General features: G+C 50.5%; 2 protein-coding genes across 4 annotated transcripts in view; both read left to right on the plus strand.

Moving 5' to 3' along the window:
* The first annotated feature begins 1,574 nt into the window (after positions 1-1,574).
* Positions 1,575-31,609, plus strand: NFYC (nuclear transcription factor Y subunit gamma). 3 transcript variants are annotated; one of them, XM_058819975.1, is made up of 10 exons: positions 1,575-1,792; positions 12,504-12,613; positions 15,950-16,021; positions 17,643-17,756; positions 18,729-18,824; positions 23,698-23,871; positions 25,257-25,415; positions 29,375-29,482; positions 30,153-30,212; positions 30,789-31,609. In XM_058819975.1, the coding sequence occupies exons 2-10, from the start codon at positions 12,512-12,514 to the stop codon at positions 30,906-30,908; spliced, it is 1,005 nt and encodes a 334-aa protein (XP_058675958.1). In that variant the 5' UTR covers positions 1,575-1,792; positions 12,504-12,511; the 3' UTR covers positions 30,909-31,609. The 3 variants fall into 3 exon arrangements, with proteins under 3 accessions (XP_058675958.1, XP_058675961.1, XP_058675959.1); XM_058819976.1 differs by lacking the exon at positions 1,575-1,792 and adding an exon at positions 6,972-7,089; XM_058819978.1 differs by lacking the exon at positions 29,375-29,482.
* A 6,395-nt stretch (positions 31,610-38,004) lies between these two features.
* Positions 38,005-62,411, plus strand: part of KCNQ4 (potassium voltage-gated channel subfamily Q member 4) — a 24,445-nt gene continuing 38 nt past the window's right edge. Inside the window, exons 1-15 of the mRNA XM_058819624.1 lie at positions 38,005-38,549; positions 50,444-50,534; positions 51,155-51,281; positions 52,183-52,358; positions 53,568-53,693; positions 53,763-53,900; positions 54,011-54,106; positions 54,943-55,031; positions 56,015-56,170; positions 57,804-57,848; positions 59,203-59,432; positions 60,481-60,583; positions 60,676-60,807; positions 61,187-61,325; positions 62,161-62,411. The exon at positions 62,161-62,411 is cut by the window's right edge and continues 38 nt beyond it. Of these exons, the coding sequence (XP_058675607.1) occupies positions 38,005-38,549; positions 50,444-50,534; positions 51,155-51,281; positions 52,183-52,358; positions 53,568-53,693; positions 53,763-53,900; positions 54,011-54,106; positions 54,943-55,031; positions 56,015-56,170; positions 57,804-57,848; positions 59,203-59,432; positions 60,481-60,583; positions 60,676-60,807; positions 61,187-61,325; positions 62,161-62,379 (2,412 nt within the window). The 3' untranslated portion in view covers positions 62,380-62,411. The remainder of the gene's footprint in view (positions 38,550-50,443; positions 50,535-51,154; positions 51,282-52,182; positions 52,359-53,567; positions 53,694-53,762; positions 53,901-54,010; positions 54,107-54,942; positions 55,032-56,014; positions 56,171-57,803; positions 57,849-59,202; positions 59,433-60,480; positions 60,584-60,675; positions 60,808-61,186; positions 61,326-62,160) is intronic.

Consider the following 62,411-nt stretch of genomic DNA (forward strand, 5'->3'; position numbering starts at 1 on the left):
TTCCTCCCTGAAATTGTGAGGATCCACAGGATGAAACTGCCCCAGGGAAAGGGATCCTGGAGGATCTTTGGGATGGGATCCCTGCAGGAAAGGAGAAGGCAATTCCCAAATGAGGGGCTGGGAATGAGGCAGCAGCTCCAGCCCTCTGTGGCTTTGAGGAAAAGTTTAAAGGAAAATATAAATCCCCTCATTTTCCTCATGAAAATATAAATCCCCTCACTAATTTTCCTCATTATTCCCATTGGATCTCATTCCAGAACTAAAGAATTTCAGGGGAACATCAAGGCAGCCTTTTCTTCCCCTCCCTTTGGTGCTGCTTTTGGGTTTTTTTCCTGATTATCAGATTCCTCGAGTCTCCACTTAGATAGAAAAAGCATCTCTAATTCCTTTATCTATTTAAGTCGATTTCAGGAATATTTTTCTCCCACAGTGTGAACAATCAGAACTCTGTGGTCTCCCAGATATGTAAAATAGTTCTTTTTTTTCTTTTGTGGGCAGATATACTTAAGCTACATAATGGGACGCTGAGAGTGAGTCAACTCAGGAACACTGGATATATTTAAATTCCATTTCAAACTAACTCCTATTAAAAAAAAATTCCCAGAAAATGCCAAATCCTGGTGTCAAAAAAAGTTCATTGCAACTGACACACAGAAAGCATTTATATGCAACATCTTTAACAAGTTTATTTACCACGCAATTTATTACGAGGATACTTGACAGAGAAGCAAACAAGCTTGGAAAACATCACAGTATTTATTTTTATTTTTTTAATAAAGCAGGAAAAACACTGCAAAACTAAATACGAGGCCTAAAGGTGGACAGATGGGGGTTTAGGACAGGACAGATCTATGACAGAACAGGAGTCTGGCTGCCTCTCAAGGCACTGCCGCTCCTGAGATGCCTCCACGTTTGTCCTGGTCCCTCACGGTTTGTCCTGGTCTCTCATGGTTTGTCCCTGTCCCTCACCGTCCATCAAGTTTGTCCCTGTCCTTCAGTTTGTCCCCGTCCCTCCCGGTCCCTCAGGTTTGTCCCGGTCCCTCTCGGTTTGTCCCGGTCCCTGCCGGTTTGTCCCCGTCCCTCATGGTCCCTCAGGTCTGTCCCCGTCCCTCACGGTCCCTCAGGTTCATCCCCGTCCCTCACGATCCCTCAGGTTCGTCCCTGTCTCTGCCTCTTTGTCTCGGTCCCTCAGGTTTGTCCCCGTCCCTCACAGTTTGCCCCTGTTTCTGTCCCTGTCCCTCCCGGTTTGCCCCGGTCCCTCACGGTCCCTCAGGTTTGTCCCCGTCCCTCACAGTTTGTCCCTGTTTCTGTCCCTGTCCCTCCCGGTTTGCCCCGGTCCCTCACGGTCCCTCAGGCTTGTCCCCGTCCGTCCCTATCCCTCAGGTTTGTCCCCGTCCCTCATAGTTTGTCCCTGTTTCTGTCCCCGTCCCTCCCGGTGTGCCCGAGTCCCTCACGATCCCTCAGGTTCGTCCCCGTCCCTCACGGTCCCCCCGCCCACTCCCGCCCAAAACCGCAAATCTCGCGAGATCTCCGCCGGGTCACGCGCCCGCGCGCGCCGCCGCGGCCCAGCCCGGGGAGGGGAAGGGACGGGAGAGGGGGGGAACGACAAAAAAAGGGCGGAGCCTCCGCCCCGCCGCCTCACGGCCCCGCCGCCATCTTGTTTCTCGGCCGCTCGGCGCTCACTCCGCTCCGGCCGCCCCCCTTTTCCCCCCCCCCCGCCTCCCGCCGGCCGCGCCGGAGGCAGCGCGGGCAGCGGGCGGAGCAGGCGGAGGTCGCGGCGCCGGCCGCCCCGGTGAGTACGCGGGGAGCGCGGCGGGGGGGAGGCGGCGGCGGCGGCCCGTGAGGGGGCGCGGGGCGGGGGCGGCCCGAGGGGTCCTTGCGGCCCCCCCTCAGCAACGGCCGCGTTGCGATTGGCTGGGCCGCGGCGCGCGCGCTGATTGGCCCGCGAGGGGGAGGCGGGCGCGGGGAGGTGGGCGCTGATTGGCTGGCTGGGTGCGGACCGGGGAGAGGACAGCGAGCGGACCGTTGTCCCGCGCGGGCGCTGGGTGGGGGGGGCGGCGGGGCCGGGGCAGGCCCGGGCGGGCTCGGGAATGGCGGAGCCCGGAACCCCCGGCCTGAGAGCCGAGATTCGGGGTGGCAGCGCCCAGGACCCCCCGGTTTGAGAGCCGAGATGCGGGGCTGGCAGCGCCCGGGAACCCCCAGGCCTGAGAGCCGAGATTCGGGGCTGGCAGCGCCCGGGAACCCCCAGGCCTGAGAGCCGAGATTCGGGGCTGGCAGCGCCCAGGACCCCCCGGTTTGAGAGCCGAGATTCGGGGCTGGCAGCGCCCAGGACCCCCCGGTTTGAGAGCCGAGATTCGGGGCTGGCAGCGCCCGGGAACCCCCAGGCCTGAGAGCCGAGATTCGGGGCTGGCAGCGCCCGGCACCCCTCGGTTTGAGATCCGAGATTCGGGGCTAGCAGTGTCCGGGATTCCCGGCCCGAGAGCCGAGATTCAGGGCTGGCAGTGCCCGGAACACCCCGGGTTGAGAGCCGGGATTCGGGGCTGGCGGTGCCCGGGATGTCCGGGCCGTGAGCTGAAATTCGGGGCTGGCAGCGCCCGGAACCCGCGGCTCGAGAGCCGAGACTCGGGGCTGGCAGTGCCCGGGAACCCCGGCCTGACAACCGGGATTCAGGGCTGGCAGTGTCCGGGGAACGCGCTGCCCCACGGCCGGCGGGCAGAACAGAGCGCGGAGGCCTCTCGGTGTTTTCCCGGTGGGATTTACCGGGCCTCCACACGGGATGTGCTCCCTAGAAGGGTCCAAACCAAGGTGGATAAAGCCTTGAGCCTTTGGCTTTAAAGCTGATGAGCTTTAGGGTCTCTTTCACCCAAAGCGTTCCTGGTTCTGTGATTCCAAGGCAGGTTGCGATCCTGAGAAGTCAGCGGGTAAAGAGGAGCTCGGATGTTCAGGTTTAATTTGAATTTAAGAAGGAATTCTTGGCTGTGAGGGTGGTGAGGGGCTGGAATGGATTTCCCAGAGCAGCTGTGGCTGCCCCTGCATCCCTGGAAGTGTCCAAGGCCAGGTTGGAGCACCCTGGGACAATGGAAGATGTCCCTGCTATGGCAGGAGTGGCACTCGGTGATTTTTCTGAGTGATTTTTTAGTGAGTGGAACATTTTCCATGGATTTGGGAATAAATCTTCCCTGTCTCCATTGCTGAGCATGCACAATTCAAAGCTCATGAGCTCCTCCCTTTTTCCTCCAGTCCTACAAACCAAACCATCAAACTTCCTTGCCAACATCAGAGCCTTTCCTTAGGATTTTCCTAAAATGAGATTTTGGTTTTGGACTGGGCTGTTCCTGCTGGGTGTGTTTGTCCTCGTGCTGTGTGACAGCCTCAGCTCGCTTGGGCGTTGTGGTGACAACAGTGTCACAGCAGGGACAGGATCCCAGGAATTCCTGGAAGTGCCTCAGTGACAGCTCCAGGGGGTTGAACATTCCTTTCTCCCCTTTTTTTTCCCAGAAGTTTTTTCTGTAATTCATGGAATAGTTGCAGTTGGGAGGGACCTTCCACTGTCCCAGGTTGTGCCAGCCTGGCCTTGGGCACTGCCAGGGGTCCAGGGGCACCCCAATTTCTCTGGGAATTCCATCCCAGCCCCTCCCAAGAAAAAATTCATTCCCAAATTTAATCCAGACCCTGTGTGATTTCACAGCAGCAGCTGCAATGATTGAAATAAACCCTTTAGGCTTCCCAAATTAATTTAGTGTTTTTTTTTTTTTTTTTTCTCAAATAAACCCTTTAATGTAGGACCTCCCAAAATTAATTTGGGGAGTTTATCCCCCAAAAAATAAACCTGTTATTGTAGGGCTCCCAAAATTAATTTGGGGGTTTTACCCTGCACAAATAGACCTTTTAGTGTAGGGCCTCCCAAAATTTATTTGGGGTTTTTATCCCCCACAAATAAATCTGTTACTGTATGATTCCCACAATTAATTTGGGGTTTTTACCCTGCACAAATAGACCCTTTAGTGTAGGGACTCCCAAAATTAATTTGGGGTTTTTATCCCCCTACAAATAAACCCATTATTGCATAATTTATTTGGGGTTTTTATCCCCCCACAAATAAATCCATTACTGTAGGGTTCCCAAAATTAATTTGGGGTTTTTATCTTCCTCATAAATAAACCCTTTACTGTATGACTTCCCAAAATTTATTTGGGGTTTTATCCCCCACAAATAAACCCATTACTGCAGAACTTCCTATAAATAACTCCTTTACTGTAGAACTTCCCAAAATTAATTTGGGTTTTTTTTTCCCCCCACAAATAAACCTTTTATTGTAGAACTTCCCAAAATGAATTTGGGGTTTTTAATCCTCCTACAAATAAACCCATTAGTGCAGAACTTCCCAAAATGAATTTGGGGTTTTTATCCTCCTACAAATAAACCCATTAGTGCAGAACTTCCCAAAATGAATTTGGGTTTTTATCCTCCTACAAATAAACCCATTAGTGCAGAACTTCCCATCATTAATTTGGGGTTTTTCCCCCTCACAAATAAACCTGTTACTGTAGGGCTCCCAAAATTTATTTGGGATTTTTATCCCCCACAAATAAACCTGTTACTGTAGGGCTCCCAAAATTTATTTGGGGTTTTTATCCCTCTACAAATAAACCTGTTAATGCAGAACTTCCCATAATTAATTTGGAGATTTTCCCCCTCACAAATAAACCTGTTACTGTAGGGCTCCCAAAATTCATTTGGGGTTTTCCCCCATCACAAATAAACTCGTTACTGCAGAACTTCCCATAATTAATTTGGAGTTTTTCCCCCTCACAAATAAACCTGTTACTGTAGGGCTCCCAAAATTTATTTGGGGTTTTTATCCCTCTACAAATAAACCTGTTAATGCAGAACTTCCCATAATTAATTTGGAGTTTTTCCCCCTCACAAATAAACCTGTTACTGTAGGTCTTCCCAAAATTTATTTGGGGTTTTTATCCTCCTACAAATAAACCCATTAGTGCAGAACTTCCCATAATTAATTTGGAGTTTTTCCCCCTCACAAATAAACCTGTTACTGTAGGGCTCCCAAAATTCATTTGGGGTTTTCCCCCATCACAAATAAACTCGTTACTGCAGAACTTCCCATAATTAATTTGGAGTTTTTCCCCCTCACAAATAAACCTGTTACTGTAGGTTTTCCCAAAATTTATTTGGGGTTTTTATCCCCCACAAATAAACCTGTTACTGTAGGGCTCCCAAAATTTATTTGGGGTTTTTATCCCTCTACAAATAAACCTGTTAATGCAGAACTTCCCATAATTAATTTGGAGTTTTTCCCCCTCACAAATAAACCTGTTACTGTAGGTCTTCCCAAAATTTATTTGGGGTTTTTATCCTCCTACAAATAAACCCATTAGTGCAGAACTTCCCATAATTAATTTGGAGTTTTTCCCCCTCACAAATAAACCTGTTACTGTAGGGCTCCCAAAATTCATTTGGGGTTTTTATCCCTCTACAAATAAACCCATTACTGCAGAACTTCCCATCATTAATTTGGAGTTTTTATGCCCCCCACAAATAAACCCTTTATTGTACAGCTTCCCAAAATGAATTTGGGGTTTTTATTGCCACGAAGAATTATTAAACCCTCTGGGAGCAGCTTTAGGACCCCTGGGATGTGCCAGGGCCCAGGAAAATGTGTTTGGGCAGTCAGAATTCCACAATTCCAGGCAGACATTCCCCTGTTTTGCAGGAAAGGTGCTGCATTTGTTTTTCATTCCACCCAAAGTGCCTTACATAACTCCAATAGTCAGAATTCCACAGCTTCCAGGCTGTTTTTATCTCAGGAATGCCACAGGAAGAGAACACAGTGTATTTATTTTTATTTAAGGCCATGTTTTAACCAATTGTATTCCCCCAAATCATCAGGAAGATTTATTTTTAAATTAATCTCTCCTCGTTATCAGATTCAGAGTGATTTAATCTGCAGGGCTTGGCTGTGCTTCCCAATATTTTTCTCCTTGGATAATCCTGTCAGCAGGAAATTATAGAATTATAGTTTGGAATTAGAGCTGGAAATCCATGGTGGTGATGTTGATAAAATTGGGATTTCTGCATTTAGAGATATCCCATAATATATATATATATATATATATAATATGTAATATATAATATATAATAGATATATGTAATATATAATATGTAATATCTAACATATAATATATATGTAATATATAATATATAACATATAATATATAACATATAGTATATAGTATATAGTATATAGTATATAATATATAATATATAATATATAATATATAATATATAATAGGAGACATAATAGAATATATCAGGAAATATATAAAAATAATAATATATAATATAATGTAATATATTATACTATCATTATATAGTATAATATAGTATAATTAATGTAATATTAATATTATGTAATATATAATATTATAATATATATAATATCAGGGGATAGATATAATATAATATAATATAATATAATATAATATAATATAATATAATATAATATAATATAATATAATATAATATAATATAATATAATATAATATAATATAATATAATATAATATAATATAATATAATATAATATAATATAATATAGGGCTCGGAGCACGTGCGGCCCCGCGCCCCGCCGGGAAGGTGTGGCGGGAACCGCCGTGAGTGACAGGCGCGCCGCCCAATCAGCGGCCGTCCACTCCCGCCTCCTCAGGCGTTTGAATAGGAGGCGAGGCGGCCAATCGGGGCGGGGCTGGGGGGCGGGGCTTGCCTGACCCCTGCGGCCGCCGCTCAAGGTAACTTTAAAGCAGGAAGCGGCCGGCGAGGCTGCGCCGCGGCGCCGACCAATGGGCGAGCTCGACCGCGGGGCGCGCAGCCAATGGGAGAGCTCGAGCGCGGGGCGCCCAGCCAATGGGCGCGGGCGCGGGGCGGGCCGGGCGCGCGCAGCGGGGCGCGCGGGGCCGCCGCCGTTAAAGGGGCCGCGGGCACGGCCCGGCCCGGGGGGCCCCGGCGGCTCCGGGGGTCACTCAAAGACAAAGCCATGGCGGGGAACCCCCGGCCGCGGGCACGGCCGGCGGTGAGTCCTGGGCGCCGCCGCTACGGCGGCGGCGGGGGAGGGCGGCCCGTGCGCCGGGGCCAGGCCGCGGCGGCGGGGGATGCTCGTGCGTGCCGGTGCGGGGTGGGGGGGGGGCGCGGCGGGACGTGGTTAAACCCTCAGCGGTTCAACCCTCAGCGCTCCGCACCGAGCCTCCCGCATCGCCGGTAACACCGTGAGGGCAGCGCTGAGGAGGGGGCGGACAAAGCAGCGGGGGTGCCCCGAGCGCGGCGGGGGCTCCGCGGTGCCCTTGGCCCGGCCGCCATCACCTCGCGGGGCCGGGGGGCGACAGCGGAGCCGCGGCACCCCCGAACCCCTCAGCGGTGCTGGCGGCTCTTTGTTGTCGTTTTAGTGGGGAAATCGGTACCGAAGGTCACGGGGGGAGCGGGGCTCGGAGGATCTGAGGGGTTCCGTGGTCCCGGTGAGCCCCGGGCCGGGCGCGCTCCGCTGCCGGCCCCGGCTCAGCCCCAACTTGGAGCGGGGCCTGCACGAGTGACCTTGAAATGCCAGCGCTGCGAGCCGGCACTCTGAAGGACAAAGTTTGTTTGCGGCACTTTGGACCGAAAAAAAAAAATAAAATTAAAAAAAAATAAATAAAAGAAGAAGGGAAAAAAACGGAGCCGAGGGCATCAAGGACATGGGGATAGTCCCGGTTTGGATTAAAGTTGGGTTTGTGAGCGCTCTGTGGGTGTTGCTGCTCTTCCCAGGGTGACAAATCTGAAAAATCACATTTTGTTCCTCTCTTTCTTGAGGTTAAAAGCGCTGCTTTGTGTAATTAATAATAATTAATTGCTAAAACTTCATGGAAGGGTTTTAGGGTGAGGGTGCAGGGCCTTGAGGCTGAGCTTTGCCTCCTGTCAGGCTCTGCTGAGCTTTGAGTTTGGGATTTAATTCCAAATTAACGCTGCCAGTGCCTCATCCCGGAGTTATTTTATTACTTAACATGATCACACTTTCAATAAAGAAGGAAATAAGAGCAGAAATATCCCTAAAAATCAGATTTTAATAATTTAGGGAATGTTGGAGGAACTTCTGGAGCCGCCTGTGGGGATTGGAGAATTCCCCGTGAGCATGAAGGTCATTGTCAGCATCTTGAAGCAAAAAGAAGAAATTTCAATTTATTTCCTTAAAAAATAATTTCTTTTTTCCCCTAGAATAATTAATTTCCCTAGAAATAGGGATTTATCCAGCTTTTTAAGTGTTGGCAGTGTATTCAGCAACCTACAGAATAAAAAATTCAAATGAAAATCTTAATTCCACCCAAAATTTGGAGTATTTTGCTGCTTTTATATTTCAGGAATAATCAGTTCTGCTCGATCTTTTTAGGTCAAGAGCAGCAAGAAATCTGGAAATGGATTTATTAACAAATAAATTATTTATTTATTAATTTTTTTTTATTATCATTTCGGGTTTTTTTTTTATTTTTTCCAGCTTTGGAGGGGTAGGAAGGGCCCATTTTAAGGAGTGAGTTTGGATTTTTTTAGTTTTATTCTCTATATGAGTTGGATTTCTTTAGTTTTATATTAAAATTTGCCCCATAAATTGGATTTTCAACTTTATTCTCTGCATGAGTTTGATTTCTTAATTTTATCCCTTATAATTTGGATTTTTTAACTTAATTCTCTAGGAGTTTGATTTTTAATTTTATTCTCTAAAAGTTTGATTTTCTCCTTTTATTCTCCCTATGAATTTGATTTTTTTAGTTTTATTCCCTATAATTTGATTTTTTTAACTTTATATCCCCTATAATTTGGATTTTATCCCCTATAATTTGGATTTTTTACCTTTATTCTCCAGAAGTTTAATTTTAAATTTAATTCTGTAGAAGTTTGATTTTTTAACCTTTATTCCCTATATAAATTTGATTTTTTAAGTTTTATTCTCTCTAAATTTAATTTTCCACCTTCATTTCCCAGCACTTTGCTTTACCTATAAATTTCAATTTTTAATTCCTCCTCAAATTTTAACCTGGAACTTTTTAATTATGATCAAGAATAATTTAATTTTTATTTCAGAGGGTTAAAAACCCTTCAGGACATTTCCAGAGCATCCTGGGAGATAAAAAAAGAGATTTTTTAGGAGTTATTCCCAAAAGTTGAAGGGATTTTCTTGGATTTTCTATTTTTTTCTCAAATCGGAGCAGGATAAATTTCCAAATATTGGGAATTTAGGATTTGCTTGGCTTCTTACACATAGGAAACTTGGTAAAAATTTAAAATCACATTTAAAATTAAATTAAATTTTAAAAAATTAAAATTTGTGCCACTGCCCTCACTGGATGGGCAGTGACATTCCCTGTCTGCAAATCCTTTTAAATATTTGGATAATTTTCCAAATATTTGGAAATTTTACATTTCTTTGCTACTTACACAGGGGGAACTTGTTAAAAATTTAAAATCATGTTTAAAATTTAATTAAATTAAAAAAAAATTTAATAATCATTTTTAAATTTTAAATAATTTTTTAAATGCCCTCACTGGATGGGCAGTGACATTCCCTGTCTGCAAATCCTTTTAAATATTTGGATAATTTTCCAAATATTTGAAAATTTTACATTTGTTTGCTACTTACACAGGGGGAACTTGTTAAAAATTTAAAATCACATTTAAATTAAATGAAATTTAAAAAATTTAAAGCTTGTCCTCACTGGATGGGGGCATTTTCCCCATCCCACCTCCCTTGGGACCTGGTGATTTCCCAAGGAAATTACTCAGGTTGGAATTGCAAGCTCTGAGATTTTGGGATTTTATTTGGGATTTTTCCCTCGGGTTGTGACAGATTTTCCAAGCAGCTCCATTTGGCTGCTCCCCCTTCCCAGAAAAAGCAGAAAAAGCAAAAAATAACCCAAAAAATCCCAACCAGAGGCTCCTTCACGCTTCCTTTGCTCTCCACGAAGCGAAACCCTCGCAGGTTCTGTCAGGATTTGGGAGTTTTGATGTTTTGATGTTTGCCAGAGGTGTCGTGCTCTGGTGGGTGGAAAATCTGCAGCAGCTGTTGGGATGTTCCTGGGATCAGCAAAGCTTCAGCTTTTCCTGCTTTTTCTTTTTCTGGAAAAAATAAAATTATTTCCTGCCTGGAGAGGATGGGTTGGAGGTGAATTGTGGTTTTCCTGAATGCCGGGATGGTTTGGGTTGAAGGGAATTCCATCTTCTCCTGTCCCAGGGTGCTCCAAGCCTGGCCTTGGACATTTCCAGTGATCCAGGGCAGCCACAGCTTCTCTGGCAGAGCTTTTCTCTCATCCCCTGCTGGATTTTTGGGAAGATTTTTGTTTCCTTCAGAGCTGTGTCCATGGATCTCCTCGTTGGGGTTCTCCCAGCCTGGATCTGGATGATCCTTGAGGAACCTTCCAGGATATTCCAGCTGAGCTGAACCATCCAAAATCCAAAATCCAGGCTGGGATAATCCCAATGAGGAGATCCATGGACGCAAATCTGAAGGAAAAAACTTCCCAAAAAACAGCAGGGAATGATGGAAAAGCTTTCCAATGGAATGAGAACATTCCCAAAGCTGCCAGAGCTCCAGGAAGGTCTGGACACCACTCCTAGGGTTCAGGGACTGGATGATCTTCGAGGATCCTTCCAGGATATTCCGGATGTTCTGAACCACCCAAAATCCAAAATCCAGGCTGGGAGAGTCCTGATGAGGAGATCCATGGACGCAACTCTGAAGGAAAAAACTTCCCAAAAAACAGCAGGGAATGATGGAAAAGCTTTCCAAGGGAATGAGAACATTCCCAAGGTTCTCAGAGCTCCAGGAATGGTTGGACACCACTCTGGGGATGCCCAAGGTCTGGATAATCCTTGAGGAACCTTCCAGGATATTCCAGCTGAGCTGAACCACCCAAAATCCAAAATCCAGGCTGGGAGAATCCCAATGAGGAGATCCATGGACACAACTCTGAAGGAAAAAAAAAACCTTTCCCAAAAATCCAACCCTGCCAGTAGGGAATGATGGAAAAGCTTTCCAAGGGAATGAGAACATTCCCAAGGCTGCCAGAGCTCCAGGAATGGTTGGACACCACTCTGGGGGTGCCCAGGGTCTGGATGATCCTTGAGGAACCTTCCAGGACATTCCAACTATGCTGGGATGGGCTGAACCACCCAAATCCAGGCTGGGAGAATCCCAATGAGGAGCTCCATGGACACAACTCTGAAGGAAAAAACTTCCCAAAAAACAGCAGTGAATGATGGAAAAGCTTTCCAAGGGAATGGGAACATTCCCAAAGCTGCCAGAGCTCCAGGAATTGTTGGACACCACTCTGGGGGTGCCCAGGGTCTGGATGATCCTTGAGGATCCTTCCAGGACATTCCAGCTGAGCTGAACCACCCAAAATCCAAAATCCAGGCTGGGAGAATCCCAATGAGGAGATCCATGGACACAGCTCTGAAGGAAACAAAATCCTTCCCAAAAATCCAACCCTGCCAGTAGGGAATGATGGAAAAGCTTTCCAAGGGAATGAGAACATTCCCAAGGTTCTCAGAGCACCAGGAATGGTTGGACACCACTCTGGGGGTGCCCAGGGTCTGGATGATCCTTGAGGAACCTTCCAGAATATTCCAGCTGTGCTGGGATGGGCTGAACCACCCAAAATCCAGGCTGGGTGAATCCCAATGAGGAGATCCATGGATGGATGAAGGAATGGATGAATCCATGGAAAGATGGACAGGATGGATGGATGGATGGATGGATGGATGGATGGATGGATGGATGGATGGATGGATGGATGGATGGATGGATGGATGGATGGATGGATGGACAAAGGGATGGATGGACAAAGGGATGGATGGACAAAGGGATGGATGGATCCTTGGAGGGATCCATGGATGGATGGACAAAGGAATGGATGAATCCATAGAGATCCATGGATGCATTAAGGGATGAAGGAATGGATGGATCCATGGAGAGATGGACACATCCATGGATGGATGGATGGATGGATGGATGGATGGATGGATGGATGGACAAAGGGATGCATAAATCCATGGAAGGATCCATGGATGGATGGACAGATAGAAGGAAGGATGGATCCATAGATCAATCCATGGATGAATGGAGGAAGGAATGGATGGATCCATGGTGAGATGGACACATCCATGGATGGATGGATGGATGGATGGATGGACAGATAGAAGGATGGATGGATCCATAGATCAATCCATGGATGGATGGATGAAGGAATGGATGGATCCATGGCTCCATGGCTCCAACCTGGCCTTGGACACTTCCAAGGATGAGGCAGCCACAGCTTGTGTGGGAAATCCATCCCAACCCTTTACAGGAAGGAATTTCTTCCCAATCTTTAACCTAAACCCATCAGTTTGAAACCACTCCTGGCTGTTCCTCCTCCTGTTTCTTTCCTGGTTTTTATGGGTTTTTCCTGGTTTTCTCCTCTCCAGGTGCCAGGATGTCCACGGATGGTGGCTTTGGCACGGGGAACAGCGATGCCCAGCAGAGCCTGCAGAGCTTCTGGCCACGGGTGATGGAGGAGATCCGCAACCTCACCGTGGTGAGCACCCCAGGGCTGGGATATTCCCAGAAAAAAATGGGAAAAATCTCAGCTTCCTGCTCTGGGATCTGGGAATTGGGAGTTTTATGGGATAAGGGGGGTTAGGAAGTGAGGAATAATCAGGCAGGGGGGATAGAAATGGAATTGTAGTAGGGTCATAAAATCATGGAATGGTTTAAACGCTTGGAAAATATCATCAGGACAGGAATTCTGAATTAAAATAGAACCATGAGCATCTCCAGGGCTGGGATATTCCCAAAAAACAGGGAAAATTCCCAGTTTCCTCCTCTGGGATCAGGGAAATTGGGAGCTTCCATGGGTTTAGGAAGTGAGGAATAATCCCTCAGCCAAGAATCTCAAAAAAACCCAAAAACAATGGTGATGGAATTGTAGCAAAATAAAAAATCATGAGATAGTTTAGCTTGGAAAAGCTCTTCAGGGTTTTATCTCTGTCCCTTGGGAACTGGGAATTAAAATAGAACCATGAGCATCCCCAGGGCTGGGATATTCCCAGAAAAAATGGGAAAAATCTCAGCTTCCTGCTCTGGGATCAGGGAAATTGGGAGTTTTATGGGATAGGGGGGTCAGGAAGTGAGGAATAATCCCTCAGCCAGGAATCTCAAAAAATCAAAAAAAATGGAGATGGAATTGTAGCAGAGTCATAAAATCATGGAATGGTTTAGTTTGGAAAATATCATCAGGACAGGAATTGGGAATTAAAATAGAACCATGAGCATCCCCAGGGCTGGGATATTCCCAGAAAAAAATGGGAAAATTCCTGTCAAAGTTCAGCTTCCTGCTCTGGGATCTGGGAAATTGGGTGATTCTATGGGATAAGGGGGTTAGGAAGTGAGGAATAATCCAGGAATCTCCAAAAAATGGAGTTGGAATTGTAGCAGAGTCATAAAATCATGGAATGGTTTGGTTTGGAAAATATCATCAGGACAGGAATTCTGAATTAAAATAGAACCATGAACATCTCCAAGGCTGGGATATTCCCAGAAAACAGGGAAAATTCCGAGTTTCCTCCTCTGGGATCAGGGAAATTGGGAGTTTCTATGGGTTTAGGAAGTGAGGAATAATCCCTCAGCCAAGAATCTCAAAAAAACCCAAAAAAATGGACATGGAATTGTAGCAAATTGTAGCAAATAAAATCATGGAATGGTTTAGCTTGGAAAATATCATCAGGACAGGAATTGGGAATTAAAATAGAACCAGGAGCATCCCTAGGGCTGGGATATTCCCAGAAAAAATGGGAAAAATCTCAGCTTCCTGCTCTGGGATCTGGGAATTGGGAGTTTTATGGGATAAGGGGGGTTAGGAAGTGAGGAATAATCAGGCAGGGGGGATAGAAATGGAATTGTAGTAGGGTCATAAAATCATGGAATGGTTTAAACGCTTGGAAAATATCATCAGGACAGGAATTCTGAATTAAAATAGAACCATGAGCATCTCCAGGGCTGGGATATTCCCAAAAAACAGGGAAAATTCCCAGTTTCCTCCTCTGGGATCAGGGAAATTGGGAGCTTCCATGGGTTTAGGAAGTGAGGAATAATCCCTCAGCCAAGAATCTCAAAAAAACCCAAAAACAATGGTGATGGAATTGTAGCAAATTGTAGCAAATAAAATCATGGAATGGTTTAGTTTGGAAAAGATCATCAGGATTATCCCTGTTCCTTGGGCACAGGAATTGGGAATTAAAATAGAACCATTCCAAGGCTTCCTTAGAAGTGTGAAATTAAATTCTTTGGGAAGTTTGGAGTTAAAATAAAACCCATTCCAAGTCTGCCTTGGGAATTCCACTATCCCAATTAAAATATTTAGATTTGGAGAAAAATTAGGCTCCAAGCCTCATCCTGCCCTGAAGTGTTGAAATCACTGAAATTCCAAATGTGTTATCAGGTACGTTATTAAATTAAAGATATTTAATTAAAAAATCCCATTTAGGTTGAGATTAACAACTGGACTAAGGAAATTCTTTTTTTTTTTCCATCTCCACAAGAGATGTAGGAACAAGAGCACATAATAAAAATGACTTTTGAAGGGAGATTGATGCATTCCTATGATCCAAAAATCACATTTTAAATCACATCAAGATGCTTTAAATGCAGCTGAAAACAAAAGAACTCCAAGTCCAATCCAGGCACTTCAAAGTTAAAAAACCCCAAATCCACCAGGCCCAGGATAAGCTGATTTTTTTTTTTTCTGATTTTTTTCTGGGTTTTTTTTTTTTTTTTTTTCTGTGTGCAGATAGTTGATTAAAGAAACAGATGTAGAAATTTGTATTCATAACCAGAATTAATTACTCTCCTCTTTCAGCATAGAGAATTCTTGGGAGCTGGAGTTTCATCTCCACATGAAAGGATTTTATTATTATTATTATTATTATTATGCAGCTTATCAAGGATGGGCAGCTTCATTTTCAACTCTGGGATCCATTTATTGCTCTGGAGTCACTGGGAGTGGAGCTGAGGGCAGGAAGGAAAACAGGAAAAGATTCCAGCACTGTGGGATCATCAATTTATTGAAATTTATTCTGTTTATTATTAAAATTGGTCCTGTGTTGGTCCCTGATTTTTGAGGATTGAGGACAAGGAAGGAAAAGGCATTATAGGAAATCATCCCAATATTGTGGAATCAAATCCTGAAATTTATTCTGTTTATTATTAAAATTTTAAAATTAAAGTTAACTGTGTTGGTCCCTGGATTTTGGGGACTGAGGGCAGGGAAGGAAAAGGGATAACAGGAAAAGATCCCAGCACTGTGGGATCATCAAATCCTGAAATTTATTCTGTTTATTACTAAAATTGCTCCTGTGGATGTTCCCTTGATTTTTGGGGATTGAGGGAAGCAGGAAATCATCCCAATATTGTGGAATCAAATCCTGAAATTTATTCTGTTTATTATTAAAATTTTAAAATTAAAATTAACTGTGTTGGTCCCTGATTTTTGGAGACTGAGGGCAGGGAAGGAAAAGGGATAACAGGAAAAGATCGCAATGCTGTGGAATCAAATCCTGAAATTTATTCTGTTTATTATTAAAATTGTTCCTGTATTGGTCTCTGATTTTTGGGAACTGAGGCAGGGAAGGAATAGAGATCACAGGAAAAGATCCCAACTCCGTGGAATCAAATCCTGAAATTTCTTCTGTTTATTATTAACATTTTAAAATTAAAATTAATTGTGTTGGTCCCTGAGGCAAGAAAGGAAAAGGGATAAAAGGAAATTATCCCAATGCTGGAATCATCAATTCTACAAAACACTGATTGTTTTAACGTTTTTTGACCTTTATTTTTAATTAAATATCAGTAAAAAGTCTCTCCAATCTCTCTGCAGAAAGATTTCAGGGTTCAGGAGCTGCCCTTGGCTCGGATTAAGAAGATCATGAAGCTGGATGAAGATGTGAAGGTATATTCAGGGTTTTTATCTGGAATTTATGATCCTGAAAAAAGGATTTATGATCCCTTTCCTGGATATTTTACCCTTTGTTCCTTGAGTTTCATTATTCTTCTCATTATTATTATTTTTAAAGTGTTTTTTAGCAAAATTCCCTTTGCCTTGTCTAATTAAACTGAGCTGGGAAAGCAGAAATATTTGAGATTTTGATTTTGATTTTGCAGTTTTATTTTCTTGTGATAAATACCACTTGAAGGGTATAATAAATACAAAAATAATTCTGGCTATTTCCTGTTTTCCCTAATGCTTAACTGTCTCCTCTCAAGTTCCTTCTTTGTTTTTCTCCTCTCTCACAAAGATTTAGAATGATTTTTATGCCACCTAATTCCATTTTTATGGAAAAAGAAAAATAATTCAGGTGGATAACCTGGGTTTGAGTCCAGTAGATTGACATCACTTTAATTTGTGCCATTTTTAAATTTTTTTTTTATGGAAAATTAGGCAGCAATTCAGGTGGATAACCTGGGTTTGATCCCAGTATTTGGGATTTTGATGACAAGGACACACAAATTGATGAAAACTCATCCCTGGTTTTTTATTTGGAAAACTGTCACTTAATTCCTGAGGGAAAAGAGAATTTTTTGTCTTTTTTTCTTTATTTTTTTTCCCCCTCAGTGTGACACCATCCTCCTGTCAGGACATCCCTTAATTTAAATGAGATCCTGAAAATTCTCTATTCAAACTCCCTGAGAAAGATTCCCAGACTTCTGAGGGCCCAACTCAGTGTCTGAACCAGAGAAAAAAGCCAAGTTTGTGATGATAAAAGGAAAAATAAGATTTTAAGGCACAGTGAAAGAGCAGGGAAAGTCTCTGGCCTGTCTGGAATATTCCTATTTAAAGATTAATTAATAATCATTAATGCTAAGGCAGCTGATAACCAAACTGCTTCATTTGGGTTAAACTGGAGCCAGATGTTTTTTAAGAAAAAGGAAATTTGGTGGAAAAAAGACAAACAATTCTCTTTAGAGAATATTTTAGATACCCAGAAAAAATTTTAGATACCCAACTCTTCTTAACTCAGTCACACCTGAGGAAATCCTGAGGTAAAAACCCTCCTTTCATTTGAATTAAATTGGAGCCAGATATTTTTTAAAAAGGAAATTTGGTGAAAAAAATACAAACAATTCTCTTTAGAGAATATTTTAGATACTGAAAACTCTTCCTCCATAATCTTAACTCAGTCACACCTGAGGAAATCCTGAGGTAAAAACTCCCCCTTCATTTAAGTTAAATTGGAGCCAGATATTTTTTAAGGAAGAGGAAATTTGATGGAAAAAATACAAACATTTCTCTTTAGAGAATATTTTAGATACCCAGAGAATAAACTGGAGCCAGATATTTTTTAAGAAAAGGAAATTTGGTGAAAAAAATACAAACATGTCTTTTAGAGAATATTTTAGATACCCAAAACTCTGCTTCCATAATCTTAACTCAGTCACACCTGAGGAAATCCTGAGGTAAAAATTCCCCCAAATTCCCATTGAACCACCCAATTTCCGCTCAGGCAATGCAATTCCTCTTTTTGCCATTAGAATTGAGTGGTAAAATTGACAAAAATGTGATTTTGTGGCAGATGATCAGTGCAGAAGCCCCTGTGCTGTTTGCAAAAGCTGCTCAGATTTTCATCACCGAGCTCACCCTGCGAGCCTGGATCCACACAGAGGACAACAAACGCAGGACCCTGCAGGTAAAGGAGCTCCCAAATCCCTTCCCCACTCCTTGTTTCCATGTTTTGTACTCAGAACTGCCCAGTTGAAAGAGTTTTTTTGTTAATTTAATTAAAATAAACTCGCCCAAACACAAATCTCCATCTCTCAGCTGATGGTGAACCTGCTGGCACAGCTGCAAGGTAAAGGAGCTCCTAAATCCCTTCCCCACTCCTTGTTTCCATGTTTTGTACACAGAAATGCCCAGTTGAAAGAGTATTTTTGTTAATTTAATTAAAATAAACCCACCCAAACACAAATCTCCATGTCTCAGCTGATAGTGACCTGCTGGAGCAGCTGCAGCTGTTGAATTTCTGGTTGATTTTTGTTGTTAGTTGTGAGCTAAATTTGTAGAGGTTCGCTTTGTGGTGATGGAAATGTGGAGGTGAAAATAAAAATGAAACAAAATACAAATTATTTGGTCTTGTAGAGACTCCATTTCCTCAATAATATCCATTGGGTCTTGTGGAGAATCCATTTCCTCAATAATACTCAATTTTTTAATGGTTGAATAGTAAAATGTAACTCTTAAATAAAGAGTAAAATATAATTATTAAGGTCATTTTATGGAAAAAAAGTGGAGGTTTTCACTTTTAGTCTTACATATTAAGCAGAATTACTGGAAAATGTAACAACCATTAATTCAGGTCAGGGAAAAATTTGGATATTCAGGCCCACATCAGCTCTTCTGTCCCTGGGCAGGAATTGCTGATTTAGAGGCAGGCACCCATGACTGGGATCCATTAAACTAGGCTAAACTTGCTAAAAACCTTTTTTATTGCACATTTTAGTGGCTTTGCTCAGCACAAAACTGAATTTCCACCAGCTGGGACCTGCAGGAGACATTCCCCCCTTTTTCCCCTCAGCTTTAAACACCTCTAATTCCATTTATCCAGTGCCAAACCCTGAATTCCTCCAGGAGCTGAGGAAAGTTTTTCCTTTTGTTGTTGCAGAGGAATGACATTGCCATGGCAATCACCAAATTTGATCAGTTTGATTTCCTGATCGATATTGTCCCCAGGGATGAGCTGAAGCCTCCAAAAAGGCAGGTGAGAAACAAAAATTCTGCAATTTTTGTCCTTTCACCCTCTGATGAAAACAGAGGTGATCAAACAACACAGATTTAAACATGAGGTTTGTTCTTCTCTGTTTTATTTCCTCTGGTTTTCAGGTTCTTAAATTCTTTAATTTAAATTCTTTAATTTCATGGGTTTAAATTCTTTATTTCATGATTTAAAGTTCTTAAATTTCAAGCTCTTAAATTCTTTAATTTCATGGTTTTAAATTATTTAATATCATGGTTTTAAATACTTTAATTTCAGGTTCTTAAATTCTTTAATTTCAAGTTTTTAAATTCTTTCACGTTTTTAAATTCTTAAATTTTAGGTTCTTAAATTCTTAAATTTTAAGTTCTTAAATTCTTTAATTTCAAGTTTTTAAATTATTTATTGTCGTGTTTTTAAATTCTTCAGTTTAAAGAAGGTTCATAAGTTCTTTCATTTCAAGTTTTTAAATTCTTTCGTTTCAAGTTCTTAAATTTTTAAATTTCAGGTTCTTAAATTCTTAAATTTCATGGTTTTAAGTTATTTAAGTTCGTGTTCTTAAATTCTTTAATGTTATGTTTTTAAATTCTTTGACTTCAAGTTCTTAAATTCTTTAGTTTCAGATTCTTAGATTCTTTCAAGTTCTTAAATTCTTTAACGTCATGCTTTTAAATTCTTTAATTTAAAGAAGGTTCTTTAATTTCAAATGTTTAAATTCTTTTGTTTCAAGTTTTCAAATTTTTAAATTTCAGGTTCTTAAATCCTTAAATTTCAGGTTCTTAAGTTCTTAAATAAAAATTAAATTCTTCAATAAAAATTGATAAATAAAACTAAAACCCACTGGGTTTTTATGGAAATAAAGATTTAGTGGAGACCACACCAGTCTGACCAACGACCCAAACCCACTCCTGAACAGTTCTGATCCCACATGGAGCCAGTGGGAAGGATTTTATTGGGGAAAAAAAAATTAAATTTTGTACATTTTGGGTTGAAAAATCCCTTTCCTGCATGCTTTGGGGCAGTCAGTGCCTCTGTAAACATCCTTGACTGGAAGCTGGAAGGTTCTGGAAGGAGCTTTCAGTCGGATGTTTACAGCAGCAGGCTGCTGCTCTCAGCTGGGCTGCAGGGATTCCTCACCCCCTTCCTGCACATTTCCCTGCTGGATAAAACCTCTGGGATCCCCTCAAGGTTTGGGGAATTCTGCTCCTTCAATAATTAAAAAAAAAATAATTATTGTTTAAACAACTCCTTTCTGCTGCTTCTGAAGGTTTGCAGTGTGGACAAATTTAAGTTGTCCCAAAAATCTGAGGGAGTTGGGACCTTGTGGAACAGCTTGGCTTGGAAGTTTGTTTCTAAAATTGAATTGTTTTCCCCTTTTCCACTCTAAATCCTGGCTAACACGGAAAATTCTGTCTGCTGTGTGTGTTCAGAGCAGCATTCCCATTTGGAGCTGGATTTTGGAGGCTGGTGCTGCTCCTGAGTGACAATAAAGGGAGGGAATAAAATCCACACCTCTTCTTTTGGGATGCTGCCCTGAGCTGGCTTTAAATTCCCATCCTGATTTCCAGAAGGTCTAGAAAATAAGGAAAACACTTTTCCATGTCCAAAAATCTGGGAGAATCCATCCTGGTGCTCCTGGGGTTAAAATCAGCATGCCAGGTGTGCTGGGAACTCAACATAAAATAGAAATACCTACAGAAATCCTCATTATTCCTCCCACACTCATTAATTTGGTGTTAATTAAAAGGCAAAAACTTATTTTACAGTTGGAATCATTGAAATTTCCATTCTGGCATTAGAAATTTCATTGAAAATAATGAAAACACTTTTCCATGTCCCAAAATCTGGGAGAATCCATCCTGCTGCTCCTGGGGTTAAAATGAGCATGCCAGGTGTGCTGGGAACTCAACATAAAATAGAAATATCGACAGAAATCCTCATGATTCCTCCCAAACTCATTAGTTTGGTGTTAATTAAAAGACAAAAACTTCTCTTACAGTTTGAAGCATTGAAATTTCCATTCTGGCACTGGAAATCCACTTTATTTTTATTTTTTTTTATTATCCTTGAGGTGCCTCATTCCTGCACTTTTGTATTTTTAGCAGGGAGAGCATTCCCTGTGTTTTCTCCTTGCTTGATTCCCATCAGGACCTTGTGATTACACAACATCCAAGCTCAGGAATCCAAGGAATTTTCCTGGAGCACCTGAGGAGTGTTTTCCAGCATCTGGGATAATTTCTGATCCATCCCAGCCAGGAAATCCTGGGAATTTTGGGTGGAAATGAGAAAGGAGGTTTGGGGAGATGTTCCTCAGCCATCTGTGATCACCAGGAATGCTTTTTCCAGCAGCAAAAGTTAAATGGAGAATGTAAAAATGCAGATTAAGAATTTACAAAGAAAATCCTGTGGAAAAGCTGGATTTATTTTATTTTTTTTTAATTTTTCCTGCTGTATTTATCTCTTCTTTGACAAAGCAGTGTTGGTTTTTGGAGGAGCTGGAAATAAAATCCTGATGTTGTGTTGCTCTGAGAGCTCCAGCTTGGAAATAAAAGATGTCAAATGCTGGGATAGGAGGAGTGGAAGCAAATTTGGATTTAAAGCCATTCCTGCAAACAGGATTGAGCATCCTGCAATAAATGCTCAGGGGAGTCTCAGTGGCCTTCATTATTCCAGGATTCAGCTGGAATTGGGGATTGGAGCTCTCCAGAAATAACCCAAGGACTGGGCTGAGAGCTGCCCTAGCTCTGCTTCATTGCACACCTGCCTGGTGAAAATATATTTGAATATATTGAATATTATTATTATTATTCCTTCCTTCAGAGGAATGGGAATAACAGGGAGCTGCAGGAGTAGGAAATGTTGTGTTTGGTTGTGATGATGTTTGCCCTCAGAGCCAGGCTCAAAGTTGGTCTTTTTTACAACCACCTGGGATCTGTTGAATTTTTGGGATTTTTACTCTGGGGAACCTCCCAGGAGTAACTCCAGAGTTGGTCTGCTCTCCAAAAAACAGCTTCTAAACCAACAAACTCCTCAGTCCAGCCAGCTGCTCACCCAGTTTAATGTGAATTTTCCTTTCCTGCCCAGCTGGATCTACTGGAGAGGAAGCCTGAGAAATTCAGGGATTCCAGCAGGCTGCTGGAGTGGGAATGTCCCATGTTGTAGCACGTGTAAACATCCTACACTCTCATATATTTGAATATATTGAATATTGTTACTCCTTCCTTCAGAGGAATGGGAATAACAGGGAGCTGCAGGAGTAGGAAATGTTGTGTTTGGTGGTGCTTGTGATGATGTTTGCCCTCAGAGCCAGGCTCAAAGTTGGTCTTTTTTTACAACCAGCTGGGATCTGTTGAATTTTCGGGATTCTTACTCTGGGAAACCTCCAGAGTTGTTCTGCTCTCCAAAAAACAACTTCTAAGCCAACAAACTCCTCAATCCAGCCAGCTGCTCACCCAGTTTAATGTGAATTTTCCTTTCCTGCCCAGCTGGATCTACTGGAGAGGAAGCCTGAGAAATTCAGGGATTCCAGCAGGCTGCTGGAGTGGGAATGTCCCATGTTGTAGCACGTGTAAACATCCTACACTCTCAGCTGTGAACTCGAGGTGGCTGGGAGAGGATTGTTTACGCCTTCTGCCATGGAGTGAACGTCTGGGAGCTGCATCTGCCCTCATCCAACTGCTCTGAGGAGCTCAGCAATTCTGATCCTGGAGTATTTGCATGCCAAAATCTCTGAATATCATGGGATATTGTTGATCATGAGGGGTTTGTCTCTGCTGAGGTGAAAGAAAGCAGAGGAAGGGAGGCAGAGCAGATCCTCTGGTTCTTCCCACAGCAGGGAATGTTTGTCAGCCTGGAAAAGCTGGGTTTAAATAAATAACTGCAGGCACAACAGTGAGCATCAAATCATGATTTTATTGACACCAGAGCTCGGTGAAAGGTGGGGAACGAGCTCAGGATGAAGGGTTGGGTGGCTCTGTCAGTTTTCCTGGGGTGTTTGCATGGAATTCACCCATGAGGAAGTTCCATGGCTTTCAGCTCTGGCAGTTTGATTCATTTCCTCCTCCACCTCAGCAGTGAGGTGCTGAGGGTTTTAAGGCTCATTATCCACACTTTATTGGGAACACTCCTGATTTCCACAGAGCTGAATAATGGAGCTTTTACCAGCTCACCCTGACTGTTGAAGTGTTCTGAGGGACTTTACTATTGGGGGGCTTCTATTCACTTTTATCTCATGGAACAAGGGTTCAAAACCCCAAATGAGGGAGGTGTTGAAGCTTCTTTGCCAGGGGATGTGTCTGGGGAGATGTTTGGCCATAGTGCAGGTGGGTGCCATGTTCCCCTACCCAGGAAGAGGTGCACCAAGCGCCTGATTTCCACAGAGCTCAACAATGGAGCTTTTACCAGCTCACCCTGACTTGTTTGAAGTGTTCTGAGGGAGATGTTGAAGCTCCTTTGCCAGGGGATGTGTCTGGTGTGATGTTTGGCTGTGGGGCAGGTGGGATCCATGTTCCTATCCCCATTCCTGGTGTTTCCCTGCAGGTGCAGCAGGCACCTGATTTCCACAGAGCTGAACAATGGAGCTTTTACCAGCTCACCTTGACTGGGTTGAAGCGTTCTGAGGGAGATGTTGAAGCTCCTTTACCAGGGGATGTGTTTGGGGGGGAAGTTTGGCCGTGGGTGCCATGTTCCCATGCCCTGTTTCCCTGCAGGAGGAGGTGTACCAGGGCACCTGATTTCCACAGAGCTCAACAACCAAACTTTTACCAGCTTACCCTGACTTGTTTGAAGTGTTCTGAGGGAGATGCTGAAGCTGCTCCTTTGCCAGGGGATGTGTCTGGGGGGATGTTTGGCCATGTTCCCATTCCCTGTTTCCCTGCAGGAGGAGGTGCGCCAGGCCGTCACCCCGGCCGAGCCCGTGCAGTATTACTTCACCCTGGCCCAGCAGCCAGCAGCAGTGCAGGTGCAGGGCCAGCAGCAGGGCCAGCAGACCACCACGGCCACCACCACCATCCAACCGGGCCAGATCATCATTGCCCAGCCCCAGCAGGGCCAGGTGAGCCAGGCCTGAGAGAATCATCAGGGATGGATTGCTCAGGAACATCAGTGACAGTGAGGAAATCATGGGTTTAATCCTTGGGTTGGGTTGGGAGGGAAGGAACTGAAATCTCACCCTGGTCCAATCCTTGTCCTGCCTTACCTTGGACAACGTCAGCTCTCCTAAGCCAAATGTGGTTCCTGGTCCTGTTGCTGGGTCAGATCCTCCAGGACAGAGTCCTCGGGGTGGATTGCTCAGGAACATCAGTGGCAGCATGGAAATCATGGGTTTAATCCGTGGGTTGGGAGGGAAGGAACTGAAATCTCACCCTGGTCTGTGATCAGGGACCCAAGTTGTTCAATCCTTGTCCTGCCTTACCTTGACCATTTCTGTGGGACAACGTCAGCTCTCCTGGGCCAAATGGAATTCCTGGTCCTGTTGCTGGGTCAGATCTTCTAGGAAAGTGCCTCACCCAGGCTCTGAGCTCCATCTGTGGTGGTTTAATCTGGGTCTAGGACAGGCCTGCCCTAACCCCAGCCCCAGTAGGGCCAAGCGAGCCAGGCCTGAGGGAAATCCTCAGGGATGGATTGCTCAGGAACATCAGTGACAGCATGGAAATCATGGGTTTAATCCTTCCAGGAGGGAAGGAACTGAAATCTCACCCTGTTCCATGATCAGGGACCTTCCAAGGTGTTCCAGGGATTGTCCCAAATTGTTCCAGTCCTTGTCCTGCCTTACCTTGGACATTTCTGTGGGACAACCTCAGCTCTCCTGGGCCAAATGGAATTCCTGGTCCTGTTCCTGGGTCAGATCTTCTAGGAAAGTGCCTCACCAAACTCTGAGCTCCATCTGTGGTGGTTTAATCCCCACAATTTATGGGTGTAGGACAGACCTTCCCCAACCCAGCAGCATCAGTGGGTGTAGGACAGGCCTGCCCCAACCCCAGCAATGAGCAGGCCCAGCTGAGCCAGGGGAGTCCTCAGGATTGCTCAGGAACATCAGTGACAGTAGGGAAATCGTGGGTTAAATCCATGGGTTGGGAGGGAAGGAACTGAAATCTCACCTGTTCCATGATCAAGGACCTTCCAGGGTGTTTGTTCTAGGGCCATCCCAAGTTGTTCCAATCCTGCCTTACCTTGGACATTTCTGTGGGACAGCCTCAGCTTTTCAGGGCCAAATGGGGTTCCTGGTCTGTTCCTGGGTCAGATCTTCTAGGAAAGTGCTTCACCCAGGCTCTGAGCTCCATCTGTGGTGTTTTAATCCCCACAGTTTATGGGTGTAGGACAGACCTTCCCCAACCCAGCAGCAATCAGTGGGTGTAGGACAGGCTCAGCCTACCCCAATCCTGACATATCACAGATTTCCCACCTCCTGATCCTCATCTTTGTTCATTTTTTGTGCAGACCACCCCTGTGACCATGCAGGTGGGAGAGGGGCAGCAAGTGCAGATCGTGCAGGCCCAGCCCCAGGGCCAGAGCCAGCAGGCTCAGAGCGGCACAGGACAAACCATGCAAGTGATGCAGCAAATCATCACCAACACGGGAGAAATCCAACAAATCCCGGTAAGATTTGGCCAGGAATAAAGGTGGAAAAGTCTCCCTGAGCAAATTTGTGAGCATGAGGCTTGTTTCTGTTTGCTTTGTTAACTGGCAGAGGAAGTTTGGATTGAGTGGTGTGGTTCCTGCACTTAGGAAAACCAACCAAGGGGGAAATAAATCTTCACTCATTTAATCCAGACTCATTGCCCACCCCAAACACCTTCCCCTGAGTGAAATAGTTGGGATTAGGAAGCAATAAATCAAATATTTCCTGGCTAAAACCTCAGTTCTTCACCACAGCCTGCTTTGAATAAATGAGAATTCATTTCTTTTGCCTTTACTTGGTTGTGCCTCTGCAATCTGAAATCGTGACCTGGCAGGCTGAGTTGGAAAGTTGCCATCTGGGAGTTATTAATAAACTTTGATGTTAAAAGAAATATTTCTCCAAAATATTTGGAGCTGGTAGGAGAAATGGCTTTGCAGAACCATGAGATTTTTTCTGGTTCCTCACTTGTACATCAGCCTTAAAAATGAGATTTTGGGTGCCCAATGTAACCCAGACTTTCTGAAATGTGTCTTAAGTAAACACAGAAGTAAAAAAAAAAACACATTAACTTAGAATTACAACAAAGCTGTGTCTTTTAGTTCCCAGCTGGAAAATACCACACCTTTTAGAGGAAAAAATAAATAAAAATCAGCCAGATCTGTGTTCCAAAGGTCATCCAGGGCCAGGCTTTGCACTTGGATTTCAGTTTTGCTGTGAAATTGGAGCTTTCACAGAGGTTTTGCCTTTCCAGCCTTGCTGAGCTTCCCTCTGTGGTCAGAGCATCTTGGAAAGGGTTTGGATTGGGGCAGTGCCAGATTTTTCCAGCTCTTTTCATCTCTTGACTCTTCAGCTGATTCCTGCTGCCTTGAGGTGTTGATCAGAAAGGAAGAAATTCCCAAATTGTCTTTTTTACTATAAGGAACTCTTTTTCTTCTCTTCATTTTCTTGTCCTTTTCTTTCTTTTCCTTTTCTTTTTTCTCTTCTTTTCCTTATGAAAATCTCTCTGAGAGCTTTGTTCCTCAAAGAATTATGGAAAATCTCCAGCGGATCCTCAGCAAGGAAAAAACAGCTCAGATTTATCTTCAGGAACTCCAGAAAGGCGCTTGGACATCTCTTGGGAGCAAGAATTCCTCACAAAGGAGCCAAAACCTCCTGAAGAAAATCCAGGGGGATCCTTTGGGAAGTGATGCTGTGGTTTTGGACAGACTGGAGGTGTTTTGGGGTCTGGTTTTGACCAAGAATTTGCTTTTTTCTCCCTCTTTCCTGGCATTGTGGGAGAACAGGGAGCTGTGGCTGCTCCCCAGGAGCTGCCAGGGGTTGGAGTTTGGAATCTTTTTGGGAATACCTGGATCTCTGACAGCTCCAAGACTGAATTTGGGATGGAATAATCCAAATTTCCAGCCACCCATCCAGCAGAAATCCTATTTGCCTGCAACCAAGAGGATTTTTCTATTGAAGAGCCACAGTTGGTGCTGAAGGAACTTCCAGCAAGTGAAATAAAATAAAACTTGGAGAAAAACTTGGATTTGGCTCCACAGAATTCCAGTCCTTGATCTGTTCTGCTCTTCCTGCTTTGCTTTTTTTTTTTTTTTTTTTTCCTTTTTTTTTTTTTCCTTTTATTTCCTTTCTCTTTTGGCACAATCAGAGCCATCTTCTGTCAGCTCTGTGCACTCTGAGGGCTCAGAATGAATCTTGGATCACCCAAACAGAGTTGGAAACTCTCCTGAAACTGGAATTACCTCTGGAATGTTGAGAGCATCTTACTCCTGATTTTCCACATGTTCCTGCTGCTGTGCACACTCCCTGCTGCTCTTTATTCCAGAAATAAAGTGGAAAAGTCAATTTTTAACAGAGAAAAACTGGAAGTGAATCCATCAATGAAGTGATAATTGTTTGGCCATATGAATTTTATGTTAAATTTGATCTTTGTCTTACCCAGGCCTCATTTTAGGCAGGTTCTTTAGAGTTTCCTCTCCTTGCTGAAAGAACTTTTCCCAAATCTCTTCCATCATTTAATGATGTAATTAAAACCTAATTCCCCCAGCATGGAAAACTTGATCTCCCTGCAGTTCTCAAGGCAGAAACAAAATTTTTATTGAATTTTATTGCTCAGGGGGAGTTTTATTTGCTCTTGAAATAATTTTGGAGCTTTCAGACACAAATGAAAGAGTTGGTGCCAGCACCATGTGCCAGGCACTTCTTTATCAGTCAGCAGTTTTTTAGAGTGTTCTGTGTGTTCTTTCTCTTAAAAAGAAAAAAAAAAATTTTTTTTGGTATAAAATTACCCTTAAAGCTGAATTTCAATGTTGTAAAGTTAAATAACAGAAGGAAAATCCAGCAGTGGTATCTGTGACATTTTTATTGCTCTCAGGTGTGTATTAACTCTATTTTCTTCATGTCCCACATTCCCAAGCATCCAAATTTAGGTGATTTAAGGAATAAATTTGGGGTTGAATCTCTCACACAAATCACAGACACCAAAAAGCTGAAACTTGTGCCAGGTGGGACTTGACAGGTGTGAGCAGAGAGCTGCTTGCAAAGGCTCCAGAAATGTCTTTGGGGTTTGAAATCTCTGCTGGCTTTGTTTGTGGGGAAAATTCCTGTTTATTCCTTAATTTTTGGCAGGATATGATTGATTGGGGTGCAGGATTTGATAAGGGGTGCAGGATTTGATAGGAGTGCAGGATTTGATAAGGGGTGCAAGATATGTTAGGCCTTCAAAGCCTCCAAAAATATCTTTGGGGTTTGCCATCTCTGCTGGCTTTATTTATGGGGAAAATTCCTGTTTATTCTTTAATTTTTGGCAGGATATGATTGGTTGGGGTGCAAAATAAGATAGGAGTGCAGGATTTGATAGGGGTTCAAGATTTGATAGGGGTGCAGGATATGTTAGGCCTTCAAAGCCTCCAAAAATATTTCTGGTTTTTGCAATCTCTGTGGGGAAAATTCCTGTTTATTCCTTAGTTTTTGGGAGGATATGATTGATTGGGGTGCAAAATAAGATAGGGGTGCAGGATTTGATAAGGAGTGCAGGATTTGATAGGGATGCAGGATATGTTAGGCCTTCAAAGCCTCCAAAAATATTTCTGGTTTTTGCAATCTCTGTGGGGAAAATTCCTGTTTATTCCTTAGTTTTTGGGAGGATATGATTGATTGGGGTGCAAAATAAGATAGGGGTGCAGGATTTGATAAGGAGTGCAGGATTTGATAGGGATGCAGGATATGTTAGGCCTTCAAAGGCTCCAAAATATTTTTGGTTTCTGCAATCTCTGTGGGGAAAATTCCTGTTTATTCCTTAATTTTTGGGAGGATATGATTGATTGGGGTGCAAAATAAGATAGGGGTGCAGGATTTGATAGGGGTGCAGGATTTGATAAGGAGTGCAGGATTTGATAGGGATGCAGGATATGTTAGGCCTTCAAAGCCTCCAAAAATATTTTTGTTTTTTGCAATCTCTGTGGGGAAAATTCCTGTTTATTCCTTAATTTTTGGGAGGATATGATTGATTGGGGTGCAAAATAAGATAGGAGTGCAGGATTTGATGAGGAGTGCAGGATTTGATAGAGGTTCAGGATATGATTTGGTGTTTTCAGCTCCTAACAGTTGATGTGAAACGCTGCCTCAAAGGAGTAAAACTTAATCCTTGTAACCAAAATTGCTTCCAAATCCTTGAGAAACTGAGCCATTAATATGCTTTAGCTACTAACTGACCCTTCCCAGGCTGGAAAAAAAGGAGGAATGTGGTGCCTCAGGGATATCCAGGAGCTCTGTGCCCCTGGGGTTTTACCTTTGATTCAGAATTCCGTGGAGCTCCAGGGCAAAGCTCCCCAATAACTCCAGCTCCCGTGGTGGAATCGAGCAGGGAATTTTGCTGTGTGTTGAGGGTGCAGAGTGACCTGTTTCATTTTCTTTCCCTGCCCCCTCCACCTGTCTCCAGGTGCAGTTGAATGCTGGCCAGCTGCAGTATATCCGCTTAGCCCAACCCGTGTCAGGCACCCAGGTAGTCCAGGGGCAGATCCAGACGCTTGCAACCAATGCACAGCAGGTATGCACTCCACAGAGCTGCCCCCAAGGCTTCTTCCCCAGCTCCTGAAACACCTCTTGGGTTAGGATTCCTACTTTCTTTTCTTGTTTTTGTCAGAGTTTATTTTTTTTTTAAATTAAAAATGAAGGAGCGTAGCGGAAACCTCCTTTAGGTGTCGGTGAGAGGTGCATGCAGAGCTCGTTTGTGTGTGTGTGTGTGGCTCTGGGTGAAGCTCTTGCTGCTTTTGAGCTGCTTGCAGGTAACATTTTGGGCTTATCAACCTTTTCTTTCCTTCTCCTTCTTGCCTGGGTGAGGGAGGAGCCGTGCAGGAAAGGCAGAAACGTCGGGAGCGGCGTTGAGGCTGAGGGATCCTTCCCAGCTGGAAAGTACCACACCTGCTAGAGGAAAAAAAAAAAAAAAATCTGGAGGCCACCTTCTCCTTGGGGGGAGCAGAGAGGACGTGGTTTTGGGGTCTAAAAGGATCTGGTTTGGGGTCTGGAAGGACCTGGTGTTGGTCTGGAAGGTGGTGTTTGGTCTGGAGGTGTCGTGGCTGCCATTCCTCTCGTGGTTGGGGTGCTGGAAAAGTTGGCTGAGGTTAAAAACCTCTCCCCAGGCAGCAGCAGGATGGTGGTGGTGGGGTTGTGAGCCTCTGGGAAGGGCTGGCAGTGATCAGCTGCTCTTATCTCTGTAGATAACGCAGACAGAGGTGCAGCAGGGGCAGCAGCAGTTCAGCCAATTCACGGATGGACAGGTAAGAACTGGGGGGCACAAGGGGCTCAGGGTCCTAAATCCTCATTTTCTTCCTCAGAAAACACTGCTGGCCAGCAGCAGGGTAAGGGAATCTTGTGCCAGGTGGCACAAATCCACAATCCAGGTGGATTTTTAAAGTTCTGCTGCTTGTGCTCTGAATTAATCCAATCCCTGGCACTCTGGGTGAAATCCTAAATTCCTAATTCGGGAATAAAAGTTTTAACATCTGGATGTTCTATAAGTATCTTAAATCATGGAATGGTTTGGGTTGGAAGCATCTTAAAGCTCCAACCATGTGAGGGACACTTTCCACTGTCCCAGGGTGCCCCAAGCCCTGTCCAGCCTGGCCTTGGACTCTTCTCAGGTATCCTGGGACAGCCACAGCTGCTCTGGGAAATCCAGAGGGGCCCTGATGTGAGCCTGGGCATCAGGAATTCCCAGAAGGACTTTGCTGGGAATTAGCAGCAGATTTGGTGGCAGCTCATGGTGGGTTTGGGGTTTTGGGGACCAAATCTGGGGGGGTTCTGGGTGTGCTGAGCACTGACAGAGGTTCCTGTGTCCCCCTCTGTGCCTGCAGCAGCTGTACCAGATCCAGCAGGTGACAATGCCAGCGGGCCAGGACATCACCCAGCCCATGTTCATCCAGTCCACCAACCAGAGCTCGGACACCCAGGCCACACAGGTGACAGGGGACTGAGCAGGGACCTGGGGACAGTCCCCAAATCCAGCCCTGAACCTCTGCCAGACCCAGCAACACCCCTGGGACTGAGCCTGTGGCAGGCTCTGCCATCTCCACCTCTCTCTGCTGGCCTTGGGATTATCCAGAATATCCAGGATATCCAGCAGACTCTGCCAAGAATGCAATATTTTTATTTTCCAAACCAATCTTTGTGTATCCAGCTGCTTTTCCAAACCCTGGGAGAAGCCATCCGAAGGGATTTGGAGCATCTCATTGAACAAACGTGGGAAATGTTTTTATTTCTAGGAAAATCCTGAGGGTACTGCTCCTGTCAGAGCTCTATTCCTGCTGTTCTCTTTGTATTTTTTTCTCTAGGTTTGGTCCTCCCATCTCAGTGGGTTTTAGGGAATTTTTAGTGGGGGGGAGTGTGTGTGGTTTAGATTTTTCTCTCCTGCCTCCTTTTTTTGGAGCATTTGCTGTATGCAGGGAATAGGAGGAGGAGGAGGAATTGAAGTGAAACAAAATTAAAAAAAAAAACATTCCTTGTATTATGATTGTATTTTTTAAGAGCAAAAAAATCCTTGAATTTGGCCTCTGGATTCCAGAAGAACTGATGGAATCTGGACAAAACCCCAACCCTGCTGTTACCTGTTGTCCTGGCTTTGGTCCATGCATGTAATATAAGCTTCAAGAAAGGAAATAAATTTGCTTTTGTCAAATCCTTGTGTGCTGTTCATGAGCTGCTGGGCCTGAATCCCTGGGATTGTTACACCTCCAATCCTTGGAGTTGTTACACCTTGAATCTCTGGGATTGTTACACCTTGAATCCCTGGGATTGTTACACCTCAAATCCCTGGGATTGTTACACTTCAAATCCCTGGAGTTGTTACACCTCAAATCCCTGGAGTTGTTACACCTTGAATCCCTGGGATTGTTACACCTTGAATCATTGGGATTGTTACACCTTGAATCCCTGGGATTGTTACACCCTGAATCCCTGGGATTGTTACACCTTGAATCCCTGGGATTGTTACACCTCAAATCCCTGGGATTGTTACACCTTGAATCCTTGGGATTGTTACACCTTGAATCCCTGGGATTGTTACACCTCAAATCCCTGGGATTGTTACACCTTGAATCCTTGGGATTGTTACACCTTGAATCTCTGGGATTGTTACACCTTCAATCCCTGGGATTGTTACACCTCGAATCCCTGGGATTGTTACACCTTCAATCCCTGGAGTTGTTACACCTCAAATCCCTGGGATTATCACACCTTGAATTCCTGGGATTGTTACACCTTGAATCCCTGGGATTGTTACACTCTGAATCCCTGGGATTGTTACACCTGGAGCAGGGAAATCAGCCACAGGATGCCTGGACAGGGGCTTGGCTCAGAGCTCGGGTGATGTGAGGGGTTTGGGGGTAAATCTGTGACATTTGGCACAGTTGCCCCCCTTATCCTGTCCCATCACAGGTGTCCCCCTGTCCCTGGCACAGTTGTCCCTCTTGCCTAGGCAGAAGTGCCCCCTTTACCTGGCACATGTGCCCAGCTTGGTGTGGCACACATGTCCCCCTTGTCCCAGCTCAGGTGTCCCCTTTTCCTGGCACAGGTGTCCCCCAGCTTGGGCAGAGGTGCCCCCTTTACCTGGCACATGTGCCCTCCTTGGTGTGGCACACATGTCCCCCTTGTCCCAGCACAGGTGTCCCCCTTACCTGGGCAGAGATGCCCCCTTCACCTGGCACAGGTGTCCCTGGTACAATTAACCCCATTTTCCTGGCACAGTTGTCCCAGCACAGGTTGTCCCTGGCTCAGGTGCCACCTTGTGCCACAGTTTTCCCCCTTTACCTGGCTCAGGTGCCACCCTTTACCTGGCACAGGTGCCACCTTGAGCCACAGTTTTCCCCCTTTACCTGGCACAGGTGTCCCTGGTACAATTAACTCCTTTTTCCTGGCACAGTTGTCCCAGCACAGTTTTCCTCCTTTACCTGGCTCAGGTGCCACCCTTTACCTGGCACAGGTGCCACCTGGTGCCACAGTTTTCCCCGTTTACCTGGCTCAGGTGTCCCCCTTACCCTGGCACAGGTGCCCCTTGCCAGGCTCAGCGGGAAGGGAAGCAAAGCCTCAGCCTTTGGCTCTCCTGGGGATATTTGTAAATATTTGTAAATGTCCCTTTTCCTGATTCCTGAAGGGTTTTTCCCGAATTTTCCAAGATTTTTGGGAGCAGCGGGAAGGGAAGGGAAGGGAAGGGAAGGGAAGGGAAGGGAAGGGAAGGGAAGGGAAGGGAAGGGAAGGGAAGGGAAGGGAAGTTTGCAGCTGTCGGAGCATCGCCGGTGTGTGGAGCAGAGCTGGGATGTGCCAGGCTGGAGCAGCATCCCCTGGGCTGGGAAAAGATGGATTTGGGGTGGAAAAAGAACTTTTCGGGAAAGCTCCGAGAGTGGGATCGGCCACGAGAGGGCTCCCGTGGGAAGGGCTGGAGCGGGACGGGACGGGGATGGGACAGTGGGATGGGACAGCGGGGATGGGACAGTGGGATGGGACAGTGGGATGGGACAGCGATGGGACAGCGGGGATGGGACAGCGGGGATGGGACAGTGGGATGGGACAATGGGGATGGGACAGCGATGGGACAGCGGGGATGGGACAACCAGGATGGGGCAGGCGGGAGCTTGGAGCTGCCTTCCCTGGAACTGGCCGCTCAGAGGTCCCTCCTTTCCTTGGAACTTGAGAGTCCCTTTCCCTGGAATTGGAGGCTCACAGGTCCCTTTCCTGGAATTTGGGTGCTCGGAGGTCCCTTCTCCCGATATCTGCATCCCTGTGTCTGCTCCGGGCTGCTGCGGGAAGGGCTGGAGCGGGATGGGAGAGCCAGGATGGGGTTTTGCAAGTCCCTTTCCCTGGAATCTGGGGCTCGGAGGTCCTTTCCCTGAAATTGTGAACTTGGAAGTCCCTTTTCCTGGATTTGGGTGCTTGAGGATCCTTTCTCCCGGTATCTGCATCCCTGTCTCTGCTCCAGGCTGCTGCGGGAAGGGCTGGAACGGGATGGGAGAGCCAGGATGGGGTTTTGGAGGTCTCTTTCCCTGGAATTTGAGGCTAGGAGGTCCTTTCCCTGAAATTGAGAGCTCGGAAGTCCCTTTTCCTGGATTTGGGGGCTCGGGGGTCCTTTCTCCCAACATTTGCATCCTTGTCTCTGCTCTGGGCTGGAGCGGGATGGGAGAGCCGGGATAGGAGAGCCGGGATGGGGTTTTGGATCTCTGATCCCACCAATCGGGGGCTGCCCCACCACCAGAGGAGATGAGTGACCTCCTGTGCCCCCCCAAACCCCTCTGGAAAAGCCTCCCTTGGGTTTGGAGAGCTGGGAATCCTCTTTGTGGGGATGGAGAGAGACCTGGGAGGCAGAGCTGGAGAGCGGAACGGGCGCTGCTCGCCTTTATCAGCCCCCTCAGGCTGCTGAGGAAAAGCTCTTTACTGGGTTTGCTGGAAATTGGTTAAATTTGAATGGGAATAAATCGTTTAAAGGACAGAAAACGGGAGGGAGATGCTGCTCCTCAAGGGAGTTTCCAGCTGTTGCATGAAGTGAATGAAATTCAGCTGGAAATAAAAAAATAAACCCTGTTGAGTGCTGAGGGATCAGAGGGGCTGGGGGCGGCCGGGATGATTATTTTAATTCCTGATTGTGTGGAATTGGGCAGGAAAAATGTGGTCATGGTCAGTAAAAACCTTCACGATCAGATACACAAAAATAGGGTTTGTTAAAGGCACAGAAACAATTTCAGAATGGAATTTTCTCCTCGGACACAGATCAGGGCAGAGAGCTGAGTAATAAACATGGTGAGAGTGTGTATTTAATTAACCTCATTATATAAGATGTGGATTTTAATATTGAAATAAACCTTAATGGGGCAAAAGTGATTTTTTTATTTAGGTGATAACAGAGGTAAAGCTCTGCCAGCCCTCCCAGAGGACACTGGGACGGGATGGGTGCTTTGGGGACAGCCAGCATGGTTTGTCACAGGGATTGGAACCCGGGGCATTGACAGGAGCCAGATCTTCCCTGCAAGGACTCACGGCTGCCTTTGATCCGCCGAGGGGACCTCGGTGACAAATGGGGCGCCCTGGGGTGACACAGAGGCAAACACGCGTCCCTCCAGAGAGGGATGGCACCCACGGAGGGGACACCAGCCCTTCTGTGTGTGACACAGTGAGTGCCACCTCTGCAGGGCAAGTGCGACAGAAGCAGAGCTGGTGACACCCCCAGGGAGCCGGGATGAAGCTGAGGAGGAGGAGGAGGAGGAGGAGGAGGAGGAGGAGGAGGAGGAGGAGGAGGAGGAGGAGGCAGCGCTTCCCTGCCAAACGGAGATCCCGTTTCTCCTGGGGGTGATGAGCTCAGCACCGGGCACTGCCACGCTCGGTTTGCTGCGGGTTTGGCTGCTGACAGCTGTCCCCTCCATGGGCTGCTGTCCCCTCCATGGGCTGCTGTCCCCCTCCCAAAGCTGCTGTCCCCTCCGTGGGCTGCTGTCCCCCCCAAATCTGCCACCTCCGGCCACCCTTTTCCAAGGAAATCCCCCTGCCATGGAGGTCCTGTGGGTGCAGGACCCCCGAGGGACCCTGGAGCAGGGGACGGCGCTCCTGGTGAAGGTTCTGGAGTCTCCACCTGCAGCCAACGCCACCAAAGTCCCGTTCCCTGGGGGATCGGCTCTGCCTCTTCTCCGCTCTGCTCCATCTCCGCAGCACCTGGCACGACCGGAGGGGTTTGGCCGGGAATTGTCCCAGTTCTGGCGAGCCCTTGGCTTCCTCATCCATCCTTCCTTCCTTCCTCACCTCCGAGCCCTGCCCTGTCCCCTCCCTGTTCCTCCTCGGCCGTGCCGCTGGAGCTGTCCCGGCCCGGGGACAACTCGGGGTGGCTTTGGGACAGAGCAGCCCCAGCTCCCTGCTCAGGATTCCCCATCCCGGGCTGTCCCAGGCTCTGCTTTGTCCCAGCGAGCCGTGCCAGGAGTTAATTACCCTGGGATGAGGCCAAGCCTCGGCTGGAGCAGGCGCTGCACAGCCCTCCCCTCTGTCACCGCTGTCACAGTGCTCCCCACACCGCGACAATGCCACCACTGCCACCCCCAGCCCGCTGTCCCCACTCTGCCCATCCCGGTCACCCTGCTCACAATGGATAAATCTTCTCCTCCACGGTGTCCCCTCCATATCCCCAACCCAAGGAGCCAAACTGGGGCTTTGTCCCTGTCCCCGTGTCCCCCTGAGGGGTCCCGGCTGTCCCTGGTGCCACATCCCCTGTCCCCAGCCCCGCAGCCCTGCCAGCTGCATTCCAAGGCTGCAAAACTTACTGGAAATCCTGTGGATGCAAATCCTGGCTGCTGCTCCGTGCCAGGAACTCGAGCTGCAATCCCGAGAGGGCTCCAAGCACAGCGAGGCCTCCCCCTCGCCATTCCCGGCCTCTGGAATGCTCTTGAAAGTCTCCTCAGGGCTGGGTACACCAGTGGCTCTGTGGGACCCCAAAACCGAGCAGGTGTGGGGTAAAATCAGCAAATCCTGGGGTGCCTTCCCAAAATCTCCACCCATCTGAGCGATGGGTCGGTGCCATGTTGATTCAGACTGCCTGGCTCCATCCCAAAACCTCCCAGCTCCCAGATCTGTGGAGATTCCCAGGCTCTGTGCAGGTGACAAGGTGGGAATGGCACCTGCCCACCATGCGTGGTGACCCCCAGTGCCAGGAATAACCCAATTCCCACCTGCTCCTGGAACAACCAAGTCCTTTCCAGGTCACCTCAACCCTGTCCCCTCTGCAGCCCCGAGGTTTTAATCAATCCCAGGTGAAACCTAAACCTCCAGCGAGGAGGATGTGCTGCTCCAAAGGCAGCAGCGGGATGAAGGTCAGGGTGCTCCTGCTGGAGCAGGGCCAGACCAGCTGGGGATGCTCTGGGATGCAATTTTTGGGGGGATGCAGGATTTAGGGATGGATGGAGGGGAGAATTTCCTTTGGATTTCCAGCATTTCACTCTTATCCCATCTGTGTGTGGGGTTTTTGTGGCATCCTTGGGGAGAATTGTGGGTTTTACAGCACCACTTCCTCCAGGTAAATAAAATTGTCTATTTATTGTGTGTGTGATTGCCCAGACCTCCCAAATCCCGCAGTGCTCACGAGGGCCCCGCGCTGTGCCAGGATCTCTGGCTGCCACTAAATAATTCACTGCCCAAAGCCCTGAATTCCAGCTCTGCTCCAGGAGGAGCTGGATGGGTGGGGTGGGGGCACTTTGGGTTCCCCAAAGGTGCAGGAGAACAAGGATCCAGCTGGGATCCAGCTTGGAAAGGGAATTCCCAGTCCCTGCCTCAGTTCCCCGCTGCGCTGGGGAGAGGTTGAGGTGGAAAAGCAAAGGGCTGAACTTGGGGAACACTTGGAGCCCCCCTCAAGGCTGAGTCTGCGGAGGATGGGTGGGGATGGGATGCTCCATCTCCTCCAGGGATGTCCCATCTCCTCCAGGGATGCCCCAAACCCTCCATAGATGCTTCATCTCCTCCAGGGATGCTCCATCTCCTCCAGGGATGCCCCATCTCCTCCAGGGATGCCCCATCTCCTCCAGAGATGCTCCATTCCCTCCAAGGATGCTCCATCTCCTCCAGGGATGTTCAATCTCCTGTAGGAATGCTCCATCTCTCCAGGGATGCTCCATCTCCTCCAGGGATGCCCCATCTCCTCCAGAGATGCTCCATTCCCTCCAAGGATGCTCCATCTCCTCCAGGGATGCTCAATCTCCTCCAGGGATGCTCAATCTCCTCCAGGAATGCCCCATCTCCTCCAAGGATGCCCCATCTCCTCCAGGGACACTCCACACCCTCTGTTTGGGGTGTGCTGCGGGATCCAGTTCGGGATGCAATTTGGGATGCAGTTTAGGAGGCAGTGACGTGCTTTGGGACGCGATTCCATTTGGGATGCGGTGTGGGGCGAGGCTGGGATGGGGTTTGGGATGTGACTCGGTGTGGGGCGCAGTTTGGGATGTGACTCGGTTCAGGATGAGGTATGGAATGAAGCTGGGCTGCGGTTCGGGATGCGCTTTGGGACGCGTTTCGGTGCAGGGCGCAGTTTGGGACGAGCCGTGGGATGCGGTCGGGATGCGGTGCCCCAGGATGACGCCCCAGGACCCTCCCCGTGCCCAGCACCGTCCCGTCCCCACCCCCGCCCCATCCCCGGCGCTTTCCCCGCCCGCCCCGTCCGGCGGAGCCCCGGGGGCGGGGGCCAGGTACGGCGGGGCGGGCCGGCCGGCCGGGGGAGGGCCCGCAGGGAGCGGCGGGCAGCTAAAGGCAGGTGCCGGCCCCGAGAGCCGCCCCGGGCTGGCTCGGGGGTCCCGCGGCGGCCGGGGCCATGCGAGGGGCGGCGGCCTGAGCGGGGCGGCCATGGCCGGGGCGGCGGCGGGCGGGGAGCGGCGGGCGGCGCTGACGGCGGTGCGGACCGAGGGCTCGGGAGGGACCCCCGGGGCGGGCAGCGGGACCCTCCCCCCCCTGCCGCCGCCGCCGCCGCCCCCTCCCCGCCGCCGGGGGCTCGGGGCCGCCCCCAGCCCCGCCGGGGCCCCGCGCTGCTGCCGCCGCCGCCTGCAGAACTGCCTGTACAACGTGCTGGAGCGGCCCCGCGGCTGGGCGTTCATCTACCACGTCTTCATGTGAGTACCGGGCACCGGGAGGGGGGCACGGGGAGGCGAACACCCGGGGCTGCGCGGGGAACGAGCACCGGGGGTACCGGTAGAGCCCCCCCGGCTCCAGCGCGAAGTTTCTCCGGGGCCGCCGGAGCCGGTCCTGGTGCCGGGATCCGCCGCCCGGGGTGGGTCCGTGTGTCCCGGTGCCGCTCCTGCCCTGGAGCCGGTTCCAGTCCCGGGATCCGCCCCCCGGGATGGGTCCGGGGCGCCCCGGTGCTGCTCCTACCCCGGTCCCGGGATCCGCCACCCGGGTTGGGTCCGTGGTGTCCCGGTGCCGCCCCTGCCCCGCAGCCGGTGTCGGGTCGGTGGCGGAGGGTCCCGGGCGAGGAGCTGAGCGCGTCCCCAAGGATGGGACTCAACCCCCGGGATGGCCCCGAGACCCTTCCCGGTGTCACCGCGTCACTGTCCCGCTCTGCCGCTGTCCCTAGCGGGGTCTCTGAGCATAGGGGGACACTGAAAGGCAGGGGGTGACAGCTCTGGATGGCAGCGGGGACACTCTGCTGTCCCGTACCTGTAGCACGGCTGGGACATGGCACAAGTGCCACCCCAGAGCAGTGTCCGGGGATCCTGTCCCTGCTGTACCCCCAGAGCTGCGCCCATTCCCGGCTCACCGTGGATCCCCAGCCCTGCAAATCCCTCTCCATGGCCACGGGGATGTTCCCAGGAGCGCATCTGCTCCTTCCCCTGCTCCGGGTGTTTTCCTGAGCTCTGCTCCAGCTTCCCTGGCTGGATCCGAGCATCCCACGGCTGCTGGCTCAGCTCAGGGCTCTGAACAGCTTCACCCGCTCGGGTTTGTTACCTCGAGGGGCTGTGACAGCAGCCCCAACACACCTGGAGACTGCAGGGACAGAGGGGGCTCCAATATTGGGATTGTCCCAAACCAGGAGCTGGGGACATGCTGGGACATCACAGCCGTGGGGCAGGAGGTGCTTTCCCTCCTTGCCTGGCGTGTTCCAGGTGTGGGCACGGACAAAATTTTGCCTCTTTCCCTCTCACCTGGAGCGGTGCCGCGGGACTGCGCCGTTCCTGGGGTGCTGCGGGAGCCGGAGCTCGTTAAGAGGCAGGAAAATGGGTCTTGCCTAAGTTAGCACATCGAGCTGGCAGCGGGGATTTGTCACTGGAGGAAAGGGCACCTGGAGCTCCCCAGGGAGCCGGGACACCAGCCCGGGGCCCATTTGGAAACCACATCTACCTCCAGAGCGGGCTCCCACAGCCAGAATCCCTGCGTGGAAAATCCCACCTTGGGAAAAGCTTTTCCAGCAGGGAAAGGCGGCCAAAGCCCCTGGCAGGGCGGGCAGGGGGGATGGATGGCACACACACGCCCTGGGGATGTGGAAGAACTGTGCCCTGCTCATCTTCCAGCTGGGATATTCACCTCGAGCATCCTCCACCAGTTTGAGCCTTTTTTACCCCAAAAATAACAACGTGGCACAAGCGGCCCCATTTGCAGAGCCTCCCCTGCCAGGGCAGGCAGTGGGCATGGATGGTACACACAAACCCATGGCATGTGGAAAAGCTGTGCCCCTGCTCATCTCCCAGCTGGGATATCCATCCCTGAGCATCCTTCACCAATTTGAGCCTGTTTTACCCCAAAAAACCCACCTGGCACAAGCAGCTCCATTTTCAGAGCCCACCCAAAGTCCCCTCAGTCCCTCCCCTGCCAGAGCAGGCAGAGGGCATGGATGTCACACACACCTCCATGGAATATGGAAGAGCTGTGCCCCCTGCTCATCTCCCAGCTGGGACATCCACCCCTGAGCATCCTTCACCAGTTTGAACCTTTTTTACCCCAAAAAAGCCACCTGGCACAAGCAGCTCCATTTGTAGAACCCCCCAAGCCCTCCCAGTCCCTCCCCTGCCAGGGCGGGCAGTGAGCATGGATGGCACACAAACCCATGGGATGTGGAAGAGCTGTGCCCCCTGCTCATCTCCCAGCTGGGATATCCACCCCTGAGCATCCTCCACCAGTCTGAGCCTTTTTTACCCCAAAAACACCAACATGTCACAAGCGGCCTCATTTACAGAGCCCCAGTCCGTTCCCTGCCAGGGCGGGCAGTGGGGATGGATGGCACACACAAACCCATGGGATGTGGAAGAGCTGTGCCCCTGCTCATCCACCCCTGAGCATCCTCCACCAGTTTGCGCCTTTTTTACCCTAAAAATAACAACGTGGGACAAGCGGCCCCATTTGCAGAGCCTCCCCAGTCCCTCCCCTGCCACCCCAGCGTGCCTGGCCCCATCTCCCGGGCTCTGGGCTTCGTTCCACAAGATGTGCAGCAGCAGCAGCCAAACGTCTCCAGCCTTTGCTGAGGAGGTTTTTGTTCACTCGCTCGCTCAATTTTAGGCAGCTGCAGGGCAGAGTCCTGCCAGGGACCCCCCGAATCCTGTGGGAAGACGCCGCGGTGGGTGCAAGGTGCAGACATCTGTTCTGCGAAGCCTCTCCCGTAATGCTGCTCATTTCTGGCTCCTTCCAAGTTTTTTTTTTTTTTTTTTTTTTTGTTGGGTTTTTTTTCCTCTCTCTCTCTCTCTCTCTCGCGGCAGATGGGAGCTGCGAAGCTGTTGCAGCGGCTCTGAAGTTGTCGGGCGATGATTTGTGCGCCGCAATCGCTGGGTTTTAACAAAAGAGGAGGAAGGTGTTACCCCCTCCTCTTCCTCCCCTGAGGCACGGGAGGGGATGGAGCCTCCAGCCCGAGGTTGGGGCAGCGCTGGTGGCACAAACCGGTCCCAAACGCTGGTGGCACAAATGGAGCCCCAGTGGCACAAACGGAGCCCCCGTGATAGTGGCACAAACCGAGCCCCAGTGGCACAAACCCGTCCCCAGCGCTGGTGACACAAAGCGGTCCCCAGAGTTGGTGGCACAAACCGAGCCCCAGCGCTGGTGACACAAAGCGGTCCCCAGAGTTGGTGGCACAAACCGAGCCCCAGCGCTGATGGCACAAACGGAGCTCCAGCGGCACAAACCGAGCCCGTCCCCAGCGCTGGTGACACAAACCGAGCCCCTGTGCTGGTGACACAAACCGGTCCCCAGCGCTGGTGACACAAACCGAGCCCCTGTGCTGGTGACACAAACCGGTCCCCAGGGCTGGTGACACAAACCGAGCCCCTGTGCTGGTGACACAAACCGGTCCCCAGCGCTGGTGACACAAACCGAGCCCCTGTGCTGGTGACACAAACCGGTCCCCAGGGCTGGTGGCACAAACCGAGCCCGTCCCCAGCGCTGGTGACACAAACCAACCCCATCCCCAGCGCTGGTGGCACAAACCCGTTCCCAGCGCTGGTGACACAAACCAGTCCCCAGGGCTGGTGGCACAAACCAACCCCGTGCCCAGCGCTGGTGGCACAAACCCGTCCCCGGCTCTGGGAACACAAACCGAGCCCCAGCGGCACAAACCCGTCCCCAGCGCTGCCTCCCCGGGCGGGCTGGCTCCGGGACAGGGCTGGGAGCTGCTAAAATGGAAATCCCCGCTGAGAAGTGACGCGCGTCCCTCCCCGCAGCGCGGCCGAGCCCATCGCCTTTATTGACCCGCTCCAGCCTCTTTCTGTCTCGGCGAATTGATCCCAAATCTTCTGCCAGCACCTGCTCTGGGCTCCGTGGTTTGGTGATTGAATCATTTCTGCAGCAGCTCTGCCCTGGGGGGGGGGTTTAGGAGGGATTGGAGGCACTTTTGGGGTCTGGTGGGTGTCCCCAATGTCCCCCATGCACCAGAAAGGGGGTGGTGAGGACATGGGAGCCCGTGCAGGTGGAAATCCGAGTTCTGAGGTGCCCCCAGCCCCTCCAGACCATGCAGGGAGGCTCAGCCCGGCCTCACCAAGCCGAGCCTGGAATGAGAACTCGCAGCCCTGGAGCTTACGGAGCAAATCCGGGAGGGAGCCCAGAGCATTAACCAGAGGCTTTAGAGCCAGGAGGCAAAATAAGAACTTCCCTTTTCCAATCTCCTCCTCCTTAGCAGGCGCCTTCCTGCTCCCGGCAGAGCTTGGCACGGGCACAGCTGCGTGCCCGTGGGCAGGGGCTGCCCTGCCAGGGGGTTTCTGCGCCCTGGAGCTGCTCCATGAATTTTTCCAGGTGCCCAACTCTATTTATTCCCAATGTGATTTGTCCCTGCCCACCCTCCAGCCCCCCAAATTCCCGGGGTCTGCTGGTGCCCACGGTTATGAAACGGCACCAGCAGCTGGGCTCAGCGCTTTTGCCGCTCCTGGAGGAGCATTTCCATGCAGAACAGCTTCACCTGGAGCAAATTAGGGAAGTCTGAGCCAGCAGCAAGCACCGGGAACAGCCGCAATCCCCTGCCTGGAGCAGCATCCCCTGTGCCAGGCCCAGCTCCCTGCGCTGCTGTTGGGTTTATTTCCCACCTGGGAGAGGAATTTTCGTGGTTGTTGGGGTTTGTTTCCCACCTGGAAGAGGAATTTCTCTGGTTGTTGGGGTTTATTTTCCACGTGTGAGAGGAATTTTCCTTGGTTTTGGGATTTACTTCCCATTTGATAGAGGAATTTCCCTGGTTCTTGGGGTTTATTTCCCATCTGGGAGAGGAATTTCCCTGGTTGTTTGATTTATTTCCCACCCGGGAGAGGAATTTCCCTGCTTTTGGGGTTTATTTCCCACCTGGAAGAGGAATTTCTCTGGTTGTTGGGGTTTAGTTCCCACCTGGAAGAGGAATTTCCCTGGTTCTTCCAGCACTGTTGGAGAACCAGAAAACCCCCCTGCCATGCTGGCAGTGCCACCACAGCCGGTGCCCAGCCCTTGCCAACACCCCCAGGGCAATTCCTAAGCCTGGAGGCTGGCATGGATTGCAGGAAAATCCTTCCATCCCTGCTCAGTGCTGAGTCCCCAGCGCCTGCTTGGAAAAACCTCTTGAATTAACTCTTAAACTCTTGAATTTAACTCTCAGCCCTTCCACCTCTTCGAATTTAGCTCGTTGAAGGTTTTTAACCTCTTGAATTTAACTCTTCAACCTCTCTTAAACTCCTGAATTTAACTCTTCAGCCTCTCTAAAACTCTTGAATTTAACCTCTCTTAAACTCTTGAATTTAACTCCTCAGCCTCTCTTAAACTCTCGAGTTTAACTCTTCAGCCTCTCTTAAACTCCTGAATTTAACTCTACAACCTCTCTTAAACTTTGAGTTTAACTTTCAACTATTCTGCCTATTTGAATTTAGCTCGTTGAAGGTTTTTAACCTCTTGAACTTAACTCTTCAGCCTCTCTTAAATTCCTGAATTTAACTCCTCAGCCTCTCCAAAACTCCTGAATTTAATTCTTCAACCTCTCTAAAACTCTTCAATTTAACTCTTCAACCTCTCTAAAACTCTTGAGTTTAACTCTTCAACCTCTCTAAACTCGAGTTTAACTCTTCAACCTCTCTAAAACTCTTGAATTTAACCCTTCAGCCTCTCTAAAACTCTTGAATTTAACCCTTCAGCCTCTCTCAAACTATTGAGTTTAACTCTCCACCCTTCCACCTCTTTAAGTTTAGCTCGTTGGAGGTTTTTAACTCACTGTCCCCCAGCTGGGTGGTGGCACGGCCACCCCAGAGGGGCTCAGGCTGTGCCCCCAGGGCCACCTTCAGCCCGGGCCTGAAACGGGAGCTGCCCCAGGGGCAGTGCCAGCGGCAGGAGAAGCGGGCACAGCACTTTCCCCAGCCCCATGTGGTGTCACCAGGGCATAAAATTAAGCGACTTCGGCGCAACATGAAACGGTGCATTGATTTTTCCTTCTGTTTTTTTTTTTTTTTTTCCTTTCTCCCTCTTCCTGCTCCCGCCAGACCCCCTAGGTTGGCACAGGAGGTGCCAGTTTGGCACCCCAGTGGGTGATGCTGGAGAGTTTTTGCTTCTTGGTCCCCATCATTTGACCCCAAACCTCCCCTCCACTCTTTGAGGGTCCCAACTTTGGGGCCACCCACACCCTTGTGCCCCAAATGTCCCCGCAGGCGCTGGCAGAGGGTGACAGCCCCGATCTCTCTCTCTCTCTCTGCTGGTTGCCTCAGAAAACTCTCTGGCTCCTTTCCCCCCCCCTCCAGCCCGCTCCTTGCCAGATGATCCAAGAGCAAAACTATCCCGGCCGCTCCGTGTGAGCGCCTTGGCACGGCCGCGGGAGCCTTGTGACCTCCCCGCGGGCACGGGGGGTGCCACAGCCACGCTCTCCTCCCAAAACACTCCGGGATTTAGGGCTGGAGGGCTCTGTGGGTGCTGCCGTGGCGTGGGGGAGAGGATTCGTGTCCCGGCTTTGCTTCCAGCGCTCCCCAGGATGATGGGGACATCCCGTGCTGCCTTTCCTCTGGGGCTGTGGGGACTCTGAGAGAAGCACCCTCCTGATAACAGCTCTGATAACACCTCGGGGGACTGGGGACATCCAGTGCTGCCTTTTCCCTGGGATTTGGGAGCATCATCCTCCTGATAACAGCTCTGATAACATCTGGGGGGACTGGGGACATCCAGTGCTGCCTCTGCTGGGACTGTGGGGCTCTGGGAGCATCACCCTCCTGATAACAGCTCTGATAACAGCTCGAGGGGCATCCCCTGCTGCGTCTTCCCTGGGGCTTTGGGAGCATCACCTTCCTGATAACAGCTCTGATAACATCTGGGGGGACATCCCGTGCTGTCTCTCCACTGGGACTGAGGGGCTCTGAGAGCAGCACCCTCCTGATTACAGCTCTGATAACAGCTCGAGGGGCATCCCCTGCTGCGTCTTCCCTGGGGCTTTGGGAGCATCACCTTCCTGATAACAGCTCTGATAACACCTCGGGGGACTGGGGACATCCAGTGCTGCCTTTTCCCTGGGATTTGGGAGCATCATCCTCCTGATAACAGCTCTGATAACATCTGGGGGGACATCCTGTGCTGACTCTCCACTAGGGCTAAGGGATTCTGAGAGCATGACTCTCCTGATAGCAGCTTTGATAACATCTCGGGGGACATCCCGTGCTGCTTCTCCACTGGGGCTGTGTGCCTCTGGGAGCATCACCCTTCTGATAACAGCTCTGATAACATTTCGGGGGACATCCTGTGCTTCCTCTCCACTAGGGCTAAGGGATTCTGAGAGCAGCACCCTCCTGATAACAGCTCTGATAACATCTCGAGGGGCATCCAGTGCTGCCTCTCCTCTGGGGCTGCGGGGTTCTGAGAGCAGCACCCTCCTGATAATCGCCTTGGGGGACATCCCTGGGGCTTTGTGAGCATCACCCTCCTGATAACAGCTCTGATAACATCTCGGGGTACCTCCCGTGCTGCCTCTTCCCTGGGGTTCTGAGAGCAGCACCCTCCTGATAACAGCTCTGATAACGCCTCGGGGCCGCGCTCTGAGCGTGTGCCGGGCTCTGCTGCGCTTCTCCCCATGGGGAAACACTCCCGGAGCTTTTCTGCTTCCCTTCGGGGCGGCGTGGGCCGCTCCGTGCCATGGTTACGGGCGCAAACAGGGCCGCCACAGCCCGGTTATTTATATCCCCCCGCTCCACCTCTCCTGCAGGGCTGCGGGGCCGAGGGACGGGGATTTATGCCTTGTGCTGTTTATACAGCTGCAGACCGAGCTGAACCTCGCGGCCAGGGGAGCCGGGAGGGTGAAACGCCATCGCCATCCCTGCTGGAGCTGTGCGCGGAAAGTTTTGGGTCAAATCCCGAGTTTCCAGCGGTGGCACAGCTGGAGGGTAGGGTTTAGGAGCTGTGATGGTGCCAGGGAAGGGATCTGTGCCTTTCTGGAGCCGGTTTGCTCGCTCATCCCCCGGCCGAGCTGTTTGTCCTGCGGGGGATGGTGTTTGTCTTGCCTGAGTTATCGCTGCCTGTGCCCCTGCCCGGGGCAAGGGCAAAGCAGGGAAGCGACAGCCCTGCCAGGGCCGGTGCCACCCCCGTGCCAACCCCGGGGGTTTGGGAAAGCGGGACCAGGACAGGGCCGGTTCCAACCCCATGACAGTCCCGGGTGAGGGCAAAGCAGGGACCGGGACAGGGCTGGTGTCACCCCCGTGACAATCCCGGGGAGAGGGCAAAGCAAGGACAAGGAAAGCCCTGCCAGGGTCAGTGCCACCCCTGTGCCAGTCTCAAGGGTCTGGGCAGAGCAGGGACCAGGACAGCTCTGCCAGGGTCAGTGCCATCCCCATGCCAGTCCCAGGGTTTTGGGAAAACAGGGACCGGGACAGCCCTGTCAGTGCTGGTGGCATCCCTGTGATAACCCCGGGGGTTTGGGCAGAGCAGGGTCAGGGACAGCTCTGCCAGTGCTGGTGTCACCCTCATGCCAGTCCTGGGTTGAGGTCAAAGTGGGACTGGGACAGCCCTGATGGGGTCGGTGCCATCCCCGTGCCAACCCCAGGGATTTGGGAAAGTGGAGACCAGGACAGACATGCCAGGGCCGGTGTCACCCCCTTGCCAGTCCTGTGTTGAGGGCAAAGTGCGACCAGGACAGCCCTGCGAGGGTTGGTGCCACCCCCATGCCAATCCTGGGGCGAGGACAAAGCAGGGACCAGGACAGCTCTGCCAGGGCTGGTGCCACCCCTGTGCCAATCCCGGGGATTTGGGGGTGAATCCTGGGATTCCCACCCCACAAACTCCAAGGACCCCACTCCTCTGTCTCATCCCAGGCTGTTTTGGGGTGCAGCCCCTTTGCCCAGCGGTGTTTTGGGCACACTGGGAGCCAAGTGGTGCCCACCTGCCCATGCAGGGAGCCCGACTTGGCCCTGGTTCCCCTGAGCTCAGCAGCTTTCCCTGCTCACCTGTTCCCGGGCCGGCTCGGGCGGCAGCAGATGGCAGAGCCCACCCTAATGAAGATTAATGGAGGAGATTTCGCCTTCCCCGCCGGGTTTTCATTATTCTTTTGGGGAGGTTTCACTGCTCCTGCTGGGTCCTGTCCCTGTGTCCATGCTGGGAAAAGGGGGGGATCCCATGGAGAGGGGGCTGGAGGTGGGAATTTTATTTGGGAGAGGTGAAGAACCAGCTCAGCCTCTGCTCTGGGGACGCTCTGGAACTCCTGTCCCCCTCTCTCTGCCACATCCCCATTCCCCTTCCAGCATTCCTGGCTTTTCCAGCTCCTCTTGGAGGGTGGGAAGAGCAGCTAGCTGGGATGGGAGCTGGTCCCCAGGGGGGTTTGGGAAAGTGGGAACCAGGACAGTCCTGATGGGGTTGTTGTCACCCTCATGCCAACCCCGGGGATTTGGGAAACTGGAGACCAGGACAGTCCTGCCAGGGCTGGTGCCATCCCTGTGCCAACTCTGGAGATTTGGGAAAGTGGGGATCAGGACAGCCCTGCTAGGGCCAGTGTCATCCCCATGCCAGTCCCATGGCAAGGGCAGAGTAGGGACAAGGACAGCCCTGCAAGAGTGGGTGCCACGCTCGTGCCAATTCTGGGTTGAGGGCAAATTGGGACTAGGACTGCCCTGATGGGGTTGGTGTCACCCTCATGCCAACCCAGGGGTTTGGGAAAGCAGAGATCGAGATCACCCTGCCAGGGCTGGTGCCACCCCCAGAGATTTGGGAAAGTGGGGACCAGGACAGTTCTGCCAGGGCCAGTGCAGGGCTGAGGGTGTAAAACCCTTCTGGGTGTTTGGTTCAGCAGAATTCCTGCCCAGGAGGGACGGGGCATGCTGGTTCCTGGCTCCCCTCGCTGCCTTCAGCCATCTGACCCTTCCCTAAGCCGCTTAAGCGCCGCCGGCAGCCGGGATGGGGCGTTTGCCTGGGCTTTGCGAGTTAATTCCTAGCAGGTGATGCGTTCCCAGAAAGTTCCTTTCCCAGCCAGCCCCTTGGGGCCTCTCCTGCCTGGATCCTTCCCCAGATCCCACAGGATGCTGCTGGGAGGTTTCCCCCACCCCATCCCGGTGGTGCTCCAGAGCCAGGGCCACCCACAGCAAAGTCCCCGCGTGTGCGTGAGGCAAGGGGCACAAATCTTGCTTTGCACAAGGGGCACAAATCTTTTGCAGCCCGCGAGATTTCTGCCTTCTCCTCTGCTTTGTGCTTGGCTGCCCGTGTAATTGCCTGCTAAATCCTGCCTGGATAATCTTTTCTTGCTGATGATGCACCAAGCTCTGAGCTCTGAGCTGTGTTTTGCTCCTCCTGGCACCTCCTGCCCGTGCCACGGGGGTGCTGCTGTTCCCTGTGGGGTTTCACTCCAGAACTGCTGTGCTGGAGGAAAAAAAAAACCCAATTAATAATTCAGAGGGAGAAGGAGCTGGCTCCAACCTTCTGCCTTGCCTGGGAGAGCAGCAGTGCAGGGAGGACAGGGTGGTGACACGGCTGTGACACCCCTGGCTCCAGCTCTGCCTCCTCCCTGCTCTGCATCCAGCCCTTCTCCCATTCCTGAGGGTTTTTTGGCTGTCGGTCCCACCCCCAGCAGCATTTTGGGGAAAAGGACCCAGAAAAGGTCCCATTTAGGCTGTGCCACCCTCATGGCCCTCATGCCAGGGGTGGGTTTGGTAGCCCCCAGCCCCACACGGGGCTGTGGTGTCAGTGGGGGGGGGGGGGGGGGGTCCCAGATGGTCTCACTGAGGGACACAGAGCATTGTCCCCTCTCTGCTGTGTCCCCTGGTGCCTTCCCAGTGCCACTGGGCCAGCTGGGACAGGATTCACCCCTCTGATGGCTCAGGCAGCTGGTTCTGCCCAAAAATCCCATCAACATCAACAACATAAAGAGGTGGGAACGTCCTCCTGAGGGGAAATGAGCCCCCCACAGCCCCTGGATTAATTGAGGAGATTTCTCCTTCCCCATTGGGTTTTCATTGTTGTTTTGGGGAGGTTCCATCCAGCGCTGGTGGCCCCTGGGCATTGTCACCATGAGAACAAAGCCACGGGGCTGAGATGGGTGCCACCAAGGTGCCAGGGCCACCAGGGCTCAGTGCCAGTGCCACCCAAGGTGGTGTGCCCATGGTCCCTGGTGTGCCATTGTCCCCAGTGCCACCCAGCCTGGTGTGCCCATGGTCCCTGGTGTGCTCATGGTCCCTGGTGCCACCCAAGGTGGTGTGCCCATGGTCCCTGGTGCCACCCAGCCTGGTGTGCCCATGGTCCCTGGTGCCACCCATTGCAGTGTGCCCGTGGTTCCTGGTGCCATCCCAGAGCAATGTGCCCATGGTCCCTGGTGCCACCCAGCCTGGTGTGCCCATGGTCCCTGTTGCCACCCATTGCGGTGTGCCCATGGTCCCTGGTGCCACCCATTGTGGTGTGCCTGTGGTTCCTGGTGCCATCCCAGAGCAATGTGCCCATGGTCCCCGGTGCCACCCAGCCTGGTGTGCCCATGGTCCCTGGTGCCATCCTAGCGCAGTGGTGACGGAGCGGCGAGTGGCCCTTTGTGTCACGTGGGCCGGTGGCACAAGCCCTCCGCTTTCCTTTTTTAGAATCGCTGGATCAGGGGAAAAAAATGTATTTTTGGAGGTTTCATTTGCTCCAGCTTCAGAGTTGACTTTCTTTTTTTTATCTTTTTTTTTTTTTTTAATTTTAATTCCCCTCCTTACTTTAAATGGGCCAAAGCCCCTTGTGCCTGAGCACCCAGGGAGGAGCAGCCTCAGAGCTGTTCCTGGGGACTTTTCCCCTGGGTTGACACTTTCCTGATGCTGCTGGCATGTCCCCACAGTGGCAGTGATGCTGGGGACAGTCCTAAGCAGCTCTGCTGCCCTTCCTGCAGCACCAGAACCCTGCACAGTGCCAGACCCCCCGTGTCCCTCCCTGCCTTTAATTAAGAAGCTGCAGGGCTGCGCCAGAGCTGGCACCGAGCCCCACGGCAGCTCCTGGGTTCCCCAAAGGCTCCATGCCACCATCTAGAGGCAAAACCTGTCCCCAGTGGCTCTGCCACGACCTGGGGAGCTCTTGACTGGGGGTTCAGGTTGTAAGAGGGGGGTAGCACTGTGGGCTGGGGTCCCCTGGCTGTCCCTGTACCCCCACTGACACTTTGTGCTTCCAGATTCCTCCTTGTCTTCAGCTGCCTGGTGCTGTCCGTCTTCTCCACCATCCAGGAGCACCAGAAATTGGCCAACGAGTGCCTCTTCATCTTGGTGAGTGATGCAGGAGCTCGGATTCCCTTTGCCCACTTTAGATCCTAAAAAAATTGGGTAAAATCGCGGACAGAACCCCTGTGACCTCATCACGAGTAGCTGATGGCCCGATGGCACCGCGGGGGTGGCCTGGCCGTGGGTGTCACCAGGGCCCATCCCACCATTGTCTCTCCATCCCACCATTGTCCCAATCCGTGTGAAAACCGCTGGAGCAGGCAGGGCACGAGGGGCTAAAAAAGGCAACTTTCCCCCAAACTGTCACAAAGAGCTGACGCAGGGACTTCTCCCGAGTGACGGAGACTAAATTGGGAAGGTCCTTGTGACTTTTCCTGCGAGTAAGCAGAACGGGGGCTTGTTTGTGCGAGAGGTAGGAGGACAATGCTGACAGAGGAGGAAAAGGACCCAGCTCGGGGTGAGGAGGAGAGCAGCAATTCCCTCACAGCCCCGGCAGCTCCGTCTCATCACCCTCATCCCTTGGGGCAGCTCCGCCGGCCTTGCTGCGGCCACCCCATGCCGCGCTCAGCCAAATTCACTTTTCCCCATCAAATCTGAGCCCTTCACTCTCCCTACCCCCTTTTTTCCCCTTTTTTTCCCTTTTTTCACTTTTTTCCCCCCAACAGGAGTTTGTGATGATCGTGGTGTTCGGCATGGAGTACATCATCCGCGTGTGGGCCGCCGGCTGCTGCTGCCGCTACCGCGGCTGGCGCGGGCGCTTCCGCTTCGCCAGGAAACCCTTCTGCGTGATAGGTACCAAAAAAAAAAAATCATTTCCATTGGGTTTGGGTGTCACATTAAAGGTGGTGTTTGAGGCTCTAAGGATTGGAGATGTCCTAGTTGCTGGCAGCTTTAGTTTTGGAGAAATCCAGCAAAGTTTGCCAATTTCGAGCTTGGCACCACACGGTCTGCCAATGGGAGTGGTCACAAACAGAGGCAATTTTCCATGGGGAAAAGAAGTGATTTCCTCAGGGTTTGGGTATCAGATTAAAGGTGGTGTTTGGGGCTCTAAGGATTGGAGAGGTCCTAGTTGCTGGCTGCTTTAGTTTCGGAGAAATCCAGCAAAGTTTGCCAATTTCAAGCTTGGCACTGCCCTTGTTGGCGAGGACAAGTGGTTGTAAATGGAGGCCATTTTCCATGGGAAAAAGAAATAATTTCCCCAGGGTCTGGGTATATCAGATGAAAGGTGGTATTTGGGGCTGTAAGGACTTGCTGGGTCCTAGTTGCTGGCAGCTTAAGTTTTAGAGAAATCCAGGAAAGTTTGCCAATTTTGAGCTTGGCACCACACGGTCTGCCAGGGTGAGTGGCCACAAACAGAGGCAATTTTCCATGGGGAAAAGAGTCATTACCCCAGAATCAGGGTACCAGATTAAAGGTGATGTTTGGGGCTCTAAGGACTTGCTGGGTCCTGGCTGCTGGCAGCTTTAGTTTTGGAGAAATCCAGAAAAGTTTGCAAATTTCTACCTTGGCACCACCCTGTCAGTGAGGACAAGTGGTCGCAAACGCAAATGGAGGCCATTTTCCATGGGAAACACGACAACTCCACAATAATAAATCAACAATACAACACATTACTACAACATGACAACTTTGATTTTTATGGGCCGAATTCAGGACAACCCCCAGCGTCCCCTGAGCCTGTTTGTCCCCTCAGATTTCATCGTCTTCATCGCCTCGGTGGCCGTCATCGCCGCGGGCACGCAGGGCAACATCTTTGCCACGTCGGCGCTGCGCAGCATGCGCTTCCTGCAGATCCTGCGCATGGTGCGCATGGACCGCCGTGGTGGCACCTGGAAGCTGCTGGGCTCCGTCGTCTACGCCCACAGCAAGGTGAGAACAACTGTAAAATATTGTTGTTACCAATATTGTGGACTTTCGGCTGGTTGGGTGTGTGGTGTTCCAGCTCACAGACACCTTTGGCTGGTTCGATGTGGTGTTTGACCCCACAGACACTTTTGGCTGGCTGGTTCGATGTGGTGTTTCACCCCACAGACACTTTTGGCTGCCTGGGTGTGTGGTGTTTCACCCCACAGACACTTTGGGCTGGCTGGGTGTGTGGTGTTTTCACCCCACAGACACTTTGGGCTGGCTGGGTGTGTGGTGTTTCACCCCACAGACACTTTGGGCTGGCTGGGTGTGTGGTGTTTCACCCCACAGACACTTTGGGCTGGCTGGGTGTGTGGTGTTTCACCCCACAGACACTTTGGGCTGGCTGGGTGTGTGGTGTTTCACCCCACAGACACTTTTGGCTGGCTGGGTGTGTGGTGTTTCACCCCACAGACACTTTAGGCTGGCTGGGTGTGTGGTGTTTCACCCCACAGACACTTTGGGCTGGCTGGGTGTGCGGTGTTTCACCCCACAGACACTTTGGGCTGGCTGGGTGTGTGGTGTTTCACCCCACAGACACTTTGGGCTGGCTGGGTGCTGCAGCTGGGCCCGTGGGGACAAGTCCAGGCCTGCAGGAGCTCTGGGGGTGCTGGGATGGAGCTTCCCCCCATAACAGGGGCTGCTCCTCAGGTTTCCCTCTGGCAGAGAAGCTTTAAGGCGATGGTGAAGGAAAGGAGTCGGTTCTGATGGAGGGTTTGGATGCAGAGCTTTATTCTGGCCCACAGGCCTCTGAATGCAGCACCAGCTCCAGCAGAACTCCCTGAGCCCGTGGTTGCTGCTCCTTTGAACCCGGGGAGAGGGGCAGGGAAGGGGCAGGGAGCCACCAAGCAGGGACAGGAGGGGAGGGACAAAGGGACAAAGGACACCTGGATGGCCCAATGCCCCCCAGGGGTAGAGGGCATCCTTTGAATCTGCCAATCATTGGAATTCCAGGACTGAGAAACAGTGCTGGGAGGGGAATGGAGAGGTGACTGACACACCTGTGATATAACATAAACTTATAAACATAACATAAAATTCAGTGCAATATAAAGACCACTCAGCGCAAATCTCCAATCTACCCAGCACAAAACAAACAACTAAAGAACAATTTAGCGCAATACAGCAAAAAACCACCCAGGGACACCCCCTGAGCCTCACCATGCCCCTCAGGAGCTCATCACCGCCTGGTACATCGGCTTCCTGGTGCTCATCTTCGCCTCCTTCCTCGTCTACCTGGCCGAGAAGGACGCCAACGTGCAGTTCGCCACCTACGCTGATTCCCTGTGGTGGGGCACGGTAAGCTCGGCCCCCGCGGCTCCCCGGGGACAGGAGGGGACGGGGCCGTGCTGGGGGAGCGCCCTGCAGGCCCCCCGCTGCTGTGCCCCCGGGCAGGTCACCCTGACCACCATCGGCTACGGGGACAAAGCGCCGCAGACGTGGCTGGGCCGGATGCTGGCGGCCGGATTCGCCCTGCTCGGCATCTCCTTCTTCGCCCTGCCCGCTGTGAGTAGGGCTGGGAGAGGCTCAAAATAGGGGGGGAAAGGGGTACAGCACCCTCTGCGTGGGGTCCAGGCTGTGGTGGCACTCATGGGTCTGTCCCCTCCTGTCCCCAGGGGATCCTGGGCTCCGGATTCGCCCTCAAGGTGCAGGAGCAGCATCGGCAGAAGCACTTTGAGAAGAGGAGGACTCCAGCGGCCAACCTGATCCAGGTGAGGCAGGGCTGGCCTGTCCCACCCCAGCCCTTCCCAGGAATGCTTTGCTGTCCCCTCCTCTGCTCTACCCATCCAAACTCCCAGCCTCACACCCAGCACTGCGACCGTGTTCACAGGAGTCTGAGAGTGAGGGAAGAGATGAGGATCTGACTCCATGTTTCAGAAGGCTTTTATTATTTATTATTTTATTTTATATTTTATTATAAAATTTATTTATTTTTAATAATGTTATTATTTATTTTTAAATAATTTTATTATGTATTTTATTATTTATTTTATTATTTTATTATTTATTTCTTTTTAATTGTGTTATTATTCATTTTGGGTTTTTTATTTAGGCATTTATCATTTTATAATAAAATAACATAGAAATTATTTTATATATTATATTATATTATATTAATTGTATTTTTATATATCATTATATATATATTCTATTAAAACTATACTAAAATAATAGAAGAAAGGATTTCATCAGAAGGCTGGCTAAGAATAGAAAAAGAGGAAATAGAAGGAATGATAACAAAAGCTTGTGTCTTGGACAGAGAGCCCGAGCCAGCTGACTGTGATTGGCCATTAATTAGAAACAACCACATGAGACCAATCCCAGATGCACCTGTTGCATTCCACAGCAGCAGATAACCATTGTTTACATTTTGTTCCTGAGGTCTCTCAGCTTCTCAGGGGAAAAAATCCTAAGGAAAGGACTTTTCATAAAAGATGTCTGTGACACAGCACCGACATTCTGCGGGTTGGTCAGGATGGATGGAGGGGTCCAGGAGGGTTCTCCCATCCCGATTAACCCCAATTCCCGCGAATCTCACTCCCTGCAGGCTGCCTGGCGCCTGTACTCCACCGATGCCAGCCGGGGGTACCTGACAGCCACCTGGTGTTACTACGACAGCCTCCTGCCCGCCTTCAGGTATGCGGGAGGGGGTGAGGGCTGGGGGCTCCCGGGGGCCCCCATGGGGATGAACAGCCTGGGAAACCAGGAGGGACCTTGTGGAACCCCCAGGAGCTCGGTGGGGTCGAGCAGCACCGACACCTTCCCAGGACGGGAGTCTGCTGAAGGAGCCTCCTTCACCCTCATCATCCTCACAGCGCCCATCCCATCCCCTCTCACTCCATCCATAGCCTTCCTCCAGCAGCACAGGGAGTGGGGAGGCACCTCGGGAACCCCACGGTTGTGGTGGTGGAGCTGCAGCAGGACAGGAGCTGGTTCCAGGTGTGGGCACGGGGGGATCCCATGTCTCGTTCCTGCAGCATGTCCCTCCTGTGATCCCTGGGATTTTGCACTGTGGATGGGTCAAAGGCTTCCCAGAGGTTTTTTCCAGATCCTGAGGGTTTCCCACATCCCTGTGAGCATCCCTGCCCTCCTGCCTGCCCTGCTCTGGCCATGTGACAAATCCATCCCTCTGTCCCATTCTCAGTTTTTCCAAAGGCCACAGCCCTGAGTCCCAGCTTCCCCAGCATCACCCCGGATCCTGGGGATCTCCGGGGGCTCTGCTGCCCCTCCTGCAGTGCCAGGAGCAGTGGAATTCACACAGAGCCAGATTCCATCCCTGCTAGGTCTGAGCTTTCCCCTTCTGGCTGGAGCCCAGGATCTGATGGTGACAGATCCGTGTCCCCACCCCATCCCAGATTTGTCCTTCCCTGATCCATCCCCCTCAGCACGTCCAACCCTTCCTTCTGTTCAATCCCTTCCCAGGACCCTTCCCCAGCCCCATCACCCCTCAATTAAGAAACAATCTTTTGAACAAAAATGCTGATTTTTTCTTTTGTTTTGCTCCAGTTTTGCTTTGGTTTGCATTCAGAAGGACCCAGCGCTGCTCAGCCTCGCTTTGCCGGTTTCGTTTGCTTTGAAAATTTTAATTTCTCCCCGTTTTTATTCCACCCCGACCTCAGAGAGCTGGTCCTTATATTTGAGCATTTGCACCGGGTCCGCAACGGAGGATTTAGGAACTCAGAGGTGAAAAAATGGCCTGAGAGAGCCCCACCACCCTATCACTGCTTCACCCCCGCCCAGAAAAGCTTCAGCCTGGCCGTGTGTGCAGGGGAAAGGTAGGAGGGGGCAGCCCCCGTGTTCTCCCTCCTCTCTGCTCTGTCTGCTCTGCTCCTCTGTGCCCTCCTGAGATGTCACTGTCACTGCCAGGCAACAAGTCTAGACTCTTCACTTTTCGGTCTTGAAGTTGTTTATTAATTAATTATTTTTTATTTATATATATATATATATATATATATATATATATAAAATAGAAATATTTAAATTATTAATTTACCTGAAATAATTAATTAAATTATTAAGTTTTAAATTTATTAATTCTTTATTATTAAATTATTATTTTTTTTCTGCCCAGCTGAGATCTGGTCAGCAGGGCAGCCACAGGCACTCTGACCACCCGCGAGGTGGTGTTGTCTTTTTATACTATTTATTATATATATAATAATATATATTTTATATATAAATATATATTTATAGTATATATAAAGATATATTTATACTATTTTTATATATATAACATATTTACACTTAATTCCCAATACCTATCACCTATGTTAGACAGTGCACCTCTACTCTAAACCAATCCCAAAGTGCCAACATCACTGCAGAAAATGGAGAACAAGAAGAAGAAGAAAGGCTGGACACACCCAAGTTCCTCCATCTTGTCCCCATAACCCCCATACCAAAAACCCTAAAATCTACATTTTCACCCTGTGATTATTTTGTTATTATACTATTCAAACCTGTGTGACTTTCAGGTCCTCATACAAAGCTGGTAATTTGCTCCAGGGGTCACAATCAAATCCCCAGGTGTTCTGGGCTGTGTGCCAGGGTCTCTGAACCCCCCAGCGGGGTCCTTGGCAACTCTGGACACCCAGAGGGGTGCGCTGAGTTCTGACACCCAGCTCCATTCCAGCTCCAGGAGGAGCAGATTTGATCCCAGGGGATGCTCTGGGCTGTTTTACCTTTGTGAGGTCACCTTGCTGCCCTCTCTATGTGGCCGTGACCCTGGGACATGGCACAGGGCAACTGAGAGTGGCAGAAAGCCCTTGGAAAGGGCAGTGGTGCCATCCTGGCAGGATGGAGCCCCAGGAAAGAGCAAATCCCAGAGCCTGGGGCTGGGAAGGGCTTCTGGACCCCATGAGTAGAGAAGGGAGGGCTTGAGGCTGCCCTGCTGCTGCTGGTGGCTGCTGTGCACCGTGTCCCTTGTCCCCTCTCCCTGAAGAGGAGATCCCAGCGTGCCACCCCCAGGACACCGCCAGGGTTAGGTGGGGAGAGGCCCCGTGCCTCAGTTTCCCCTGTGATGCTGCATCAGCAGGGCTGAGCGTGCAGGTGTGGGGATGAGCAGCACCTGGTCCATAATCCAACGGTTTTAGGAGCCGCTCATCTTGGTGCAAATCCAAGTGAAAACAATGGACCTCTCACTAGTCCTAAACACATTCATACTCTTAACCCTAGTAGCCCTCTGCACCAGCACCTGCTCCCCCAGGTGAGTTCGGGGTTTGGGGTCTCCTCCCTGGGCTCTGTGACCAACCAGGACCTAGCAGAGGAAGGACCAAACCCTCCTCAGGGGTCTGAGCCTGCCCATCTCCCCCACCTCTCATAACATCTCATCTTCTCTCTCTCCTCCCTCTCCCTCTCACCTTCCTCCTCCTCCTCCTCCTCCTCTCCATCCCTTCATCCTCCCCCAAGCTGGAATGAGGAGGACGCGCAGCCCCACAGGTGTTTACGCCTCAGGTAACGCTCGGGAGCTCCCACCGCGGTCCCTCTGCTCGGGGACTGTCCCCAAATCCTTCTGGCAGGGCCGAGACGGCGCCCAGGTGTTTATGCAGGACCTACACGAGCATCCTGTCCTCGGGGCGGTGGCATCAGCGGTGGCCCCGGGGCTGATTCTCTTTTCTCCTGTGTCTCTGCCCTGCCCCTCCAGCCCCATCTTTAGTGGTAAGAGGAGGCTCTTGCAGACGTGGGGCACGTGGAGAAGGAGGTACCGTGTGCTGCTGAGAGCCTCGGGATGCATGGATGCACCCTCGGGATGCATGGATGCAGCCCTGCCTGCGTGCCTGCGGCATGGACGGGACTGGGACCGAGGCACAGGGGGTGGAGGCAGAACTGGGGGTCCCTCCGAGGGCAGGGAGGTTGTGCATGGCCTGGGCTGAGCTGTCCCACTCTCCCTTACTGCCTCAGTTTCCTCGTTGTAATGTGGATGAGAATGGGTTGGTGGCAACCATATCTTGGATAAATCCCAGCTGTGTGCTGCAGCCTGATTGCTGGGACACAGCCCTTCCCAGCCTGAGAATGTGTGGCAGCCCCACCTGCCAGCACGGGGAAGGGCTGGGAGCCCTGTGCCCTGCCAGGACCTTGCCTGTGTCCCTGCCAGGACCCTGCCTGTATCTCTGCCTCTATTCCTGCCAGGACCCTGCCTGTATCCCTGCGTGTTTCCCTGCCAGGACCTTGCCTAGATCCCTGCCTGAATCCCTGCCTGTATCCCTGCCACGACCCTGCCTGTATCCCTGCCAGGACCATCCCCAAACCCCTCGGTTTCATGGATCCTGTCCTGCAGACGGTGTGGGATTCACTCTGTGCCCTCCCCACCTTTAGGGTCCTTCCCTGTGCGTCCCCTTGAGCTGCATTTGGGGTCTCTCATCGTGTAAAATCTGGGGGTTTTGAGTAGGTCCTGCATAAACAATGCCTGGTGTTCCCCCCTAACCCAAAACTGCAGCTGGGTTTGGGAGCAGAACTCGCAGTAGGGCAGGAGCAGAGCCTGGAGGAGGAGGAGGAGGATGAAGCAGCTTGGCTGGGTTTGGAGGGATGGAGCAGGAGCAGAGCTCTGCTCAGCTCAACTCAGCTCAGTGTCCCCTGCTGCTACATCCATCTGTCCCCTCTCTCCCTGTCTGTCACCTCCTTTCTCTGCTCTTGGGACCAAAAGAAAAGGGATTTAAAGAAAAAAACTCAGACCTGCCCAGCAGGAACCACCTGCTCCTGGTGCCCATCACCTTTCAAGGGCTCTCTGTGAGCTCAGCATGGCCACCCCCACCTCAAACAAGGTCCCTGTCCCCGTCCCCACGGCCCTGACGCTGCTGTCCCCGCGCAGCAACAAGATGGGCATCAAGGAGCGGATGCGGCTGAGCAGCTCGCAGCGCCAGGGCAGCCGCGGCCGGCAGCATCAGCAGCAGCACCTGGGGCCGCCCCTGCACCGCTCCCCCAGCCCCGAGGACGTGGCCGAAGCCTCCAGCCCCACCAAGGTGCAGAAAAGCTGGAGCTTCAACGACCGCACGCGGTTCCGAGCATCGCTGAGGCTCAAACCGCGGACGCCCACCGAGGGTGAGTGTCTTGGTTTGGGAAAAGGAGGCTGCTAAGGAAGGCAGGAGCCTCCCCTGAAATGGAGAATGTAAACCCTCCCCACCCCTCCAAATTGCTATAAATTTTAAATTAAGGGGCTCTCAGGCAAAAAATATGGGAGAAGGGAGAATATAAAGAAATAACAGTTCTTTAATAGGGAAAAGAAAAAAATAAAAGGATAAAATAAACAATGCAGTGAACTAAACCAACACTGCCAGAGTCAGAACCCAACCTGACACCCTGTGGGTCAGGCTGTTGGCAGCAGTCCCATTGGAATTGTGGCTCAGCCCTCCTGCAGTGTCAGGGCTGGTTCTGCTGGAGCAGGGATCCTGCAGAAAGGTGCAGTCTCTTCCTCGGAAGATCCAGGGGAAGAAGAGGCAGCTGCTGTTCCTCTGGGAAATCCCATGGAGAAGCTGTGCTGGTGTTCCAGAATCTCCAGATTATATCTGAGTAGGAATGTTTGAAATCTCCAGATTATATCCAGGTGGGAATGTCTGAAATCTCCAGATTATATCCAGGTAGGAATGCTTGAAATCTCAGATTGTATCCAGGTAGGAATGTTTGAAATCTCAGATTATATCCGGGTAGGAATGTTTGAAATCTCCAGATTATATCGGGGTAGGAATGTTTGAAATCTCCAGATTATATCCAGGTGGGAATGTCTGAAATCTCCAGATTATATCTGGGTAGGAATGTTTGAAATCTCAGATTGTATCCGGGTAGGAATGCTTGGCTCCTCCCCCTGGGCTCACATCTCCCAATGGGAAAATGTAGTTCTTATCAGCCATGCAGGGACATTCAATAGCTGTTATCAGCAGTGTCCCCTCCCGAGGGAGGAATGAATGTGAGCACTCAAAGAGAGAGATAAAGCAAACTGCCCACTTGACAAAGGTAATCTGCCATACAGATGGTAATGGAAAACAATTTGCATTGCAATCTTCAACAGTGAGACCCTGGGGGACACTGAGGGGGCTGCAGGGTTGGGAACAGCCCTGGGGCTGTGCCATCTGCCCCCTCTTGTCACCCACAGCTGACTGCCCACCAGAGGACAGCGGTGAGGAGAGGAGCTCCCCCTGCGAGCTGACCTTTGAGGACATCATGCCGGCAGTGAAGACCGTTATCAGGGCTGTCAGGTGAGGCTGTCCCCTCCCATGTCCCCAAGCGTGCCCAGAGCCCCCCACCCCGGGCACCCCTGTTCGTGCTTCCACCCCCGCTGTCCCTGCAGGATCCTGAAGTTCCTGGTGGCCAAGAGGAAGTTCAAGGAGACCTTGCGTCCCTACGACGTCAAGGACGTCATCGAGCAGTACTCGGCCGGACACCTGGACATGCTGGGCAGGATCAAGAGCCTGCAGACGCGGTGAGGTGCCCTGCAGGTGGCGCTGGGGCATTCTCTGGTGGGGTCCCAAGCCCTTGGGAGTGATGGGTGGGCTCTGTCCCTCCCTTCCCAATTTTGGGGCATTCCCTGGTGGAGTCCTGAGCCCTCGGGAGTGATGGGTGGGCTCTGCCCCTTCCTTCCCAATCCTGGGGCATTCCCGACCCTGGGGCGTTCCCCGGTGGGGTCTCAGGAGTGATGGGTGGGCTCTGCCCCTTCCTTCCCAACCCTGGGGCATTCCCAACCCTGGGGCATTCCCTGGTGCAATGGATGGGCTCTGCTTCTTCCCTCCCGACCCTGGGGCATTCCCTGGTGGGCTCAGGAGTGATGGATGAGCTCTGTCCCTTCCTTCCCTCCGTGCCAGCGTGGACCAGATCGTGGGCAGGGATCGGGCGCTCCCAGCGGACAAGAAGGTTCGGGAGAAGGGCGAGAAGCCGGCGCTGGAGGCAGAGCTGGTGGACGAGCTCAGCATGATGGGGCGCGTGGTCAAAGTGGAGCGGCAGGTCAGGAGGGGACACCCAGCAGTGTCACCGTCCCTTGGGAGGGACAGCTGAGCCTCCCACCACCCCTCCCATGGGGGTGGGCCCGGCTGAGCCGGGGGTTACTGAGGGATTTCTGTAATTCTCAGCCATCCCCTACATTGGACAAACACTAGTCGAATGAGCCTGAGGTGGGTTCTCTGTCGACAACCCTACACTAACTCAATTCTTTGCCCTTCATTTCCTCCTCCCATTCATCATCGTAGGCCTCACACTTGTCCATCTCACCTTCCTCCATGAAACAGGCTCAAATAACCCCCTCAGACTGCGACAAAATCCCCTTCCACCCATACTACACCATTAAAGACATTCTAGGGTTCGTACTGATACTTCCCTTACTCATCCCCCTGGCCCTATTCTCCCCCAACTTCTTGGGTGACCCAGAAAACTTTAACACCACCTAACCCATTAGTGACTCCTCCACACATCAAACCCGAATGATTCTTCCTATTTGCCATCCTCTGATCCATTCCTGTCACTATAGGACACAAAGCTCACACCGCTGTTCTCAAGGTGAAGAAAAAGGGAAGTTTATTTTCTGACTCCAACATTTATAGTGACAGTGGATTGGAGGGTGACAGCGCCACCTCTCCAATGACACTGGTCAAACCAACAGCCCACCAACTTTCTCCTCCTCTATAAAGAAATGCAAAACAATGAGTTATTCACAGAAAGCGTGTGAGAAAGTTCACTCCAAGAATGTCAACATCACGAGGCTTAGAAAATCTTTAAAAATCCAAGGTAACAAACAAACCAGCAGGCGTCCTAGCCCTATCTGCCTCCATCCTCGTCCCTGCAGGTGCAATCCATCGAGCACAAGCTGGACCTGCTGCTCGGCCTCTACTCGCAGTGCCTGCGCAAGGGCTCCAGCAACTCCTTCAGCCTGGCCGCGGTGCGGGCGCCGCCCGGCGAGCCCGACGTCACCTCGGACTATCACAGCCCCGCGGAGCACGAGGACATCTCGGCATCCGCACAGACCCTCAGCAGCTCCAGGTCGGCCAGCGCCAACATGGACTGAGCAGGAGGCGGCAGGATGGGGTGATGGGGACG

The sequence above is a fragment of the Ammospiza caudacuta genome, chromosome 25, assembly GCF_027887145.1.
Source record: "Ammospiza caudacuta isolate bAmmCau1 chromosome 25, bAmmCau1.pri, whole genome shotgun sequence".
Taxonomy (NCBI): Eukaryota; Metazoa; Chordata; class Aves; order Passeriformes; family Passerellidae; genus Ammospiza; species Ammospiza caudacuta.

Coding starts and splice junctions, on each gene's coding strand:
- NFYC (XM_058819975.1), top strand. CDS start 12,512: ATGTCCACGGATGGTGGCTTTGGCACGGGGAACAGCGATGCCCAGCAG. Junction 23,872..25,256: donor CCCAGCCCCAGCAGGGCCAG/GTGAGCCAGGCC, acceptor TTTTTTGTGCAG/ACCACCCCTGTGACCATGCA. Junction 25,416..29,374: donor GAGAAATCCAACAAATCCCG/GTAAGATTTGGC, acceptor ACCTGTCTCCAG/GTGCAGTTGAATGCTGGCCA.